The sequence below is a fragment of the Taurulus bubalis genome (assembly GCF_910589615.1).
Source record: "Taurulus bubalis genome assembly, chromosome: 5".
NCBI lineage: Eukaryota > Metazoa > Chordata > Actinopteri > Perciformes > Cottidae > Taurulus > Taurulus bubalis.
In genome coordinates, this window is record NC_136593.1 from 24,427,402 (window position 1) to 24,499,241 (window position 71,840).

At 45.8% G+C, this 71,840-nt stretch overlaps 2 protein-coding genes across 2 annotated transcripts; both read left to right on the forward strand.

The window, feature by feature from the left end:
- Positions 1–10,156: 10,156 nt before the first annotated feature.
- Positions 10,157–12,129, forward strand: LOC306737099 (nicotinamide phosphoribosyltransferase-like; the record flags this gene model as incomplete). The annotated part of the gene is made up of 3 exons (XM_079218802.1): positions 10,157–10,168; positions 10,797–10,922; positions 11,968–12,129. 3 exons carry the CDS (start codon positions 10,157–10,159, stop codon positions 12,127–12,129), a joined length of 300 nt encoding a protein of 99 aa, XP_079074928.1.
- A 27,924-nt stretch (positions 12,130–40,053) lies between these two features.
- On the forward strand, positions 40,054–43,469 carry LOC306737100 (nicotinamide phosphoribosyltransferase-like; the record flags this gene model as incomplete). The annotated part of the gene is made up of 3 exons (XM_079218803.1): positions 40,054–40,086; positions 42,137–42,262; positions 43,308–43,469. The coding sequence occupies 3 exons, from the start codon at positions 40,054–40,056 to the stop codon at positions 43,467–43,469; spliced, it is 321 nt and encodes a 106-aa protein (XP_079074929.1).
- Between the last annotated feature and the right edge of the window lie 28,371 nt (positions 43,470–71,840).

Sequence of the window (71,840 nt, forward strand, 5' to 3'; positions counted from 1 at the left end):
TCAGAAATGCAACTCAAACAATATATCAGGAACACAAACAGTTTATATATTTATAAAAAGAACTGTACATCACATTTAGCCCTACATATAAATCACTAATTTTACTGCAGCATGTAAAATGTATTAGCTAATATTAAAACTGCAGAACAAATGTGGTGGCGAATCCGGTCTCAGCATTTGTAGAGCGCTTCGTACGCAGGAATCTCAGTGTTGTTAGGGGGCGTGGGTGTGATGGCCGCGCTCGTTGCTGTAGAAAAGACACAATAATATAGACAGTAAATCTAAACACATGTTCTCACATCTTAAATGTGGGAACAGAAAACCTGATGATACACACAACATCTAAATGTCTACAACCACTGAATGTTGTTTTCCATGAAAGAAAGCGACATTTTAGGCACGTGTCAGTCAGAACAGCGGTAAGCGAACAGCATTCCTTCGGTGTTATGGAAATTAAACGTAGTGAAATACTGAAATGTCTTTAAGCCTTTATTAAAAACAGATACATGGAATAATTCAATTGAATGAACAGAGCTCTTTCGCCACAAATGGTTAAGAGATCTGAGCCAGAAAAATAGTTCAGAGTTTTAGACACCTTCTATAAAATTTGCAAAAATTAAATTGGCACTGGCAGCTCGTGGCACCGACTGACACCTATAAGGAGAGGACAAGTGGAGATATTATTTGACTTTTATTTAAAAAACAAACATAACATTTCGGCATAACCACTTGTCAGTGTCATGTGAAAAAAAACATGAAAAAAAAAGTGAAAACGTTGGCATTCACCAAGTTGATTACCTACGACTTAAAGTAGGCCTAATAATTAGTAAAGATTGAATTCAGCCCTTTATTGTGACGTTGTATTACAGCACTGTTGTGTTCCATGTAGCCTTTATTTATCAGTTTATTTACTGCCTAAATTGTGTCTAGTGATTCAAAGCAATCAGTGAAAGTGTGATTCTTTGGAAGGTAACAGTTTGTTGGAGGAATGACGTCTAGTGTTTGTCTACCAAATTCTTTATAACGCAACATACTTATGCCGTGTTCACGCCAAACGTGGCGCAAGTTCTCCGCCGGGCGACGCGATAGACTCGTTTGAGGCGGCGCAAATAGCACGTTTGACGCGGGGCGAACAGAGCGAAGGACACGGCGCGAACAGAGGGCGAGTTGAAATATCCCAACTCTGCTGAAAAAAAACGCGCGAGTCATAGTTGCGTCAGCCAATCAGCGTTCAACCTGCTTTGGACAGTTACCCAAGTATGTAGATTTAATCTCCTTCCATGTTATATCACTGATAATTTGCTGTCTTTTAGTGTAGCGTTACTAAAAACTGTACAAAATGTGGATATATTATCTTTACAATAAATTACATATACATATCCCCCTTTTGTTAAGTTATCTCTGCTGTGAGCTAATTTAGCCTAACAGTGGAAGAGAGCACTTGGCAATTGTCTGACATCATTTTTTAAACTGCACCAGATGAGGCCCAACCCTTCACTCTGGGGGAGCCGATGGCTGGCAATACGTTAACATCATAAGTGAAAGATATTTCTGAAGGCCCATCTAGCATATGTGTTATGAGCTGGAAAGAGGAACCCAAATAAGCCTCTCTTCAAGCCGCAGCAGCATCACCTGTTGAAATGGGATCAGAAGTGTTAGTGTGAGCCTCACATTTCATAAACACAGATAGTTTTAGGGATCAGTATGGCTTCTAGCAAAGTCAGTGAGTAATGGGCTTTCCAGATGATGTCAACAAGGCCTCTGTGATTCTACATTTCATTTAGCTGACGCTTTTATTATTACATTTTTGCTCTCTATACACCGTTTTTTTTACTGTAATTGGCTTTAGCATACCCTGCTTTATCTGCTTTATATTAAGACTCGACACATCCAAGATGTTAGATTTTTGCTGAGATCACGACCTCAACGTTTCTCAGTCTCTCACTCCAATCTCAGACACGCTGGCGGCCAGTTGCTCTTCTCTGCTCTTTTTTTTTCCCTCCGCGATTTTATGACTGCCGCAATAATCTCGCGACACAACGAATCGATAATGAAATTTGTTGCCAACACTTTTGATAATCGATTTTTATCGATTCGTTGTTGCAGCCCTCGTGTAAATGTTAACCGTTTTGTTGGCAGCGAGCTTACAGGCTTCTGTCATGCTGCGTTCACACCAAACACATTGCAAATTTGATGCGCGAGTAGATTACAAGCAAAGCCAACGCACGAGGTTGAGGAAAAGCAAATTTTCCGCCGGGTGGCACAAATGACGCAGCGCGAATTCGTAAGAGTTGAAATTTTCGTGACGCTGAGTTGCGTAAGCCAATCAGTGTTGAGAAGCTCCGCCCGTCATCACCGCCGTTGCTGAATCAAACTGCTGCTGGTCCGCCTGAAGTAGCGCTGGAAGAGGCCGTCATTCAGACGCTGTTGTGGGACTACGGACAATATTATGAACCCAGACACGATGGAGTTCGATGTTCCGACGTATGTGGAATTTACACAACAAGTATATAACAGAACTAGTGGTTATTTCCATGGTGGATGGCGGAAACGGTAACTGTTTTTACGGAGATAAGCCACGCCCCCTTTCAGGCACGAGTAACATTCGCAACGCGTTTGGTGTGAACGCAGCTTGAGCAGAAAAGTGTGATGCCAATTTGCCACCAGGTAAATGACAACTAGTTCTGCTTTATACTTGTTGAGGAAGTCCCACACACGTCGGAACATCAACCACCCCCGTGTCTGGGTTCATAACATTATCCGTAGTCACACACAGCTCCGACTCCTCCAGGACGAGTGTCTGAATGAAGCCGCTTCCAGCGCTCCTTCAGCGGACCAGCAGTTTGATTCAGTAACGACGGTGATGCCGGGCGGAGCTTCTCAACGCTGATTGGCTTTCGCAACTGTTTTGGTGTGAACACGGCATTAGGGCTGCACAATTAATTGCATTGTAGTTACGATCACGATTTTGGCTGCCACAATGCGTGCTCTGCTACATATCAAATCAAGCGCTTCCTCAACTAACAGTCAGTCAACCACCAGGGGAGAACGAGATGGGAGGTGTCATGCGCGCACACCCTGCAGCGACAGCCTCAAAAAAGGCTCCGTCTGCAGTCGACTCCGGTATTAGTAGAAGAGTAGAGAGAGACAGACAACAGAACAGAGAGCAGACGGCCGCAGGTGTCGCGTGAAAAGTAAATAAAATGTCAGGAGCAGAAAGCGACAAGCTAGTCCCTCAAAGGATCATAATCTATTGACTCGAAGCTTTTGGGATTTAGGGTAAGCGATGTTAACCAAGAACAAATCATGTGCACAGAGTGCATTAGAGTTGTGTCCGCATAGCAATACAACCAACTTGTTCAACCACCTGAAAAACACCACAAAACACAGTACAACGAATGCATTAAGGCTAAAGCTAACGTATCTCCGTCCATGTCCAACGTCAACCCAGAAAACCATAACAGCGACCCTGCATAGCGCGGCAGCGAATCCATCCACCTCCCAAAGACACTGACATGTGTCCAATAAATACTGTGAGGAGTGAAGGCTTCAGAAAAATGGTCAAGACAGTAGACAAGATAGGTGATCCCCTCACGCAATTATTTCTCCAAACAGGCATTACCTGCACTGTATGAAAAACGTCAGGGGAAATAAAAAGGGATGTCACAGTATAAGTTTCATTTTGATGCAAAGACGTGTACATTAGCTGGAATGTAGCACAACATGGAAGTGAAAGCAGTGCTCTGTTGATTTAATTTTGTGTAAAAAGTGTTTACACTATTTTATTAATATTTTTCTTCTAAGAGATGCACTGTGATAAGGACCTACTCCACCCACTCAGCTTGGGCTTCTTGACGGGTGTCGAACGAGTGCCGTTTGCTTGCCACTGTCCCGACACCTGACTGAAACCTGCCACTGCAGTGCCACGGGGAGGATCTCGGCCTTGCTGTATTTTAGGGGATTATTTGCCCTCTGTATATACAGTGTAAAGGGTTTATCCCTCATACAACTTATTGTTTTCTTTTACTTAGGTTTTTGCACGAATTGCATTTTAATTGGTGAGCTTTAAAAAAAAAAAAAAGCTACTGGTTGCATCAATTTACCTTCAGACACGGTGTTCAAGCATGCATGGGGTCTGGAATCCTTTGCAGTTGATGATGGGAGTAGAGTGTAACAGAAGTCTTGGCCACTCGAGGCAATTTGGGGTCCGAGTGATTGACGCAGAAAAGCCCAAATCGTGTGGCCCACTCTAGGTTGTCCATCAGGGACCACGCTGTGTAACCCCGGATATCCACGTTAACTAGCAAGTGAGCAAGGAGGAGTAAATGAAAACCTTTAGGATTGCAAATACACTTGAGATTCTTAAGTAAAAGATATTCGGTATCTTGGTTTGAACATGACAATTATTCTGTGAAAACGGCAAGATTGCTATGATCCAATCCACTGCAATCATTTCTCAGAGATACATTACATGAGATATTGTCAATGGTCTCTCTTAAAACATACCATGAAAGTTGTGGTTTGATACTCTTAAGCACCTGGTTGAGGTATTTTTCATAGTGGTAGCCACTATGAATAACTTCTGTGATGATAATAGGTGGATTTCCATACTCATCCTTAATGAAGTTCAATATCCTGCGGAATCCAAACGGTGAGACCTTCAGCCGATCAGCAATCGTTCCTTCACCCCTGAGAAGATCAAATCAGTGAAATGGTTTAATTTTACAAAAATGAAAAGGTACAGCGTCAGTGTTTGGTACTTGCTTCGCAAATAGCTTAGCAGTTTTCCAAAGATAACTCAACAGGGTTCATATACATTTTGACCAATGGATTTCCATGACCAAACATTTAGTGAAATCTCAGTGTATACATGAAAAAGTGAGAAAATGTAGTATTTATACCAAAAATGAGAATTCAAAAGGATACAGTATACCTTAAATGACAAATGAATGAGACAATAGTTTGATTAAATGAATAAACATTTATATTGATGCCTGTGTGTATGCCTGCTTATATTTTGAGCATCTTTCTTTTAAAAGCATATTAATTATTTCAAACTCAGCATAAATGAACATCATGAACACATGAATATAACACATTTCCATGACTTTTCCAAAACGTTTGGGATTTAATTCATTTTCAAGAACTTTTACCAGGTTTTCCATGACCGTAAGAACCCTGTAGTTAAATAAAAAAGCAACCAATATAAAACCAGGTTACTGTTGCATCTTCTCACCTCAGGAGAGTCCACATCATCAAACTCAGCATAACCAAAGCCCTTCAGCCTCTCTGGTTACTGGGCTCTCGAGGCAGACGCACCGCATTGATCTGGTGAAGGTGGGGACAGAACCACATGTGAAAACAGAATGCACTGATCTGGGACCAGCAGTTCACCCACACAAGATCAGGAGACAGCGAGAGCAATGTGCAAATTAAAAATATGGAAGAAATTGATCGACTTTAGAATTGAGGAAATGGAAATGTTTGTCATGCATGTTTTCCTTTACCCTAAAATAAACAAATGTATTTGAGTTTCAGATATACTAGGCTACTTCAGCACTTTGGATTAGTTTGAGTTGCTTGTACTTTACTGGAGTATTTTCATTTTATACATCTATAACGGAAATATTGTATTTATAACATCACTACATTTATTTAACAATATAATTAGGTTACTTTTAAGATTCTAATTCTTAATACAAAATATAAATCAACTAATGAATAATTATTTATTATCAAGTAATACATAATTAAAGTAGTTCAAATTAAATCCACCTTTAACAGCAGCAACATTAAAGTGATGAAGTGAATGCATCAATAATTACATTGACTTACAGCAAATATATTATTTTAATGGACCTGGTCTGCCTACAAATAACTTTTTCTTCTTTAATTCACTGTGCTCTTGTAAAAAAAAAAAAAAAAAAAAAAAAAATGTATACACATTGCTTGTATAAACATTAATAATAATGACACCGCAAAAGAGTCACAAAGCATAACAAGCAAGCCGGAGTTACCGTGTCAGTTCAAGACGTGTCGGTTGGGTGAACTGGGAAAATACTTCAGAGATAAATATTTAAATTACAGATGAAATTGAATGTGGACTAAACAAACTAGTTTCACAGGATGTTCAGGTCATCATTTAAAAAAAGAGCAACAAAGACTGCAAAGAGCAACAAAGACTGTTTCACTGTTTGTTCCCTTGCCAAAGAGTTGAAGCGTTAAGAACGCATTAAAGCAGCAAACTATTAACGCCGTTAATTATTTGATCATGCGTCAACACTTTTTTTTTTGCATTGGGAGGGGCTTAATGCTGCTGCACACAGGTGCTGCACTTTAAATCTCTCCCAGACGGCGTAGTTCAGACCTGGGCATCTTACGGCTCTCCCAGTCCGGCCCGCGTGAGGTCAATCAAAAAATAAAAAAGATGCACGCCAGAAATGGAATACAACAGCACTGCTTTTACTTTGAAGGCGATTTGCGCGCGTGCTTCTACAGCCTCACAGACCGGCTTGTTGCCAACAGACTGACGCACGTATTGTTCTGTAGTGTCTGTGCTCACTGCTCAGCAGGTGCTGCCGCGAGCCGCTCCGCCTCACAGAGCGCTCCGCCTCACAGGAGCCTCGCTCTCCGCGTCCAGAGTGAACATTAATCGCGCTGCTGAGATACCCGTCAGCTGTCCTTAACATCTCCACCTCATTCAACCAGACTTCAGTGCACTTGTTCAAGCCAACACAGACTGGACTTTTCTCACAGAGTAAGAAAAACTGAACAAGATCAAAAGCACTGATTGCTTTTGTATGAAGTTAATCAATTTCTGTTCTTTAACATACATCTTTAAAAAAAAAAAAAAGGTAAGCAACAAACTGAACATGGACAAAAGAAGGAGTGGCTTGTCCCTCACAGGGACCCTTACTACTGAACAGACTGTTTATGTTGTTCCCTGATAAAAGACAAATGTTTCTTCTTCAGCATGATATTAAGCTGTTCTCCATTAAAATAAAAACAATGCTTAATTGAATGACCAGTCATATCACAAAAATAAAATACATCTTTTTTTTCTTACCTAGCATATATTTTTAATTTATATACTGTTGTTAACTTGCTGTTGCTCCAGAGTGCCTGCTATATTGTTCTGATAACATTACTTTAAAATAAAAGCGTGCAATACACTAGGATTTACTTCATTATTGAATTTGGTGCATAATGCGATTAATCGCAGAAGAATCATGCGATTAATCAGTTATTTTTTTTCAACTTTGCCCAGCCCTAATATATATATATATATATATATATATATATTATTTATATGTATGTATATGTGTGCCAAGCCATGGAAGAAGTCTTTGATGGATTCCTCACTGACATCATAGGGCAGGTTGCCCAGGAAGGCCGTGTAAGGTGGGCTGCGGGGCAGTCGGGACCGGTCCACGTTGGGCTCACGAGCCGAGTGCGGCGCTGTGGGCAGGATGGACCGGTCGATGGACGGACGCCGGTCCTCCTCTGTGTGCCACGAGGTCGAAACTGGAGGGGAGAGGAGAGAGAACATCTCAAACAAATACGAAACGAAAACTTACTGCCAGCTACTGCCCAACAACAGAGGATTTTAAATACCAACTAAAAGAATTCCCAAAATATCATATTCATATTTTGCCACGAGTGAGGGTTACACTATTCAACATATATTACAGATGTGGAAAAGGGCATGGAAGAAGTCAACGATGATTTTCCTGTATTTATTTTCTCCTGCAGACGACAATAAAACACACATTGTCTTCTGGTCTCTCTGCACATCCGCTTCCCTCAGCAATGCAGAGTATCATTGTCTCAGACTTTGACATGTACATTAAACTTAAATTACAACCATTATTTCCAAAACCATGAATCGTAATATACAAGGGGAAACAGCAACACCAAGTGGACAAAATAAGCAACTGCAAGAGCTAGTGGCGAAAATTATAACATAAAAAAAAAGAAAGGAAAACGCATACCTGGAGACGAAAATAAAACACATTGGTTTCTGGTCTCTCACTCTTCTGCACACCCGCTTCCTAAACACGAAAAAAACACAGAATTACACTGAGAAAATATAACTATGTAGTGGCGGTGCGATGTAATGCAAATGGCGCCACGAGGCTCAATCAAAAAGCCACAAAACATTCATGTTCACGGTCTAAATGACACGCAACAGCTGGACACCGTGATCGTATTAGCGACCATAACCGTGTGTAACATAACCGGTTACATTTTTGGAGAATATAACCAAATAGTGCGACATAATTTCCCACACAATTTACCTTCAGCAATGCATAATATCTAATTGTGAGGAGTAAACGGGACTACGGAAGCCTAGGAGCTCAGAAGAAGACGCGTGAGAGGTCATTACCGCAGAAACAGATTGAGGAAATACCACGAAATAAAAATGCCTAATTAAGATCAAATTCACACACTCAACCGGATAGTTAAATGAAAAACAAAAAACATATTGAAAATAAGAAATGGTTAAAAGGTTATAGCGTTCGACTCTTGACAGAACCATCATTTTATATTGTATTTTTGTCGCCAGTAAACAAGTGATATTTTCTTGATGAAGATGGATAACTTTTCGTGATAATCTGTCGCAATCCTAAATTAATGCTGCAGAAAGCCTCTCCGTCATAATGTTTAAAAAGACACGCAAACTGTGTGATTCACTGAAGGCCTTTATCCAACACAATGACAGTTAACAATCATGTTTAATCTGGACGAATGCGTGCTGCACAGGGTATAATATCGTTATGATGATAGAGATGCATGACCGTAGTCTTGAATATAAAACATTAGCGATGTCAGACAGCACACAGTGTTTTATCACAAGTTAATCTGAGCGGATCACACTTTCCCACAGCTGACTGCGGCGGTCGAGCTGGGTGTAAACACTGTCTGCACGTTTCACTGACCCACTGTATGAAGAGTAAACTGGTCTCAAATCGACTTGACACCAGACAACGATGTATGACTTAAATATCAGACTGACAACAAGAGCGTTTTATCAAGTATGCATTGACGTTAGTAGTATATTGAACAGGCATCTACAGAGTCACCTACTTATAGTTCAGTCTTGTCCTCGCGGCGTCTCAACACCACCTCACGAACAGGGAGAGGATTTGACAGTAAACTGTTCCGTTTATATTCTTTAAAAAGAGACCCTTAAAAGAATGTGACAGAGAGGCGAAGCGATCGAAATGTTGTTTTCCTAGTTAGTCCAACTGGGCCCTGAAGGCCACACCTACACACAGCTGCCCCACGCACGCGGACAAAACCAGTTAATTAAATACAGTTAATCTTGAACACTTGTTCCCGATACGACATTGAAGAGGCGGCTCAGCCGAGACAACCGAGCATTGTCCTCGAATGTCGACTTTATATCTCATAATTAGGATTTACCATGGGAATATTTATATGATCACAGCTTATTTTGTTCTTTTCTGGACGGAAATGGGCTTCCACACTTATCTGCAGTATTTATATATTACATTATGACCAGGCTTCAACCTGGCCATGTTTTAAGAAAGATCCTCAAACTCAAACATGTCAGCATTTATTTTTGTCCACCCCACTAACTTAAAGACCCAAGTTAAATTTACTCTAACAAATCTAAAAAAATAAACACAAGACATTACTGTACATTAAACTAACTTTAACAGTTAAGTACACAATCTAAAACTTGTCAGAGCTCTTTGAGTTAAAGGGAAGAAGTAAATGGACATCACTAAACAGGGCTGTGATTTTTTACATTGTAGTATTGATTGCACAATAACAAGGTATGCTATATAGGCCCAGTTTAATATAAAACACAATTGTAGTACAATATATATATATATAGTATAACCCTGCTCCATCTCTCTATTAGTTTGGGGGTCCTGGGCCAAACGGTGGAATTACAACTTCAGGGTCAGTCGTCTTGTTGAGTGTAGTTTTAGAATTGATACTTTATGTTGGATGCAGTTGTCTTGAATAACTAGTCGTCATCATCCAGCTAATTGTGCACTTTTACAGACTTTTTAAGTCTGATTTAAAACTTGATCTTAAGTCAGCCTCAGGAAGTAGACTACGCCCTGGTTCAACTTTGACCTACCATACTTCCCTGTGAGAGATAACCGGTCATTATTGGGAAATGGGTGTGAATGTTAGATAGTTGTGATGGTCTGGTGGCACATGCATGTCAGACTGCCATCAGTGTATGAATGAGTGAATGATGACACATAGGGTTAAAATGCTTTTAATGGTCTAGGACTAGAAACTAGATATAGAATTACAGTCCCATTTATAATTTGATGATAATAATGACCTGTGCATCATCGAAATCAATCAATGATTTGACACAAAGTATTGATTACAAAAATGATTTTATTATAACAGACCGTAGCAAGACAAAGGTGTTTAATAAAGTTCTGTAATGCAGTGGATGACATAGTCATCAGAAATCTCCCTCTCTAAAAAGCTGTTTAGTGATCACAATATTTCACTCATTCATTTCAGACATTTGAGGGCACCAACATGAACACAAATGCCAAGCGTGCATCTTGCTGTACTTGACCGTGTGTTACCGTGCTGTATTACAGAGACACACGCCTATCACGGCATGAACACGTTTTCCATTGTATTAATTGGTGCATCTGTCGTAGACATGTTGATTGAAAATGAATGAAAAGACCAGAGGTGCTTCCTCGTGTGTCCCAGATGCAGAAATCCTCCCAGAGGCTTGTTTTTTCAACGTGATTTCACTTATTGTAATTTCCTTCTGCTTCTTCCAGATGGACGTGTACAAGCAGCCGGTGACCGACCCGTCCAAAGGGTCAAAGAAGGGTCGATTATCTCTGAGGAAAAACTCTGATGGCTTCTTGGAGACGATAGAGAGCGGGGCAGGCAAGCCTGAGGAGGTTAGTCCCAGCATTTCATCTTTAACTCTCACTGTCAGTAGAATCATGAGGGCAAAGTGAGGGCATGTCCTTTTGGAAAACACATTCGCTAACTGGAGTATTGGTAGATCCATTTTCACTCGTATCTTGAGGTGAGAGGTCAAGTGCCCCCTGTTAATATGGCCATACTCATTTTTCTTTAGTTACATTTTCCACTCAGAAATCAACTGCTTTTCTATTGTTTCTCACAAATTAATCTATTAAACATTGTTGTCTCTTTACATCTAAATTAACCTCAGCAGTTGGGATGAAGTGACTATGAAAGGTTGTTTTGCGGAAATGTCTGAACTTCTCAGTCTCTTTTCCAGAGGAAATGAAAGAGTTTTTTTGGAAACTGCTGATTACACGACTAAGTATTTAAGTAGTTTATTAAGCAAACTCAAACTAACCTGGGCTTTTTTGTGTGCGTTTGTTTATTTGGTGATCAATCCTTGTGATCCACCAAGAGGTACACGATGAGGATGGTTCCTCATCGTGTACCTCTTGATATCCTTACTTGAACGTCTCTTGATGATATTACTTGTTTGTGATTCCTCAGCCAGCCATTTTATTTTTGCAGGCTTCCAATGTATTCTGTTGATCTTGTGAAGCCATTTATAATGTCCTGTATTTGAGCTTTCACTGACGGATAGCCAGATATCAGGTGTTTGAAAACGGGACTCTTGTACTTTGAGTATAAAGATGTTTCATATATTGTTGCGTGATGCTTTCTTAAAGATGGGAAGCTCACAAGAAACCGATACTAAAAGAGTGGTGATAATCGGGGCAGCAGAGGCTAAGATATACGGACTATCAGTCGCTATGGGTCGAGCTCTTAATGTTGGATGCTACATTCCCATAATGCAATAAAGCTTCTATTAAACACTTCAAGCTCACCAAACGTGACAAACGACTGTACCTGGAGAGAATAATCAGGCACATTGTAAACTAAAAGCGGTGTTTAACAGTTCGTTCAACTTCTTTCCCCTGGACTCAACGGTTTGTCTGTGTGCTCTGCGTTCCTCAGGACCTGCTGGTGACTGTTTTCGAGAACGGCAGCCTGGTCCAGGACTACTCCCTGGAGGAGATAAGGAAGAATGCTCGGCTGACGGACGAGGAGGTGAAGCCCACCCAGCACAACCATGAACAGGAGCTGCTGCACAATCGCATCATTAACGGGATTCATTAAGCAACCCCAAAGCCTGGCGCAATGCAAACAAAACTTCAGTTTTGAACTGCGTGCACTGGAAGGAGGAAAGGCTCTCGGGTATAAATCTAAACATAATGAATATATATTAATCTGAACATAATGGAGGGGAGGGAAATGCTATTTTTTACAAGACACTAACCTAAACAAAATATAAAGAGTTTCATTGTTTGAAGTAATCATCAGGGATGGCTTACACTTGCTAGTTCTAAGATACAATATTTGATTTAAGGTCAATGTCCAGCCTAAACATTACATTCACATACAACAAAACTGCATTGTCAAGTAGCTTTTTGAGAGAAACTTGTCTCCTCCCGGAGTCGTCCCACCAAACCAAAAGTCAACGTCGACTTATTTTTATTCATGAGCGTAACTGAAATAACATAAGAAACATGGTTATTTTAAGCCAAACCATGATGTTTTTACGAAATAAAACCAAGTCATTTTGTTGCGCTTTGTTTCAATTTACGACATTAATTACAAACTGAAATGTCCATTCCATTTGTGAAGGTCACCCAACTCAAACAGAGTCAGTGTATCCTTTGTTGTTTGGTACAATACTGGTTCATCATTAATGAGCCATTTGTTCGTGCAGTTAAACCTTTTGAAGACAGGCTGGACATTAAAGGTGCTAAATTCAGAGCATAGCTACGATTGAGGGATTTCCTCCAGAGCTCTCAGCGTGGAAAAAGATAAGCCGTTCTTTTCCATCGTCCTCTCTGAAAAACCAATAGATGCAACAACATAGCAGACCCTATTGTCAGATGCGTGATCAGTAAAATACTGGACCTCAAATTCAAAAGGATTTTATTTTTTTTATCTGAGTTGAATGAGGGAAATAATTGAAAGGATTTACAGACTCTAATGACAGTCTGTAGCGTTAGTTAAAGCCATTCTCACTCGTACATAGCCGTTAAAGCAAACAAACAATATAAAGCAATCCAATAAGACCGTTAGATGACGCATGGTGTAACGTTGCCATAACAGCGGTGCAGAAATTACTTTTATCACGGGGCCAATAAAGAAACATTACGTAAATCTATTTTAAGTGACTACTACTATCAGAAGCGTGCGCCGCGTGCTGATAATCCTGAGGTATCATGCTTTGGTGGGGCCAAAAAGTAAACGGGGCACTGTGCTGTCTTGACAAAGCCTGCTGGCATGCGTTCACTTGTGATCATGCAGATCAGCATGCATGTGGTTTGATGCTGTATTAATGCTCATAATTTCACACCATAGCACCTTTTAAACTGCCTTTATTTAATTGACTGCAGGTGTGTTATTGTGCCCTGCTAAACTGAGTGCATTATGGAACACAATCTACTGGATGTAGAATTGGCAGTATCAAAGTGGGATTATGTGGGAGAGCATGTTTTGTTTAATGTCAGCTTTGATTGGCTGATGAACCATGGATTGACTTATGGACTTTAATGGAAACATTCACTAATATTCTCCATCACACCATTAGGTCTTTTAGTACCAATCTGCCTTGTCTACTTTAGTTAGAAGTATTTTATTTCTGTTCCAAAACACTGGGTCGGGACCTGCAAGTGGGTCGCAAGAAATTCTACTTGGGTCGCCAATTCAATTAGCAGAATATAACAATAGTTCCCATTTGAGCCCCATGATGGATGGAGCCTTGATGTTTGAATAGCTCAGATAATTGTAGTCTACTGATAACGTTGACTCTAATATAAAAGGCTTCCGCCCATTGCGTTTGCTTAGCTGATGAGAGGAAATGAAAAGAACGATTGTTTACTAAACTAACTAAATGCATTTTTTTTTTACAAGTTCATAAATCAAAGATGTGATTTATCAGACCTGTACCTCAACTAAATGGCTGTTTTTTCTAGAAAATATAAGGTGATGTAAAAATGGCAGTAAAGTTGGGAACATTCATTTACATACAAGTTTTCTCAAGATTGGGAGAAAAGGCCTGATGCCATGTCTTTTTTCTTTGTGTGTGTGTGTGTGTGTGTGTGTGTGTGTGTGTGTGTGTGTGTGTGTGTGTGTGTGTGTGTGTGTGTGTCCCCAGTAAAGAAGTGTGTATCATGTGAGTACCTGCCTTAAGCAACTTACTGTATAATGTAGAACAGATTCAAATTGGAAGTGGCTCATTTCTTTGGTTTTGGGCAGATCACAACAGATGTAAAGACCAGCTAGTCTGCTGCTGAATATCTATGCATTCAACACACGACTCCAAAGTTCTTCGTCATGTATGATCCTTCTTACTCTCTTGTTAGGGCCCTTTATTTCCTGTTCACATATTTGACTTCTTTTCAATAATCACTGGTATGCTCTATTTCAGACTGCTTGCATTTGATTTTCTTGCTGATGACCTACAGACCTATCGGGATTACCTGCTGTGTAGTATCGGCACTCCTATATTCAATTCTGTTTTGTAAATATGCTTTTGAAACTGATTCGCTTTGTAACTTATCTTTATCTTTTAAAATGTTCTGTATCTTTGATTTTATTTGTGTTTGAGAACTAACCTTTTGTAAAATTAAAAAAACAGTAACACTATCATACTGGGGTGAGCTCTTTTTTTCTAAAGTGAAACTTGTTGAAGTTTTCCATGACACGAGTGACCAGAAGGTAGAACCAGGCATTGGGACATACTGAAGGTGTCCACCTCTTTTCCATAGGCTAATTCTCCTTCATGTATAATGTCATTTTTCACCTTGTTCAGGGGCTGTTAAAGTCTGTAAAGCCCTTTACTAGAATATAGAAATGACCCTGGAAAATCCTAGTGGTAGTATCAATAAGACAGCGATGCATCTAGCCACCATTTTAACCCCAATAGTTTAAATTTTTCTCCAAAAGCCATCAGAATGATTTGAAAGAACATTCAGTATGCTTCAAATTGACCTGACTGCCACTGTTCCTTACAGGCACCTCTCCATCTGTACATCCAGTAAAAGGACTTCTCATCTTTGTTCATTGAAGTGCTCTTTTCTTTAGAGCCACTAGAGGGCCACACAGGCAAACAGCTGCTTTGTGCTCTGAGGGGACAATCCTGGAGGTTGTAAAGCAGAGCTCTATCATTATCTTCAGATCAGGTGATGCGCAAGACTACAGCTCATCCAGAGCCAACCTAAAGAGGGGCATCAAGAGGGCCAAGCACAACCACAAGCTAAGGACTGAGGAGTACTTTAACAACAACTCTGACCCCCGATGCATGTGGCAAGGCATCCAGGCCATTACGGATTACAAACCCTCCAATACCACCCCCCCAACCTGCGACGCCTCCCTTCCGGATGAGCTTAACTACTTTTATGCCCGCTTTGACAGGGACAACCAGGAGGCGGAGGCCATCAAGACTTTGCCCCCTGTAGACCACCAGCCCCTCCCCCTCTCCCCCGCCGACGTGTGTGCTGCGCTAAGCAAGATCAATGCTCGTAAGGCTGCTGGCCCTGATGGCATCCCCGGACGCGTGCTCAAGGCCTGTGCTGGGCAGCTGACTGGGGTCCTGACTGACATCTTCAACCTGTCACTGGCCCAAGCAGCCGTACCCACATGCTTCAAACTCACCTCAATCGTGCCAGTGCCAAAGCATTCCACTGCATCGAGCCTAAACGACTTCCGCCCTGTTGCACTCAGCCCCATCATCATGAAGTGTTTTGAAAGGCTGGTCCTGGCTCATCTCAAAACCTGCCTACCACCCACACTGGACCACATCCAATTTGCGTACCGCCAGAACAGGAGCACAGAGGACGCCATCTCCACAGCGCTTTACTCTGCTCTCTCCCACCTGAACAACAACAACACCTATGTGAGAATGCTGTTCATCGATTTCAGTTCAGCATTTAACACCATCATCCCCTCCAAACTGAACACTAAACTAGGTGAGCTTGGCATCGACACCTCGCTCTGCAGCTGGATACTGGATTTCCTAATCAACAGACCCCAGTATGTTAGGTTAGGCAATCGCACCTCCTCAACCCTCACCCTAAACACTGGTGTTCCACAGGGCTGTGTGCTGAGTCCTCTCCTCTACTCCCTGTTCACCTATGACAGCACGCCTGTACATGGTTCCAATACCATCATCAAGTTTGCAGACGACACAACGGCAGTGGGCCTCATCAACAACAACAACAATGAGTCGGCCTACAGGGAGGAGGTCCGGCACCTGGCGGCATGGTGCGCCAACAACAACCTGACCCTCAACACCAAAAAGACCAAAGAGCTCATCATGGACTTCAGGAAGACAAAGCGCTGCACACACTCCCCCATCCATATCAATGGAACGGAGGTTGAGCGTGTCTCCAGCTTCAGGTTCCTGGGTGTCCACATCTCAGACCTCTCTTGGCCCTCAACACCTCAACCCTGGTCAAAAAGGCACACCAGCGTCTTTTCTTCCTGAGGAGACTGAAGAAGATCCACATGTCTCCTCTGATCCTGGTGAACTTCTACCGCTGCACCATCGAGAGCATCCTTACTAACTGCATCACAGTCTGGTATGGCAACTGCTCTGTCTCAGACCGGAAAGCACTGCAGAGGGTGGTGAAAACCGGTACTCCACTCCCTGCCATCGAGACCATCCACCTCAAGCGCTGCCTGCGGAGAGCGTACAGTATTGTCAGGGACACCACTCACCCCAGCCATGGACTGTTTGCCCTCCTCCCCTCTGGGAGGCGCTATAGAAACCTCCGTTCCAGGACCAGCAGGCTCAGGAACAGTTTCTTCCACTCAGCTGTCAACACCCTTAACTCTGCATCACGGTGACAGCCCCCATCCCATCACCACGACCAACCCCTCTTCCACACTGTGTGTGTGTGTGCGCATGTGTGCGTGTCATTTCTGAAGCAATGGTCACCTTATATGCACATAGATATGTAAATATTATTTAGTAGAGCACCAATAGTCCCACCCAGTGTGCTGTATGTTATCAGCTGAAGACGGTTGAGATCCTTTTACATGCTCCGTACTGCAGCAGGAACATTGAGCATCCTAGTTTATTCTGAAATGTACCTCCTTTCTCTTTGCACACAATTTAATCACATTTTAAAAGTTTGGCACCTTTTAAAGGTTAACCTTTGGATTTGTAACATTTCTGTATCTCTGGTGCCACCTTCAGGCCAAACGTCACTTCACTACTTTATTTTATTGTTATTGCCTTGGGTTGGCCAAGAATATCAATGTTTTTTTCTCTATTTTTCATCAAGTGCTCTGTCTTCCATATTCTTCCAATAGGTTTTATTAAATACGATACCTTCACCACCAGCATGGCTGTAGTTTTATTACATTTAGTGTTTGATGTTCAAACTCAAAGCAATGCTGAATGAAATATTGATTCACTGGTTTGCAGAACATCAGACTATGCCTTTTGAAATTAATTTAAATGAATCTGTGTTGATATGGTGTGTGTGCATGTGTTTCAGGCTCAGTGCGCTCCCTCTCTCCTCTCTGAAGTTTATCTTCTCAGAACTCATGAATATGTGGGGACGCTTTAAACCTGGATTGATTTAAAAAAAGAAAAAGATCTGTTCTTTGCTCTACAAGTCATCCAGATGACTCGGTGTACATGTTGGTGGAAGAGGTTTGAGCAGCATTGTAGCCACCGTCGGCATTTTTATGACACCTGCGACCGATTCACTGTTCTAAAACCCATTCCCCACATTAACTCGACAACACTGAAGCTACAATAAATCTCACAATACAAAAGTGACGCTTGAGTGTTTTATTGAATGAAACACCAAAGTTGAGACAGTGGCCTCTGGAACGCCCGGCTTTCGTCTCTTTTGTCCTTTCTTCCACATCCATTCGGTCGGGTCCCAGGATTTCCAAAAGGCACGAGCTGCACGATGATATCGAAAACTAGAAATAAGGGATAGAGAAAAGGCTGTTAATCACATCTCCAAAAACCAAAAGCAAAAAACTAGAGAAGCCAGAAGCAGGTGATTACCTACCACAGTAGTTGAGGCCATCTGGCACTGAGAGCCGGGGTCGATCTGCTGGAGGCGATGAGTTGATTGCAGGCAGGTGAGCAGGAACCGGGAGAGACCAGGAAGCGGCCGTGACACTTATCCACTGAAACACAGAAGAGCACTTCTCTCCTGCTCCCTTGTCAAGGCAACTCTGGAGGTACGTTGAGTTCCTCTCAAAGGAATTAATACATATTACTTTAAGTACAATAGAGGGAGTAAAATGAGTCATCTCTGGATTATTAAAAGAAGTAACATTAAGAGTAGCAGGTAGGTTAGGTCCGGATGGCTCCCCGGCCAAAGTCGGGTGCTGGGGCTCAGCTGCAAAGAGAGGTGTGGGAAGTGGCCACGGGGGTAAGGAACACGTTACACACACATTTCCTACTTTATCTTTACATTATAGACTATTTAAGTCACACTGTTTCCATGTCAGAAGCTCTAACTTACCTTCTTCATCCTCAGTGAACAGCAGCATCTCAGGTGGTGGATTAGGATTAAAGTGAAGTACGGTCATGGTTAGTAAAACACATATAATTATCACATTATTTAAATTTAGGGAAAGCATGCATGCTCCATTGACAAACAGCCTTTTAGGCTTCTGGCCTCCCTTGCATATTCTATAAATAATTGATATATTTTTGTTGAATGTTCATTTGTATGTGCTATTGCAAAACAGAAGCTCATACTTACTTTTTTCATCCAGAGTAAGATGAGTTTAAGTGAGACAAAATGGTTAGTAGGGAAAATAATCTTTGACGTATTGAATATTACAATTAATAATTTATTTGAGAGACTTTACCTTTTTTTTGCCATATTAAGGCCAGTTGAACCTGTGGAGAAAGACGTTCTCGAGGCAGATCTAAGAATCAAAGAGACCTGGCAAACATATGATTAACAAAGAACACATAACATATGCTCAAGCAAGAGCAGCATGAGGAAAAGATTGAGAAGCAGCGAAAGGAGGAGGAGGAGCAACAGGTGGCTGCTCCGCCTGCTTTTCCACCTGTTGCTCCTCCTCCTTTGGCTGCTCCTCCTGTTTTTCCAAAGGAGGAGAAGCAGCAGGTGGACAAGCAGGGGGAGGAGCCAAAAGAGGAGGAGGAGCAGCAGGTGGAAAAGCAGGCGGAGCAGCCAAAGGAGGAGGAGCAGCAGGTGGGGAGTTAATTCCACTTCGGCCTCTTCTAAGATCGAAGAACCAAAGAGACAAACCTGGCAACCATATGTTGAAAAATGAGCAACAAAATAGTCAAGAGCAGCATGAGAAAAACTTAAGGAACATTTTGAGGAGAAGATTATGGAACAGCGAAAGGAGGAGGAGAAGCAGGAGGAAAAGCAGGAGGAGCAGCAGGAGGAAACACTCAGGGGCAGCGAAAGGAAGAGGTGGGAATGCTGGAGGAAAAGCAGGAGGAGCAGCAGGTGGGAATGCTAGAGGCAAAGTGGGAAGAGCATCCCAAGGACGAGGAGCACCAGATGTGAAGCAGGAGGAGGACGAGGAGCACAAAAACAACGGGTAGTGAAAGGAGGAGGAGGTGGGAATGCAGGAGGAAAAATGGGAGAAGCAGCAGGAGGACAAGTAGCAGCAGGTGTGGAAGCAAGAGGAGCAGCAGAAGGAGGACGGGGAGCAGCAGGTGTGGAAGCAGGAGGAGGAGCAGGAGGAAGACAAGGAGCAGCAGGTGTGGAAGCAAGAGGAAAAGCAGCAGGAGGAGCAGCAGGTGAGGAAGCAGGAGGAGCAGCAGGTGGGGAAGAGGGAGGAGCAGCAGGAGGAAAAAAACAAGGGGAAGGAGGAGGAGAAGCAGGTGGGAATGCAGGAGAAAAAACGGGAGGACCAGCAGGTGAGGTAGCAGGAGGAGCAGCAGGAGGAAGAGGAGCAACAGGAGGAGGACAAGGAGCAGCAGGAGGAAAAACACAAGGGGTAGCGAAAGGAGGAGGAGAAGCAGGTGGGAATGCAGGAAGGAAAGCAGGAGGAGCAGCAGGAGGACAAGGAGCAGCAGGTGTGGAAGCAGGAGGAGGACAAGGAGCAGCAGGAGGAAAAACACAGGGGGTCGCGAAAGGAGGAGGAGAAGCAGATGGGAATACAAGAGGAGAAGCAGGAGGACGAGGAGCAGCAGGTGTGGAAGCAAGAGGAGCAGCAGGAGGAGGACGGGGAGCAGCAGGTGTGGAAGCAGGAGGAAGACAAGGAGCAGCAGGTGTGGAAGCAAGAGGAAAAGCAGGAGGAGCAGCAGGTGAGGAAGCAGGAGGAGCAGGAAGAGGAAGACGAGGAGCAGCAGGTGGGGAAGAGGGAGGAGCAGCAGGAGGAAAAAAACAAGGGGAAGGAGGAGGAGAAGCAGGTGGGAATGCAGGAGAAAAAACGGGAGGAGCAGCAGGTGAGGTAGCAGGAGGAGCAACAGGAGGAAGAGGTGCAGCAGGTGTGGAAGCAGGAGGAGCAGGAGGAGGAAGACGAGGAGCAGCAGGTGGGAATGCAGGAGGAGCAGCAGGAAGAGGAACAGCAGGAGGGGAAAAACAAGGAGGAGGAGAAGCAGGTGGGAATGCAAGAGGAAAAGCAGGAGGAGCAGCAGGAGGACGAGGAGCAGCAGGAGTGGAAGCAGGAGGAGCAGGAGCAACAGGAGGAGGACAAGGAGCAGCAGGAGGAAAAACACAAGGGGTAGTGAAAGGAGGAGGAGAAGCAGGTGAGAATGCAGGAGGGAAAGCAGGAGGAGCAGCAGGAGGACAAGGAGCAGCAGGTGTGGAAGCAGGAGGAGCAGCAGGAGGAGGACAAGGAGCAGCAGGAGGAAAAACACAAGGGGTCGCGAAAGGAGGAGGAGAAGCAGATGGGAATGAAAGAGGAGAAGCAGTAGGACGAGGACGAGGAGCAGCAGGTGGGAATGCAAGAGGACGAGGAGCAGCACGTGGGAATGCAAGAGAAAAACCACGAGGAGGAGCAGCAGGAGGACGAGGAGCAGCAGGAGGAAGACGAGGAGCAGCACGTGTGTAAACACGAGGAGCAAGAGGAGCAATAGGAGTACAAAAAAAAGGGGTAGAGAACGGAGGAGGAGCAGCAGGTGGGAATGCAAGAGGAAAAGCAGGAGGAGCAGCAGGAGGGCGAGGAGCAGCAGGTGTGGAAAGAGGAGCAGCAGGAGGAAGAGGAGCAGCAGGAGGAGGACAAGGAGCAGCAGGAGGAAAAACACAAGGGGTAGCGAAAGGAGGAGGAGAAGCAGGTGGGAATTCAGGAGGGAAAGCGGGAGGAGCAGCAGGAGGAGGACAAGGAGCAGCAGGAGTGAAAGCAGGAGGAGCAGCAGGAAGAGGAACAGCAGGAGCGAAAAAACAAGGGGAAGGAGGAGGAGAAGCAGGTGGGAATGCAAGAGGAAAAGCAGGAAGAGCAGCAGGAGGGCGAGGAGCAGCAGGTGTGGAAGGAGGAGCAGCAGGAGGAAGAGGAGCAGCAGGAGGAGGACAAGGAGCAGCAGGAGGAAAAACACAAGGGGTAGTGAAAGGAGGAGGAGAAGCAGGTGGGAATGCAGAAGGGAAAGCGGGAGGAGCTGCAGGAGGAGGACAAGGAGCAGCAGGAGTGAAAGCAGGAGGAGCATCAAGAAGAGGAACAGCAGGAGGGGAAAAACAAGGGGGAGGAGAAGCAGGTGGGAATGCAAGAGGAAAAGCAGGAGGAGCAGCAGGAGCAGCAGGAGGACGAGGACGAGGAGCAGCAGGAGTGGAAGCAGGAGGAGCAGCAGGAGGAAGAGGAGCAACAGGAGGAGGACAAGGAGCAGCAGGAGGAAAAACACAAGGGGTAGCGAAAGGAGGAGGAGAAGCAGGTGGGAATGCAGGAGGAGCAGCAGGAGGACAAGGAACAGCAGGTGTGGAAGCAGGAGGAGCAGCAGGAGGAGGACAAGGAGCAGCAGGAGGAAAAACACAGGGGGTCGCGAAAGGAGGAGGAGAAGCAGATGGGAATGCAAGAGGAGAAGCAGGAGGACGAGGAGCAGCAGGTGTGGAAGCAAGAGGAGCAGCAGGAGGAGGACGGGGAGCAGCAGGTGTGGAAGCAGGAGGAGGAGCAGGAGGAAGACAAGGAGCAGCAGGTGTGGAAGCAAGAGGAAAAGCAGGAGGAGCAGCAGGTGAGGAAGCAGGAGGAGCAGGAAGAGGAAGACGAGGAGCAGCAGGTGGGGAAGAGGGAGGAGCAGCAGGAGGAAAAAAACAAGGGGAAGGAGGAGGAGGAAAAGCAGGTGGGAATGCAGGAGAAAAAACGGGAGGAGCAGCAGGTGAGGTAGCAGGAGGAGCAACAGGAGGAAGAGGTGCAGCAGGTGTGGAAGCAGGAGGAGCAGGAGGAGGAAGACGAGGAGCAGCAGGTGGGAATGCAGGAGGAGCAGCAGGAAGAGGAACAGCAGGAGGGGAAAAACAAGGGGGGGGAGAAGCAGGTGGGAATGCAAGAGGAAAAGCAGGAGGAGCAGCAGGAGGACGAGGACGAGGAGCAGCAGGAGTGGAAGCAGGAGGAGCAGCAGGAGGAGGAGGAGCAACAGGAGGAGGACAAGGAGCAGCAGGAGGAAAAACACAAGTGGTAGCGAAAGGAGGAGGAGAAGCAGGTGGGAATGCAAGAGGAGAAGCAGGAGGACGAGGAGCAGCAGGTGTGGAAGCAAGAGGAGCAGCAGGAGGAGGACGGGGAGCAGCAGGTGTGGAAGCAGGAGGAAAAACACAAGGGGTCGCGAAAGGAGGAGGAGAAGCAGATGGGAATGAAAGAGGAGAAGCAGGAGGACGAGGACGAGGAGCAGCAGGTGGGAATGCAAGAGGACGAGGACGAGGAGCAGCACGTGGGAATGCAAGAGAAAAAGCACGAGGAGGAGCAGCAGGAGGACGAGGAGCAGCAGGAGGAAGACGAGGAGCAGCACGTGTGTAAACACGAGGAGCAAGAGGAGCAATAGGAGTACAAAAAAAAGGGGTAGAGAACGGAGGAGGAGCAGCAGGTGGGAATGCAAGAGGAAAAGCAGGAGGAGCAGCAGGAGGGCGAGGAGCAGCAGGTGGAAGAGGAGCAGCAGGAGGAGGACAAGGAGCAGCAGGAGGAAAAACACAAGGGGTAGCGAAAGGAGGAGGAGAAGCAGGTGGGAATTCAGGAGGGAAAGCGGGAGGAGCAGCAGGAGGAGGACAAGGAGCAGCAGGAGTGAAAGCAGGAGGAGCAGCAGGAAGAGGAACAGCAGGAGCGAAAAAACAAGGGGAAGGAGGAGGAGAAGCAGGTGGGAATGCAAGAGGAAAAGCAGGAAGAGCATCAGGAGGGCGAGGAGCAGCAGGTGTGGAAGGAGGAGCAGCAGGAGGAAGAGGAGCAGCAGGAGGAAGAGGAGCAGCAGGAGGACGAGGAGCAGTATGAGGAAGAGGAGCAGCAGTATGAGGAAGAGGAACAGCAGGAGGAGGACAAGGAGCAACAGGAGGAGGACGAGGAGCAGCAGGAGTGGAAGCAGGAGGAGCAGTAGGAGGAAGAGGAGCAGCAGGAGGAGGACAAGGAGCAGCAGGAGGAAAAACACAAGGGGTAGCGAAAGGAGGAGGAGAAGCAGGTGGGAATGCAGGAGGGAAAGCGGGAGGAGCAGCAGGAGGACAAGGAGCAGCAGGTGTGGAAGCAGGAGGAGCAGCAGCAGGAGGAGGACAAGGAGCAGTAGGAAGAGGATGACAAGGAGCAGCAGGAGGAAAAACACAAGGGGTAGCGAAAGGAGGAGAAGAAGCAGATGGGAATGCAGGAGGGAAAGCAGGAGGAGCAGCAGGAGGAGGACAAGGAGCAGCACGAGTGAAAGCAGGAGGAGCAGCAGGAAAAAGAACAGCAGGAGGGAAAAAACAAGGGGAAGGAGGAGGAGAAGCAGGTGGGAATGCAGGAGGAGCAGCAGGAGGACGAGGACGAGGAGCAGCAGGAGAGGGAGCAGGAGGAGCAGTAGGAGGAAGAGGAGCAGCAGGAGGAGGACAAGGAGCAGCAGGAGGAAAAACACAAGGGGTAGCGAAAGGAGGAGGAGAAGCAGGTGGGAATGCAGGAGGAAAAGCGGGAGGAGCAGCAGGAGGAGCAGCAGCAGGAGGAGGACAAGGAGCAGCAGGAGGAGGACAAGGAGCAGCAGGAGGAGGATGACAAGGAGCAGCAGGAGGAAAAACAGAAGGGGTAGCGAAAGGAGGAGAAGAAGCAGATGGGAATGCAGGAGGGAAAGCGGGAGGAGCAGCAGGAGGAGGACAAGGAGCAGCACGAGTGAAAGCAGGAGGAGCAGCAGGAAGAGGAACAGCAGGAGGAAGAGGAACAGCAGGAGGGAAAAAACAAGGGGGAGGAGAAGCAGGTGGGAATGCAAGAGGAAAAGCAGGAGGAGCAGCACGAGGACGAGGAGCAGCAGGAGTGGAAGCAGGAGGAGCAGCAGGAGGAAGAGGAGCAACAGGAGGAGGACAAGGAGCAGCAGGAGGAAAAACACAAGGGGTAGCGAAAGGAGGAGGAGAAGCAGGTGGGGATGCAGGAGGGAAAGCAGGAGGAGCAGCAGGAGGACAAGGAGCAGCAGGTGTGGAAGCAGGAGGAGCAGCAGGAGGACAAGGAGCAGCAGGAGGAAAAACACAGGGGGTCGCGAAAGGAGGAGGAGAAGCAGATGGGAATGCAAGAGGAAGAGCAGGAGGAGCAGCAGGAGGGCGAGGAGCAGCAGGAGGGCGAGGAGCAGCAAGAGGAAGAGCAGCAGGAAGAGGACAAGGAGCAGCAGGAGTGAAAGCAGGAGGAGAAGCAGGTGGGAATGCAGGAGGAGCAGCAGGAGGACAAGGAGCAGCAGGTGTGGAAGCAGGAGGAGCAGCAGGAGGAAGAGGAGCAGCAGGAGGAAAAACACAAGGGGAAGGAGGAGGAGAAGCAGGTGGGAATGCAAGAGGAAAAGCAGGAGGAGCAGCAGGAGGGCGAGGAGCAGCAAGAGGAAGAGCAGCAGGAGGAGGACAAGGAGCAGCAGGAGTGAAAGCAGGAGGAGCAGCAGGAAGAGGAACAGCAGGAGCGAAAAAACAAGGGGAAGGAGGAGGAGAAGCAGGTGGGAATGCAGGAGGGAAAGCGGGAGGAGCAGCAGGAGGAGGACAAGGAGCAGCAGGAGTGAAAGCAGGAGGAGCAGCAGGAAGAGGAACAGCAGGAGGGAAAAAACAAGGGGAAGGAGGAGGAGAAGCAGGTGAGAATGCAAGAGGAAAAGCAGGAGGAGCAGTAGGAGGACGAGGAGCAGCAGGAGGAGGACAAGGAGCAGCAGGAGGAAAAACACAAGGGGTAGCGAAAGGAGGAGGAGAAGCAGGTGGGAATGCAGGAGGGAAAGCGGGAGGAGCAGCAGGAGGACAAGGAGCAGCAGGTGTGGAAGCAGGAGGAGCAGCAGGAGGAGGATGAGAAGCAGCAGGTGTGAAAGCAGGAGGAGCAGCAGGAAGAGGAACAGCAGGAGGGAAAAAACAAGGGGAAGGAGGAGGAGAAGCAGGTGGGAATGCAAGAGGAAAAGCAGGAGGACGAGGACGAGGAGCAGCAGATGGGAATGCAAGAGGAGCAATAGGAGTACAAAAATAAGGGGTAGAGAAAGGAGGAAGAGCAGCAGGTGGGAATGCAAGAGGAAAAGCAGGAGGAGCAGCAGGAGGACGAGGAGCAGCAGGAGGGCGAGGAGCAGCAAGTGTGGAAGCAGGAGGAGCAGGAGCAGCAGGAGGAGGACAAGGAGCAGCAGGAGGAAAAACACAAGGGGTAGCGAAAGGAGGAGGAGAAGCAGGTGGGAATGCAGGAGGGAAAGCGGGAGGAGCAGCAGGAGGACAAGGAGCAGCAGGTGTGGAAGCAGGAGGAGCAGCAGGAGGAGGACAAGGAGCAGGAGGAAAAACACAAGGGGTAGCGAAAGGAGGAGGAGAAGCAGATGGGAATGCAGGAGGGAAAGCTGGAGGAGCAGCAGGAGGACAAGGAGCAGCAGGTGTGGAAGCAGGAGGAGGAGCAGCAGGTGTGGAAGCAGGAGGAGCAGCAGGAGGAGGACAAGGAGCAGCAGGAGGAAAAACACAAGGGGTAGCAAAAGGAGGAGAAGAAGCAAGTGGGAATGCAGGAGGGAAAGCGGGAGGAGCAGCAGGTGTGGAAGCAGGAGGAGGACAAGGAACAGCAGGAGGGAAAACACAAGGGGTAACGAAAGGAGAAGAAGCAGGTGGGAATGCAGGAAGGAAAGTGGGAGGAGCAGCAGGAGGACAAGGAGCAACAGGTGTGGAAGCAGGAGGAGCAGGAGGAGGACAAGGAGCAACAGGTGTGGAAGCAGGAGGAGCAGGAGGAGGACAAGGAGCAGCAGGAGGAAAAACACAAGGGGGAGCAAAAGTAGGAGGAGAAGCAGGTGGGAATGCAGGAGGAAAAGCGGGAGGAGCAGCAGGAGGACAAGGACCAGCAGGTGTGGAAGCAAAAGAAGGAGCAGCAGGTGTGGAAGCAAGGGGAGGAGGAACAGGAGGAGGACAAGGAGCAGCAGGAGGAAAAACACAAGGGGTAGCGAAAGGAGGAGGAGAAGCAGGAGGGAAAGCGAGAGGAGCAGCAGGTGGGAAAGCAAGGAGAAAAGCATCAGGTGCAGCGAAAGGAGGAGGAGCAGGTTGGAAAGCAAGAAGGAGAGCATCAGGAGCAGCGAAAGGAGGAGGAACAGGTTGGAAAGCAAGGAGGGCATCAGGAGCGTCAGGTTGGAAAGGAAGAAGGAGAGCATCAGGAGCAGCGAAAGGAGGAGGAGCATCAGGTTGGAAAGCAAGAAGGAGAGCATCAGGTGCAGCGAAAAGAGGAGCGTCAGGTTGGAAAGGAAGAAGGAGAGCATCAGGAGCAGCGAAAGGAGGAGGAACAGGTTGGAAAGCAAGGAGGGCATCAGGAGCAGCGAAAAGAGGAGCATCAGGTTGGAAAGCAAGAAGGAGAGCATCAGGAGCAGCGAAAGGAGGAGGAGCATCAGGTTGGAAAGCAAGAAGGAGAGCATCAGGTGCAGCGAAAGGAGGAGAATCAGGTTGGAAAGCAAGAAGGAGAGCATCAGGAGCAGCGAAAGGAGGAGCAGCGAAAGGAGAAGCATCAGGTTGGAAAGCAAGAAGGGGAGAGTCAGGTGCAGCGAAAAGAGGACCGTCAGGTTGGAAAGGAAGAAGGAGAGCATCAGGAGCAGCGAAAGGAGGAGGAACAGGTTGGAAAGCAAGGAGGGCATCAGGAGCAGCGAAAAGAGGAGTGTCAGGTTGGAAAGGAAGAAGGAGAGCATGAGGAGCAGCGAAAGGAGGAGGAGCATCAGGTTGGAAAGCAAGAAGGAGAGCATCAGGTGCAGCGAAAAGAGGAGCGTCAGGTTGGAAAGGAAGAAGGAGAGCATCAGGAGCAGCGAAAGGAGGAGGAACAGGTTGGAAAGCAAGGAGGGCATCAGGAGCAGCGAAAAGAGGAGCGTCAGGTTGGAAAGGAAGAAGGAGAGCATCAGGAGCAGCGAAAGGAGGAGGAGCATCAGGTTGGAAAGCAAGAAGGAGAGCATCAGGTGGAGCGAAAAGAGGAGCGTCAGGTTGGAAAGGAAGAAGGAGAGCATCAGGAGCAGCGAAAGGAGGAGGAACAGGTTGGAAAGCAAGGAGGGCATCAGGAGCAGCGAAAAGAGGAGCATCAGGTTGGAAAGCAAGAAGGAGATCATCAGGAGCAGCGAAAGGAGGAGGAACAGGTTGGAAAGCAAGGAGGGCATCAGGAGCAGCGAAAAGAGGAGCGTCAGGTTGGAAAGGAAGAAGGAGAGCATCAGGAGCAGCGAAAGGAGGAGGAACAGGTTGGAAAGCAAGGAGGGCATCAGGAGCAGCGAAAAGAGGAGCGTCAGGTTGGAAAGGAAGAAGGAGAGCATCAGGAGCAGCGAAAGGAGGAGGAGCATCAGGTTGGAAAGCAAGAAGGAGAGCATCAGGTGCAGCGAAAGGAGGAGGAACAGGTTGGAAAGCAAGGAGGGCATCAGGAGCAGCGAAAAGAGGAGCATCAGGTTGGAAAGGAAGAAGGAGGGCATCAGGAGCAGCGAAAGGAGGAGGAGCATCAGGTTGGAAAGCATCAGGTGCAGCGAAAAGAGGAGCGTCAGGTTGGAAAGGAAGAAGGAGAGAATCAGGAGCAGCGAAAGGAGAAGGAACAGGTTGGAAAGCAAGGAGGGCATCAGGAGCAGCGAAAAGAGGAGCGTCAGGTTGGAAAGGAAGAAGGAGAGCATCAGGAGCAGCGAAAGGAGGAGGAGCATCAGGAGCAGCGAAAGGAGGAGGAGCATCAGGTTGGAAAGCAAGAAGGAGAGCATCAGGTGCAGCGAAAGGAGGAGGAACAGGTTGGAAAGCAAGGAGGGCATCAGGAGCAGCGAAAAGAGGAGCATCAGGTTGGAAAGGAAGAAGGAGAGCATCAGGAGCAGCGAAAGGAGGAGGAGCATCAGGTTGGAAAGCAAGAAGGAGAGCATCAGGTGCAGCGAAAAGAGGAGCGTCAGGTTGGAAAGGAAGAAGGAGAGAATCAGGAGCAGCGAAAGGAGAAGGAACAGGTTGGAAAGCAAGGAGGGCATCAGGAGCAGCGAAAAGAGGAGCGTCAGGTTGGAAAGGAAGAAGGAGAGCATCAGGAGCAGCGAAAGGAGGAGGAGCATCAGGTTGGAAAGCAAGAAGGAGAGCATCAGGTGCAGCGAAAGGAGGAGAATCAGGTTGGAAAGCAAGAAGGAGAGCATCAGGAGCAGCGAAAGGAGGAGGAACAGGTTGGAAAGCAAGGAGGGCATCAGGAGCAGCGAAAAGAGGAGCATCAGGTTGGAAAGGAAGAAGGAGAGCATCAGGAGCAGCGAAAGGAGGAGGAGCATCAGGTTGGAAAGCAAGAAGGAGAGCATCAGGTGCAGCGAAAAGAGGAGCGTCAGGTTGGAAAGGAAGAAGGAGAGAATCAGGAGCAGCGAAAGGAGGAGGAACAGGTTGGAAAGCAAGGAGGGCATCAGGAGCAGCGAAAAAAGGAGCATCAGGTTGGAAAGCAAGAAGGAGAGCATCAGGAGCAGCGAAAGGAGGAGGAGCATCAGGTTGGAAAGCAAGAAGGAGAGCATCAGGTGCAGCGAAAGGAGGAGAATCAGGTTGGAAAGCAAGAAGGAGAGCATCAGGAGCAGCGAAAGGAGGAGCAGCGAAAGGAGGAGCAGCAAAAGGAGAAGCATCAGGTTGGAAAGCAAGAAGAAGAGCATCAGGAGCAGCGAAAGGAGGATCAGCGAAAGGAGGAGCATCAGGTTGGAAAGCAAGGAGAAAAGCATCAGGAGCAGCGAAAGTAACATAAGGAAAAGGAGCAGCAGGGCCTTGTTCCCCCCAGTAATAAGGTGGAGGGAACTGCTGCTCGCTATTTCCCTTACCTGTAGGAGGCTGAGCCTCCTGAAGCCAGTCCCCACCGCCAGTGCCAACCGGGTAGTAGGGAAGCATCTCGGCAGTGCGCTCAGTGGCTGAGGAGGAAAACATGTATTAGAAAGTCCCCACTTCCATGATATATAAATAATCTCACAGCTGTTGGGGTTCACACCCTGATGGGGGAGAGAGAGACAGACAGTTCAGTAGCTTTGTACTCCGTGGCAATCCCTTGTTTTCACTTTATATTCCTTCTTTAATTTCTATTTCAGGTCAGTGAACGTCTCATGAGCTGTGTAGCTGTGAAGCCTGTCAGTCATGGTAGCTACCTATGAGCATGCCTGGGATTGGCAGAGCGAGTGAGGTGGGATGTTGTTGTGGTGTTATGAGCCGTTTTGACAGCGAGTCTATGACCGGGAGCAGAGGTGAAGCATGTTGAGAGGTTTTCACGGTGTTTACTGTTGTTTTGGCGTAGGCTACGGCCCACAGTAGCCTGTTCGGTTGTTTCCTTAATAAACACACCTAAAGCAAGCTAACGTCTCGTAGCTTTCCTGCCCCAGGGTCGTTACAATACTATGAACCGTGTTGTTCATGTCGTCTGCATGAACCAACACTGTAAGAACATGGACGAAGTATCTATGCGGTCTTTTGTAGTCCATCTTTGGAAAATTGTAGTTTCAACGCTGCAGACTTAGTGACGTCACGGACAGAAACGGCACGGCGGCCATCTTTTTTCCACATTTTCGACGGCAAATTTGGAAAATATGAGCCCCGCAAACAAAAATAACTGTATTTCTCTATCACGATGCAAGTGTTGACACATTCCACACATTTTGTGCTAAAAATATTCCGGTTTGACTGTATAATTATTATTTTAAACCGAAAAAACGTCAAGTGACCTCAAACCTTTTTTTTGCCAAGAAAAAGCCCAACGTTCCATTTATGACGATCCTTCTATTCAACATTTAACATTAATTTACTGATTTTACACCCCTTTGAGCATGTAAGAAACATAAATAAACACATTTGACATGAAATGATAATATTTCTTACCTTAAAAAGTTGATAAGCTACTGTGAAACTCTGGTCAGCAGGTGGTCCTCAGCGAGATTCTCAGTCAGCAGGTGTGTTTTCGGTTTTCTTCAGGTCGGTTCTTCAAACGTTGGTTCTCCAGAAGGTTTTTAGGCGATCAGGTTTTCAAAAGATTTCAGCTTTGCAGCAGAAAAAAATTCGCAGGTTGACTCTTGTGAAGTTGAAGTGCGAAGGAACGATTTAGAGAATCTGCATGCTTTATATAGTCTCGGTAGAATTCGCCGTTCTGATTCCATGACTTTGACGTACGCGCGTGCTTGCGTACCTGCGTGAGCTACCGAGGGATGATAGACGGATGGATCTTCACGTGTCTCTGCAGAAACTCCAGCAGCATCTCATACACAAGACATGTCCTAACGATGTATTTGAACAACTTCATTCATGGAACAGTTAATAAGTTGCCACCTACCAGAGTCTAATTAAAGTAACAGTACATTGTACTGTTGTGGACCATTTCCAAGGAATTACTCAAACTGATCCTGATAAGAAATGTTCAACAAAACTGAATGATTTGGATGTTTAAAAATATTCTTTTATACCAGTTTATCACACTAATGACGACTTACAAATGTGTGGTTGAAGGGGTTACAGTCTTGGCTCAAAGCTCCACAATCTTGAGGTTACAGCAAATATCTAAATTCTTTTTTTGAGATCCTAAATGTTCATTTAGTTAATTTACCTTGGAATTAAGCTTTCATATTATTGACTTTGCAGTTCACAGACACCATTAACACAAATTGCTAAAGGAAATACTCAGAAATGCAACTCAAACAATATATCAGGAACACAAACAGTTTATATATTTATAAAAAGAACTGTACATCACATTTAGCCCTACATATAAATCACTAATTTTACTGCAGCATGTAAAATGTATTAGCTAATATTAAAACTGCAGAACAAATGTGGTGGCGAATCCGGTCTCAGCATTTGTAGAGCGCTTCGTACGCAGGAATCTCAGTGTTGTTAGGGGGCGTGGGTGTGATGGCCGCGCTCGTTGCTGTAGAAAAGACACAATAATATAGACAGTAAATCTAAACACATGTTCTCACATCTTAAATGTGGGAACAGAAAACCTGATGATACACACAACATCTAAATGTCTACAACCACTGAATGTTGTTTTCCATGAAAGAAAGCGACATTTTAGGCACGTGTCAGTCAGAACAGCGGTAAGCGAACAGCATTCCTTCGGTGTTATGGAAATTAAACGTAGTGAAATACTGAAATGTCTTTAAGCCTTTATTAAAAACAGATACATGGAATAATTCAATTGAATGAACAGAGCTCTTTCGCCACAAATGGTTAAGAGATCTGAGCCAGAAAAATAGTTCAGAGTTTTAGACACATTCTATAAAATTTGCAAAAATTAAATTGGCACTGGCAGCTCGTGGCACCGACTGACACCTATAAGGAGAGGACAAGTGGAGATATTATTTGACTTTTATTTAAAAAACAAACATAACATTTCGGCATAACCACTTGTCAGTGTCATGTGAAAAAAAACATGAAAAAAAAAGTGAAAACGTTGGCATTCACCAAGTTGAGTACCTACGACTTAAAGTAGGCCTAATAATTAGTAAAGATTGAATTCAGCCCTTTATTGTGACGTTGTATTACAGCACTGTTGTGTTCCATGTAGCCTTTATTTATCAGTTTATTTACTGCCTAAATTGTGTCTAGTGATTCAAAGCAATCAGTGAAAGTGTGATTCTTTGGAAGGTAACAGTTTGTTGGAGGAATGACGTCTAGTGTTTGTCTACCAAATTCTTTATAACGCAACATACTTATGCCGTGTTCACGCCAAACGTGGCGCAAGTTCTCCGCCGGGCGACGCAATAGACTCGTTTGAGGCGGCGCAAATAGCACGTTTGACGCGGGGCGAACAGAGCGAAGGACACGGCGCGAACAGAGGGGCGAGTTGAAATATCCCAACTCTGCTGAAAAAAAACTCGCGAGTCATAGTTGCGTCAGCCAATCAGCGTTCAACCTGCTTTGGACAGTTACCCAAGTATGTAGATTTAATCTCCTTCCATGTTATATCACTGATAATTTGCTGTCTTTTAGTGTAGCGTTACTAAAAACTGTACAAAATGTGGATATATTATCTTTACAATAAATTACATATACATATCCCCCTTTTGTTAAGTTATCTCTGCTCTCTGTGAGCTAATTTAGCCTAACAGTGGAAGAGAGCACTTGTCAATTGTCTGACATCATTTTTTAAAGTGCACCAGATGAGGCCCAACCCTTCACTCTGGGGGAGCCGATGGCTGGCAATACGTTAACATCATAAGTGAAAGATATTTCTGAAGGCCCATCTAGCATACGTGTTATGAGCTGGAAAGAGGAACCCAAATAAGCCTCTCTTCAAGCCGCAGCAGCATCACCTGTTGAAATGGGATCAGAAGTGTTAGTGTGAGCCTCACATTTCATAAACACAGATAGTTTTAGGGATCAGTATGGCTTCTAGCAAAGTCAGTGAGTAATGGGCTTTCCAGATGATGTCAACAAGGCCTCTGTGATTCTACATTTCATTTAGCTGACGCTTTTATTATTATTACATTTTTGCTCTCTATACACCGTTTTTTTTATACTGTAATTGGCTTTAGCATACCCTGCTTTATCTGCTTTATATTAAGACTCGACACATCCAAGATGTTAGATTTTTGCTGAGATCACGACCTCAACGTTTCTCAGTCTCTCACTCCAATCTCAGACACGCTGGCGGCCAGTTGCTCTCCTCTGCTCTTTTTTTTTCCCCTCCGCGATTTTATGACTGCCGCAATAATCTCGCGACACAACGAATCGATAATGAAATTTGTTGCCAACACTTTTGATAATCGATTTTTATCGATTCGTTGTTGCAGCCCTCGTGTAAATGTTAACCGTTTTGTTGGCAGCGAGCTTACAGGCTTCTGTCATGCTGCGTTCACACCAAACACATTGCAAATTTGATGCGCGAGTAGATTACAAGCAAAGCCAACGCACGAGGTTGCGGAAAAGCAAATTTTCCGCCGGGTGGCACAAATGACGCAGCGCGAATTCGTAAGATTTGAAATTTTCGTGACGCTGAGTTGCGTAAGCCAATCAGTGTTGAGAAGCTCCGCCCGTCATCACCGCCGTTGCTGAATCAAACTGCTGCTGGTCCGCCTGAAGTAGCGCTGGAAGAGGCCGTCATTCAGACGCTGTTGTGGGACTACGGACAATATTATGAACCCAGACACGATGGAGTTCGATGTTCCGACGTATGTGGAATTTACACAACAAGTATATAACAGAACTAGTGGCTATTTCCATGGTGGATGGCGGCAACGGTAACTGTTTTTACGGAGATAAGCCACGCCCCCTTTCAGGCACGAGTAACATTCGCAACGCGTTTGGTGTGAACGCAGCTTGAGCAGAAAAGTGTGATGCCAATTTGCCACCAGGTAAATGACAACTAGTTCTGCTTTATACTTGTTGAGGAAGTCCCACACACGTCGGAACATCAACCACCCCCGTGTCTGGGTTCATAACATTATCCGTAGTCACACACAGCTCCGACTCCTCCAGGACGAGTGTCTGAATGAAGCCGCTTCCAGCGCTCCTTCAGCGGACCAGCAGTTTGATTCAGTAACGACGGTGATGCCGGGCGGAGCTTCTCAACACTGATTGGCTTTCGCAACTGTTTTGGTGTGAACACGGCATTAGGGCTGCACAATTAATTGCATTGTAGTTGCGATCACGATTTTGGCTGCCACAATGCGTGCTCTACTACATATCAAATCAAGCGCTTCCTCAACTAACAGTCAGCCAACCACCAGGGGAGAACGAGATGGGAGGTGTCATGCGCGCACACCCTGCAGCGACAGCCTCAAAAAAGGCTCCGTCTGCAGTCGACTCCGGTATTAGTAGAAGAGTAGAGAGAGACAGACAACAGAACAGAGAGCAGACGGTCGCAGGTGTCGCGTGAAAAGTAAATAAAATGTCAGGAGCAGAAGGCGACAAGCTAGTCCCTCGAAAAGGATCATAATCTATTGACTCGAAGCTTTTGGGATTTAGGGTAAGCGATGTTAACCAAGAACAAATCATGTGCACAGAGTGCATTAGAGTTGTGTCCGCATAGCAATACAACCAACTTGTTCAACCACCTGAAAAACACCACAAAACACAGTACAACGAAGGCATTAAGGCTAAAGCTAACGTATCTCCGTCCATGTCCAACGTCAACCCAGAAAACCATAACAGCGACCCTGCATAGCGCGGCAGCGAATCCATCCACCTCCCAAAGACACTGACATGTGTCCAATAAATACTGTGAGGAGTGAAGGCTTCAGAAAAATGGTCAAGACAGTAGACAAGATACGTGATCCCCTCACGCAATTATTTCTCCAAACAGGCATTACCTGCACTGTATGAAAAACGTCAGGGGAAATAAAAAGGGATGTCACAGTATAAGTTTCATTTTGATGCAAAGACGTGTACATTAGCTGGAATGTAGCACAACATGGAAGTGAAAGCAGTGCTCTGTTGATTTAATTTTGTGTAAAAAGTGTGTACACTATTTTATTAATATTTTTCTTCTAAGAGATGCACTGTGATAAGGACCAGTCTGATGCAAAGATTTGTATATTAGCTGGAATGTAGCACAACAATGGAAGTGGAAGCAGTGTACATTTAAACGTGAAAGCGGAATAAAAAGATGTCCCTAAAATTAATGAATCATCGTGATAAATAATAGTGATCTCAATATTGATCAAAATAGTAGGGATTAGGATTTTGGCCATAATCGTGCAGCCCTACTCCACCCACTCAGCTTGGGCTTCTTGACGGGTGTCGAACGAGTGCCGTTTGCTTGCCACTGTCCCGACACCTGACTGAAACCTGCCACTGCAGTGCCACGGGGAGGATCTCGGCCTTGCTGCATTTTATGGGATTATTTGTCCTCTGTATATACAGTGTAAAGGGTTTATCCCTCATACAACTTATTGTTTTCTTTTACTTAGGTTTTTGCACGAATTACATTTTAATTGGTGAGCTTTAAAAAAAAAAGCTACTGGTTGCATCAATTTACCTTCAGGCACGGTGTTCAAGCATGCATGGGGTCTGGAATCCTTTGCAGTTGATGATGGGAGTAGAGTGTAACAGAAGTCTTGGCCACTCGAGGCAATTTGGGGTCCGAGTGATTGACGCAGAAAAGCCCAAATCGTGTGGCCCACTCTAGGTTGCCCATCAGGGACCACGCTGTGTAACCCCGGATATCCACGTTAACTAGCAAGTGAGCAAGGAGGAGTAAATGAAAACCTTTAGGATTGCAAATACACTTGAGATTCTTAAGTAAAAGATATTCGGTATCTTGGTTTGAACATGACAATTATTCTGTGAAAACGGCAAGATTGCTATGATCCAATCCACTGCAATCATTTCTCAGAGATACATTACATGAGATATTGTCAATGGTCTCTCTTAAAACATACCATGAAAGTTGTGGTTTGATACTCTTAAGCACCTGGTTGAGGTATTTTTCATAGTGGTAGCCACTATGAATAACTTCTGTGATGATAATAGGTGGATTTCCATACTCATCCTTAATGAAGTTCAATATCCTGCGGAATCCAAACGGTGAGACCTTCAGCCGATCAGCAATCGTTCCTTCACCCCTGAGAAGATCAAATCAGTGAAATGGTTTAATTTTACAAAAATGAAGGTACAGCGTCAGTGTTTGGTACTTGCTTCGCAAATAGCTTAGCAGTTTTCCAAAGATAACTCAACAGGGTTCATACACATTTTGACCAATGGATTTCCATGACCAAACATTTAGTGAAATCTCGGTGTATACATGAAAAAGTGAGAAAATGTAGTATTTATACCAAAAATGAGAATTCAAAAGGATACAGTATACCTTAAATGACACAAATGAATGAGACAATAGTTTGATTAAATGAATAAACATTTATATTGATGCCTGTGTGTATGCCTGCTTATATTTTGAGCATCTTTCTTTATAAAGCATATTAATTATTTCAAACTCAGCATAAATGAACATCATGAACACATGAATATAACACATTTCCATGACTTTTCCAAAACGTTTGGGATTTAATTTATTTTCAAGAACTTTTACCAGGTTTTCCATGACCGTAAGAACCCTGTAGTTAAATAAAAAAGCAACCAATATAAAACCAGGTTACTGTTGCATCTTCTCACCTCAGGAGAGAGTCCACATCATCAAACTCAGCATAACCAAAGCCCTTCAGCCTCTCTGGTTACTGGGCTCTCGAGGCAGACGCAACGCATTGATCTGGTGAAGGTGGGGACAGAACCACATGTGAAAACAGAAGGCACTGATCTGGGACCAGCAGTTCACCCACACAAGATCAGGAGACAGTGTGCAAATTAAAAATATGGAAGAAATTGATCGACTTTAGAATTGAGAAAATGGAAATGTTTGTCATGCATGTTTTCCTTTACCCTAAAATTAAAAATGTATTTGAGTTTCAGATATACTAGGCTACTTCAGCACTTTGGATTAGTTTGAGTTGCTTGTACTTTACTGGAGTAATTTCATTTTATACATCTATAAACGGAAATATTGTATTTATAACATCACTACATTTATTTAACAATATAATTAGGTTACTTTTAAGATTCTAATTCTTAATACAAAATATAAATCAACTAATGAATAATTATTTATTTATTATCAAGTAATACATAATTAAAGTAGTTCAAATTAAATCCACCTTTAACAGCAGCAACATTAAAGTGATGAAGTGAATGCATCAATAATTACATTGACTTACAGCAAATATATTATTTTAAGGGACCTGGTCTGCCTACAAATAACTTTTTCTTCTTTAATTCACTGTGCTCTTGTAAAAAAAAAAAAAAAAAAATTTATACACATTGCTTGTATAAACATTAATAATAATAATGACACCGCAAAAGAGTCACAAAGCATAACAAGCAAGCCGGAGTTACCGTGTCAGTTCAAGACGTGTCGGTTGGGTGAACTGGGAAAATACTTCAGAGATAAATATTTAAATTACAGATGAAATTTAATGTGGACTAAACAAACTAGTTTCACAGGATGTTCAGGTCATCATTTAAGGCTCCTGCCTGCAAAGAGCAACAAAGACTGTTTCACTGTTTGTTCCCTTGCCAAAGAGTTGAAGCGTTAAAAACGCATTAAAGCAGCAAACTATTAACGCCGTTAATTATTTGATCATGCGTCAACACTTTTTTTTTTGCATTGGGAGGGGCTTAATGCTGCTGCACACAGGTGCTGCACTTTAAATCTCTCCCAGACGGCGTAGTTCAGACCTGGGCATCTTACGGCTCTCCCAGTCCGGCCCGCGTGAGGTCAATCAAAAAATAAAAAAGATGCACGCCAGAAATGGAATACAACAGCACTGCTTTTACTTTGAAGGCGATTTGCGCGCGTGCTTCTACAGCCTCACAGACCGGCTTGTTGCCAACAGACTGACGCACGTATTGTTCTGTAGTGTCTGTGCTCACTGCTCAGCAGGTGCTGCCGCGAGCCGCTCCGCCTCACAGAGCGCTCCGCCTCACAGGAGCCTCGCTCTCCGCGTCCAGAGTGAACATTAATCGCGCTGCTGAGATACCCGTCAGCTGTCCTTAACATCTCCACCTCATTCAACCAGACTTCAGTGCACTTGTTCAAGCCAACACAGACTGGACTTTTCTCACAGAGTAAGAAAAACTGAACAAGATCAAAAGCACTGATTGCTTTTGTATAAAGTTAATCAATTTCTGTTCTTTAACATACATCTTTAAAAAAGGTAAGCAACAAACTGAACATGGACAAAAGAAGGAGTGGCTTGTCCCTCACAGGGACCCTTACTACTGAACAGACTGTTTATGTTGTTCCCTGATAAAAGACAAATGTTTCTTTTTCAGCATGATATTAAGCTGTTTTACATTAAAATAAAATAGTCTAACATCTGAAAATAAATACAATATTTAATTGAATGACCAGTCATATCACAAAAATAAAATACATCTTTTTTTTCTTACCTAGCATATATTTTTGATTTATATACTGTTGTTAACTTGCTGTTGCTCCAGAGTGCCTGCTATATTGTTCTGATAACATTACTTTAAAATAAAAGGGTGCAATACACTAGGATTTACTTCATTATTGAATTTGGCGCATAATGCGATTAATCGCAGAAGAATCATGCGATTAATGAGTTAATTTTTTTCAACTTTGCCCAGCCCTAATATATATATATATTATTTATATGTATATGTGTGCCAAGCCATGGAAGAAGTCTTTGATGGATTCCTCACTGACATCATAGGGCAGGTTTCCCAGGAAGGCCATGTAAGGTGGGCTGCGGGGCAGTCGGGACCGGTCCACGTTGGGCTCACGAGCCGAGTGCGGCGCTGTGGGCAGGATGGACCGGTCGATGGACGGACGCCGGTCCTCCTCTGTGTGCCACGAGGTCGAAACTGGAGGGGAGAGGAGAGAGAACATCTCAAACAAATACGAAAACTTACTGCCAGCTACTGCCCAACAACAGAGGATTTTAAACACCAACTAAAAGAATTCCCAAAATATCATGTTCATATTTTGCCACGAGTGAGTGTTACTCTATTCAACATATATTACAGATGTGGAAAAGGGCATGGAAGAAGTCAACGATGATTTTCCTGTATTTATTTTCTCCTGCAGACGACAATAAAACACACACATTGTCTTCTGGTCTCTCTGCACATCCGCTTCCCTCAGCAATGCAGAGTATCATTGTCTTAGACTTTAACATGTACATTAAACTTAAATTACAACCATTATTTCCAAAACCATGAATCGTAATATACAAGGGGAAACAGCAACACCAAGTGGACAAAATAAGCAACTGCAAGAGCTAGTGGCGAAAATTATAACATAAAAAAAAAGAAAGGAAAACGCATACCTGGAGACGAAAATAAAACACATTGGTTTCTGGTCTCTCACTCTTCTGCACACCCGCTTCCTAAACACGAAAAAAACACAGAATTACACTGAGAAAATATAACTATGTAGTGGCGGTGCGATGTAATGCAAATGGCGCCACGAGGCTCAATCAAAAAGCCACAAAACATTCATGTTCACGGTCTAAATGACACGCAACAGCTGGACACCGTGATCGTATTAGCGACCATAACCGTGTGTAACATAACCGGTTACATTTTTGGAGAATATAACCAAATAGTGCGACATAATTTCCCACACAATTTACCTTCAGCAATGCATAATATCTAATTGTGAGGAGTAAACGGGACTACGGAAGCCTAGGAGCTCAGAAGAAGACGCGTGAGAGGTCATTACCGCAGAAACAGATTGAGGAAATACCACGAAATAAAAATGCCTAATTAAGATCAAATTCACACACTCAACCGGATAGTTAAATGAAAAACAAAAAACATATTGAAAATAAGAAATGGTTAAAAGGTTATAGCGTTCGACTCTTGACAGAACCATCATTTTATATTGTATTTTTGTCGCCAGTAAACAAGTGATATTTTCTTGATGAAGATGGATAACTTTTCGTGATAATCTGTAGCAATCCTAAATGAATGCTGCAGAAAGCCTCTCCGTCATAATGTTTAAAAAGACACGCAAACTGTGTGATTCACTGAAGGCCTTTATCCAACACAATGACAGTTAACAATCATGTTTAATCTGGACGAATGCGTGCTGCACAGGGTATAATATCGTTATGATGATAGAGATGCATGACCGTAGTCTTGAATATAAAACATTAGCGATGTCAGACAGCACACAGTGTTTTATCACAAGTTAATCTGAGCGGATCACACTTTCCCACAGCTGACTGCGGCGGTCGAGCTGGGTGTAAACACTGTCTGCACGTTTCACTGACCCACTGTATGAAGAGTAAACTGGTCTCAAATCGACTTGACACCAGACAACGATGTATGACTTAAATATCAGACTGACAACAAGAGCGTTTTATCAAGTATGCATTGACGTTAGTAGTATATTGAACAGGCATCTACAGAGTCACCTACTTATAGTTCAGTCTTGTCCTCGCGGCGTCTCAACACCACCTCACGAACAGGGAGAGGATTTGACAGTAAACTGTTCCGTTTATATTCTTTAAAAAGAGACCCTTAAAAGAATGTGACAGAGAGGCGAAGCGATCGAAATGTTGTTTTCCTAGTTAGTCCAACTGGGCCCTGAAGGCCACACCTACACACAGCTGCCTCACGCACGCGGACAAAACCAGTTAATTAAATACAGTTAATCTTGAACACCTGTTCCCGATGCGACATTGAAGAGGCGGGTCAGCCGAGACAACCGAGCATTGTCCTCGAATGTCGACTTTATATCTCATAATTAGGATTTAGCATGGGAATATTTATATGATCACAGCTTATTTTGTTCTTTTCTGGACGGAAATGGGCTTCCACACTTATCTGCAGTATTTATATATTACATTATGACCAGGCTTCAACCTGGCCATGTTTTAAGAAAGATCCTCAAACTCAAACATGTCAGCATTTATTTTTGTCCACCCCACTAACTTAAAGACCCAAGTTAAATTTACTCTAACAAATCTAAAAAAATAAACACAAGACATTACTGTACATTAAACTAACTTTAACAGTTAAGTACACAATCTAAAACTTGTCAGAGCTCTTTGAGTTAAAGAGAAGAAGTAAATGGACATCACTAAACAGGGCTGTGATTTTTTACACTGTAGTATTGATTGCACAATAACAAGGTATGCTATATAGGCCCAGTTTAATATAAAACACAATTGTAGTACAATATATATATATATAGTATAACCCTGCTCCATCTCTCTATTAGTTTGGGGGTCCTGGGCCAAACGGTGGAATTACAACTTCAGGGTCAGTCGTCTTGTTGAGTGTAGTTTTAGAATTGATACTTAATGTTGGATGCAGTTGTCTTGAATAACTAGTCGTCATCATCCAGCTAATTGTGCACTTTTACAGACTTTTTAAGTCTGATTTAAAACTTGATCTTAAGTCAGCCTCAGGAAGTAGACTACGCCCTGGTTCAACTTTGACCTACCATACTTCCCTGTGAGAGATAACCGGTCATTGTTGTGAAATGGGTGTGAATGTTAGATAGTTGTGATGGTCAGGTGGCACATGCATGGCAGACTGCCATCAGTGTATGAATGAGTGAATGATGACACATAGGGTTAAAATGCTTTTGATGGTCATAGAACTAGAAACAAGATATACAATTACAGTCCCATTTATATTTTTATGATAATAATGACCTGTACATCATCGAAATCAATCAATGATTTGACACAAAGTATTGATTACAAAAATGATTTTATTATAACAGACCGTAGAAAGACATAATCTAGCGTTCAACAAAGGTGTTTAATAAAGTTCTGTAATGCAGTGGATGACATAGTCATCAGAAATCTCCCTCTCTAAAAAGCTGTTTAGTGATCACAATATTTCACTAATTCATTTCAGACATTTGAGGGCACCAACATGAACACAAATGCCAAGCGTGCATCTTACTGTACTTGACCGTGTGTTACCGTGCTGTATTACAGAGACACACGCCTATCACGGCATGAACACGTTTTCCATTGTATTAATTGGTGCATCTGTCGTAGACATGTTGATTGAAAATGAATAAAAAGACCAGAGGTGCTTCCTCGTGTGTCCCAGATGCAGTGATCCTCCCAGAGGCTTGTTTTTTCAACGTGATTTCACTTATTGTAATTTCCTTCTGCTTCTTCCAGATGGACGTGTACAAGCAGCCGGTGACCGACCCGTCCAAAGGGTCAAAGAAGGGTCGATTATCTCTGAGGAAAAACTCTGATGGCTTCTTGGAGACGATAGAGAGCGGGGCAGGCAAGCCTGAGGAGGTTAGTCCCAGCATTTCATCTTTAACTCTCACTGTCAGTAGAATCATGAGGGCAAAGTGAGGGCATGTCCTTTTGGAAAACACATTCGCTAACTGGAGTATTGGTAGATCCATTTTCACTCGTATCTTGAGGTGAGAGGTCAAGTGCCCCCTGTTAATATGGCCATACTCATTTTTCTTTAGTTACATTTTCCACTCAGAAATCAACTGCTTTTCTATTGTTTCTCACAAATTAATCTATTAAACATTGTTGTCTCTTTACATCTAAATTAACCTCAGCAGTTGGGATGAAGTGACTATGAAAGGTTGTTTTGTGGAAATGTCTGAACTTCTCAGTCTCTTTTCCAGAGGAAATGAAAGAGTTTTTTTGGAAACTGCTGATTACACGACTAAGTATTTAAGTAGTTTATTAAGCAAACTCAAACTAACCTGGGCTTTTTTGTGTGCGTTTGTTTATTTGGTGATCAATCCTTGTGATCCACCAAGAGGTACACGATGAGGATGGTTCCTCATCGTGTACCTCTTGATATCCTTACTTGAACGTCTCTTGATGATATTACTTGTTTGTGATTCCTCAGCCAGCCATTTTATTTTTGCAGGCTTCCAATGTATTCTGTTGATCTTGTGAAGCCATTTATAATGTCCTGTATTTGAGCTTTCACTGACGGATAGCCAGATATCAGGTGTTTGAAAACGGGACTCTTGTACTTTGAGTATAAAGATGTTTCATATATTGTTGCGTGATGCTTTCTTAAAGATGGGAAGCTCACAAGAAACCGATACTAAAAGAGTGGTGATAATCGGGGCAGCAGAGGCTAAGATATACGGACTATCAGTCGCTATGGGTCGAGCTCTTAATGTTGGATGCTACATTCCCATAATGCAATAAAGCTTCTATTAAACACTTCAAGCTCACCAAGCGTGACAAACGACTGTACCTGGACAGAATAATCAGGCACATTGTAAACTAAAAGCGGTGTTTAACAGTTCGTTCAACTTCTTTCCCCTGGACTCAACGGTTTGTCTGTGTGCTCTGCGTTCCTCAGGACCTGCTGGTGACTGTTTTCGAGAACGGCAGCCTGGTCCAGGACTACTCCCTGGAGGAGATAAGGAAGAATGCTCGGCTGACGGACGAGGAGGTGAAGCCCACCCAGCACAACCATGAACAGGAGCTGCTGCACAATCGCATCATTAACGGGATTCATTAAGCAACCCCAAAGCCTGGCGCAATGCAAACAAAACTTCAGTTTTGAACTGCGTGCACTGGAAGGAGGAAAGGCTCTCGGGTATAAATCTAAACATAATGAATATATATTAATCTGAACATAATGAAGGTGAGGGAAATGCTATTTTTTACAAGACACTAACCTAAACAAAATATAAAGAGTTTTATTGTTTGAAGTAATCATCAGGGATGGATTACACTTGCTAGTTCTAAGATACAATATTTGATTTAAGGTCAATGTCCAGCCTAAACATTACATTCACATACAACAAAACTGCATTGTCAAGTAGCTTTTTGAGAGAAACTTGTCTCCTCCCGGAGTCGTCCCACCAAACCAAAAGTCAACGTGGACTTATTTTTATTCATGAGCGTAACTGAAATAACATAAGAAACATGGTTATTTTAAGCCAAACCATGATGTTTTTACGAAATAAAACCAAGTCATTTTGTTGCGCTTTGTTTCAATTTACGACATTAATTACAAACTGAAATGTCCATTCCATTTGTGAAGGTCACCCAACTCAAACAGAGTCAGTGTATCCTTTGTTGTTTGGTACAATACTGGTTCATCATTAATGAGCCATTTGTTTGTGCAGTTAAACCTTTTGAAGACAGGCTGGACATTAAAGGTGCTAAATTCAGAGCATAGCTACGATTGAGGGATTTCCTCCAGAGCTCTCAGCGTGGAAAAAGATAAGCCGTTCTTTTCCATCGTCCTCCCTGAAAAACCAATATATGCAACAACATAGCAGACCCTATTGTCAGATGCGTGATCAGTAAAATACTGGACCTCAAATTCAAAAGGATTTTATTTTTTTTATCTGAGTTGAATGAGGGAAATAATTGAAAGGATTTACAGACTCTAATGACAGTCTGTAGCGTTAGTTAAAGCCATTCTCACTTTCTCATTTGATGCTGTATTAATGCTCATAATTTCACACCATAGCATCTTTTAAACTGCCTTTATTTAATTGACCGCAGGTGTGTTATTGTGCCCTGCTAAACTGAGTGCATTATGGAACACAATCTACTGGATGTAGAATTGGCAGTATCAAAGTGGGATTATGTGGGAGAGCATGTTTTGTTTAATGTCAGCTTTGATTGGCTGATGAACCATGGAATGATTTATGGACTTTAATGGAAACATTCACTAATATTCTCCGTCACACCATTAGGTCTTTTAGTACCAATCTGCCTTGTCTACTTTAGTTAGAAGTATTTTATTTCTGTTCCAAAACACTGGGTCGGGACCTGCAAGTGGGTCGCAAGAAATTCTACTTGGGTCGCCAATTCAATTAGCAGAATATAACAATAGTTCCCATTTGAGCCCCATGATGGATGGAGCCTTGATGTTTGAATAGCTCAGATAATTGTAGTCTACTGATAACGTTGACTCTAATATAAAAGGCTTCCGCCCATTGCGTTTGCTTAGCTGATGAGAGGAAATGAAAAGAACGATTGTTTACTAAACTAACTAAATGCATTTTTTTTACAAGTTTATAAATCAAAGATGTGATTTATCAGACCTGTACCTCAACTAAATGGCTGTTTTTTTCTAGAAAATATAAGGTGATGTAGAAATGGCGGTAAAGTTGGGAACATTCATTTACACACAAGTTTTCTTGGGAGATTGGGAGAAAAGGCCTGATGCCTTGTCTTTTTTCTTTTTGTGTGTGTGTGTGTGTGTGTGTGTGTGTGTGTGTGTGTGTGTGTGTGTGTGTGTGTGTGTGTGTGTGTGTGTGTCCCCAGTAAAGAAGTGTGTATCATGTGAGTACCTGCCTTAAGCAACTTACCGTATAATGTAGAACAGACTCAAATTGGAAGTGGCTCATTTCTTTGGTTTTGGGCAGATCACAACAGATGTAAAGACCAGCTAGTCTGCTGCTGAATATCTATGCATTCAACACACGACTCCAAAGATACCGCTGCTTCTATTTCATTTGTTTTATTCTCTTGCTGTTTTAAGGCCAGTTCTTCGTCATGTATGATCCTTCTTACTCTCTTGTTAGGGCCCTTTTATTTCCTGTTCACATATTTGACTTCTTTTCAATAATCACTGGTATGCTCCATTTCAGACTGCTTGCATTTGATTTTCTTGCTGATGACCTACAGACCTATCGGGATTACCTGCTGTGTAGTATCGGCACTCCTATATTTAATTCTGTTTTGTAAATATGCTTTTGAAACTGATTCGCTTTGTAACTTATCTTTATCTTTTAAAATGTTCTGTATCTTTGATTTTATTTGTGTTTGAGAACTAACCTTTTGTAAAATTAAAAAAACAGTAACACTATCATACTGGGGTGAGCTCTTTTTTTCTAAAGTGAAGCTTGTTGAAGTTGTCCATGACACGAGAGGTAAAGAGTGTTGTTGCACCGAGTGACCAGAAGGTAGAACCAGGCATTGGGACATACTGAAGGTGTCCACCTCTTTTCCATAGGCTAGTTCTCCTTCATGTATAATGTCATTTTTCACCTTGTTCAGGGGCTGTTAAAGTCTGTAAAGCCCTTTACTAGAATATAGAAATGACCCTGGAAAATCCTAGTGGTAGTATCAATAAGACAGCGATGCATCTAGCCACCATTTTAACCCCAATAGTTTAAATTTTTCTCCAAAAGCCATCAGAATGATTTGAAAGAACATTCAGTATGCTTCGAATTGACCTGACTGCCACTGTTCCTTACAGGCACCTCTCCATCTGTACATCCAGTAAAAGGACTTCTCATCTTTGTTCATTGAAGTGCTCTTTTCTTTGGAGCCACTAGAGGGCCACACAGGCAAACAGCTGCTTTGTGCTCTGAGGGGACAATCCTGGAGGTTGTAAAGCAGAGCTCTATCATTATCTTCAGATCAGGTGATGCGCAAGACTACAGCTCATCCAGAGCCAACCTAAAGACGGGCATCAAGAGGGCCAAGCACAACCACAAGCTAAGGACTGAGGAGTACTTTAACAACAACTCTGACCCCCGATGCATGTGGCAAGGCATCCAGGCCATTACGGATTACAAACCCTCCAATACCCCCCCCCCCCAACCTGCGACGCCTCCCTTCCGGATGAGCTTGACTACTTTTATGCCCGCTTTGACAGGGACAACCAGGAGGCGGAGGCCATCAAGACTTTGCCCCCTGCAGACCACCAGCCCCTCACCCTCTCCCCCACCGACGTGTGTGCTGCGCTAAGCAAGATCAATGCTCGTAAGGCTGCTGGCCCTGATGGCATCCCCGGACGCGTGCTCAAGGCCTGTGCTGGGCAGCTGACTGGGGTCCTGACTGACATCTTCAACCTGTCACTGGCCCAAGCAGCCGTACCCACATGCTTCAAACTCACCTCAATCGTGCCAGTGCCAAAGCATTCCACTGCATCGAGCCTAAACGACTTCCGCCCTGTTGCACTCAGCCCCATCATCATGAAGTGTTTTGAAAGGCTGGTCCTGGCTCATCTCAAAACCTGCCTACCACCCACACTGGACCACATCCAATTTGCGTACCGCCAGAACAGGAGCACAGAGGACGCCATCTCCACAGCGCTTTACTCTGCTCTCTCCCACCTGGACAACAACAACACCTATGTGAGAATGCTGTTCATCGATTTCAGTTCAGCATTTAACACCATCATCCCCTCCAAACTGAACACTAAACTAGGTGAGCTTGGCATCGACACCTCGCTCTGCAGCTGGATACTGGATTTCCTAACCAACAGACCCCAGTATGTTAGGTTAGGCAATCGCACCTCCTCAACCCTCACCCTAAACACTGGTGTTCCACAGGGCTGTGTGCTGAGTCCTCTCCTCTACTCCCTGTTCACCTATGACAGCACGCCTGTACATGGTTCCAATACCATCATCAAGTTTGCAGACGACACAACGGCAGTGGGCCTCATCAACAACAACAATGAGTCGGCCTACAGGGAGGAGGTCCGGCACCTGGCGGCGTGGTGCGCCAACAACAACCTGACCCTCAACACCAAAAAGACCAAAGAGCTCATCATGGACTTCAGGAAGACAAAGCGCTGCACACACTCCCCCATCCATATCAATGGAACGGAGGTTGAGCGTGTCTCCAGCTTCAGGTTCCTGGGTGTCCACATCTCAGACCTCTCTTGGCCCTCAACACCTCAATCCTGGTCAAAAAGGCACACCAGCGTCTTTTCTTCCTGAGGAGACTGAAGAAGATCCACATGTCTCCTCTGATCCTGGTGAACTTCTACCGCTGCACCATCGAGAGCATCCTTACTAACTGCATCACAGTCTGGTATGGCAACTGCTCTGTCTCAGACCGGAAAGCACTGCAGAGGGTGGTGAAAACCGGTACTCCACTCCCTGCCATCGAGACCATCCACCTCAAGCGCTGCCTGCGGAGAGCGTACAGTATTGTCAGGGACACCACTCACCCCAGCCATGGACTGTTTGCCCTCCTCCCCTCTGGGAGGCGCTATAGAAACCTCCGTTCCAGGACCAGCAGGCTCAGGAACAGTTTCTTCCACTCAGCTGTCAACACCCTTAACTCTGCATCACGGTGACAGCCCCCATCCCATCACCACGACCAACCCCTCTTCCACACTGTGTGTGTGTGTGTGCGCATGTGTACGTGTCATTTCTGAAGCAATGGTCACCTTATATGCACATAGATATGTAAATATTATTTAGTAGAGCACCAATAGTCCCACCCGGTGTGCTGTATGTTATCAGCTGAAGACGGTTGAGATCCTTTTACATGCTCCGTACTGCAGCAGAAACATTGAGCTTCCTAGTTTATTCTGAAATATACCTCCTTTCTCTTTGCACACAATTTAATCACATTTTAAAAGTTTGGCACCTTTTAAAGGTTAACCTTTGGATTTGTAACATTTCTGTATCTCTGGTGCCACCTTCAGGCCAAACGTCACTTCACTACTTTATTTTATTGTTATTGCCTTGGGTTGGCCAAGAATATCAATGTTTTTTTCTCTATTTTTCATCAAGTGCTCTGTCTTCCATATTCTTCCAATAGGTTTTATTAAATACGATACCTTCACCACCAGCATGGCTGTAGTTTTATTACATTTAGTGTTTGATGTTCAAACTCAAAGCAATGCTGAATGAAATATTGATTCACTGGTTTGCAGAACATCAGACTATGCCTTTTGAAATTAATTTAAATGAATCTGTGTTGATATGGTGTGTGTGCATGTGTTTCAGGCTCAGTGCGCTCCCTCTCTCCTCTCTGAAGTTTATCTTCTCAGAACTCATGAATATGTGGGGACGCTTTAAACCTGGATTGATTTAAAAAAAGAAAAAGATCTGTTCTTTGCTCTACAAGTCATCCAGATGACTCGGTGTACATGTTGGTGGAAGAGGTTTGAGCAGCATTGTAGCCACCGTCGGCATTTTTATGACACCTGCGACCGATTCACTGTTCTAAAACCCATTCCCCACATTAACTCGACAACACTGAAGCTACAATAAATCTCACAATACAAAAGTGACGCTTGAGTGTTTTATTGAATGAAACACCAAAGTTGAGACAGTGGCCTCTGGGACGCCCGGCTTTCGTCTCTTTTGTCCTTTCTTCCACATCCATTCGGTCGGGTCCCAGGATTTCCAAAAGGCACGAGCTGCACGATGATATCGAAAACTAGAAATAAGGGATAGAGAAAAGGCTGTTAATCACATCTCCAAAAACCAAAAGCAAAAAACTAGAGAAGCCAGAAGCAGGTGATTACCTACCACAGTAGTTGAGGCCATCTGGCACTGAGAGCCGGGGTCGATCTGCTGGAGGCGATGAGTTGATTGCAGGCAGGTGAGCAGGAACCGGGAGAGACCAGGAAGCGGCCGTGACACTTATCCACTGAAACACAGAAGAGCACTTCTCTCCTGCTCCCTTGTCAAGGCAACTCTGGAGGTACGTTGAGTTCCTCTCAAAGGAATTAATACATATTACTTTAAGTACAATAGAGGGAGTAAAATGAGTCATCTCTGGATTATTAAAAGAAGTAACATTAAGAGTAGCAGGTAGGTTAGATCCGGATGGCTCCCCGGCCAAAGTCGGGTGCTGGGGCTCAGCTGCAAAGAGAGGTGTGGGAAGTGGCCACGGGGGTAAGGAACACGTTACACACACATTTCCTACTTTCTCTTTACATTATAGACTATTTAAGTCACACTGTTTCCATGTCAGAAGCTCTAACTTACCTTCTTCATCCTCAGTGAACAGCAGCATCTCAGGTGGTGGATTAGGATTAAAGTGAAGTACGGTCATGGTTAGTAAAACACATATAATTATCACATTATTTAAATTTAGGGAAAGCATGCATGCTCCATTGACAAACAGCCTTTTAGGCTTCTGGCCTCCCTTGCATATTCTATTAATATTGATATATTTTTGTTGAATGTTCATTTGTATGTGCTATTGCAAAACAGAAGCTCATACTTACTTTTTTCATCCAGAGTAAGATGAGTTTAAGTGAGACAAAATGGTTAGTAGGGAAAATAATCTTTGACGTATTGAATATTACAATTAATAATTTATTTGAGAGACTTTACCTTTTTTTTGCCATATTAAGGCCAGTTGAACCTGTGGAGAAAGACGTTCTCGAGGCAGATCTAAGAATCAAAGAGACCTGGCAAACATATGATTAACAAAGAACACATAACATATGCTCAAGCAAGAGCAGCATGAGGAAAAGATTGAGAAGCAGCGAAAGGAGGAGGAGGAGCAACAGGTGGCTGCTCCGCCTGCTTTTCCGCCTGCTTTTCCACCTGTTGCTCCTCCTCCTTTGGCTGCTCCTCCTGTTTTTCCAAAGGAGGAGAAGCAGCAGGTGGACAAGCAGGGGGAGGAGCCAAAAGAGGAGGAGGAGCAGCAGGTGGAAAAGCAGGCGGAGCAGCCAAAGGAGGAGGAGCAGCAGGTGGGGAGTTAATTCCACTTCGGCCTCTTCTAAGATCGAAGAACCAAAGAGACAAACCTGGCAACCATATGTTGAAAAATGAGCAACAAAATAGTCAAGAGCAGCATGAGAAAAACTTAAGGAACATTTTGAGGAGAAGATTATGGAACAGCGAAAGGAGGAGGAGAAGCAGGAGGAAAAGCAGGAGGAGCAGCAGGAGGAAACACTCAGGGGCAGCGAAAGGAAGAGGTGGGAATGCTGGAGGAAAAGCAGGAGGAGCAGCAGGTGGGAATGCTAGAGGCAAAGTGGGAAGAGCATCCCAAGGACGAGGAGCACCAGATGTGAAGCAGGAGGAGGACGAGGAGCACAAAAACAACGGGTAGTGAAAGGAGGAGGAGGTGGGAATGCAGGAGGAAAAATGGGAGAAGCAGCAGGAGGACAAGTAGCAGCAGGTGTGGAAGCAAGAGGAGCAGCAGAAGGAGGACGGGGAGCAGCAGGTGTGGAAGCAGGAGGAGGAGCAAGAGGAAGACAAGGAGCAGCAGGTGTGGAAGCAAGAGGAAAAGCAGCAGGAGGAGCAGCAGGTGAGGAAGCAGGAGGAGCAGCAGGTGGGGAAGAGGGAGGAGCAGCAGGAGGAAAAAAACAAGGGGAAGGAGGAGGAGAAGCAGGTGGGAATGCAGGAGAAAAAACGGGAGGACCAGCAGGTGAGGTAGCAGGAGGAGCAGCAGGAGGAAGAGGAGCAACAGGAGGAGGACAAGGAGCAGCAGGAGGAAAAACACAAGGGGTAGCAAAAGGAGGAGGAGAAGCAGGTGGGAATGCAGGAGGGAAAGCAGGAGGAGCAGCAGGAGGACAAGGAACAGCAGGTGTGGAAGCAGGAGGAGCAGCAGCAGGAGGAGGACAAGGAGCAGCAGGAGGAAAAACACAGGGGGTCACGAAAGGAGGAGGAGAAGCAGATGGGAATGCAAGAGGAGAAGCAGGAGGACGAGGAGCAGCAGGTGTGGAAGCAAGAGGAGCAGCAGGAGTAGGACGGGGAGCAGCAGGTGTGGAAGCAGCAGGAGGAGGAGCAGGAGGAAGACAAGGAGCAGCAGGTGTGGAAGCAAGAGGAAAAGCAGGAGGAGCAGCAGGTGAGGAAGCAGGAGGAGCAGGAAGAGGAAGACGAGGAGCAGCAGGTGGGAAAAAACAAGGGGAAGGAGGAGGAGAAGCAGGTGGGAATGCAGGAGAAAAAACGGGAGGAGCAGCAGGTGAGGTAGCAGGAGGAGCAACAGGAGGAAGAGGTGCAGCAGGTGTGGAAGCAGGAGGAGGAAGACGAGGAGCAGCAGGTGGGAATGCAGGAGGAGCAGCAGGAAGAGGAACAGCAGGAGGGGAAAAACAAGGGGGAGGAGAAGCAGGTGGGAATGCAAGAGGAAAAGCAAGAGGAGCAGCAGGAGGATGAGGACGAGGAGCAGCAGGAGTGGAAGCAGGAGGAGCAGCAGGAGGAAGAGGAGCAACAGGAGGAGGACAAGGAGCAGCAGGAGGAAAAACACAAGGGGTAGCGAAAGGAGGAGGAGAAGCAGGTGGGAATGCAGGAAGGAAAGCAGGAGGAGCAGCAGGAGGACAAGGAGCAGCAGGTGTGGAAGCAGGAGGAGGACAAGGAGCAGCAGGAGGAAAAACACAGGGGGTCGCGAAAGGAGGAGGAGAAGCAGATGGGAATACAAGAGGAGAAGCAGGAGGACGAGGAGCAGCAGGTGTGGAAGCAAGAGGAGCAGCAGGAGGAGGACGGGGAGCAGCAGGTGTGGAAGCAGGAGGAGGAGCAGGAGGAAGACAAGGAGCAGCAGGTGTGGAAGCAAGAGGAAAAGCTGGAGGAGCAGCAGGTGAGGAAGCAGGAGGAGCAGGAAGAGGAAGACGAGGAGCAGCAGGTGGGGAAGAGGGAGGAGCAGCAGGAGGAAAAAAACAAGGGGAAGGAGGAGGAGGAGAAGCAGGTGGGAATGCAGGAGAAAAAACGGGAGGAGCAGCAGGTGAGGTAGCAGGAGGAGCAACAGGAGGAAGAGGTGCAGCAGGTGTGGAAGCAGGAGGAGCAGGAGGAGGAAGACGAGGAGCAGCAGGTGGGAATGCAGGAGGAGCAGCAGGAAGAGTAACAGCAGGAGGGGAAAAACAAGGGGGAGGAGAAGCAGGTGGGAATGCAAGAGGAAAAGCAGGAGGAGCAGCAGGAGGACGAGGAGCAGCAGGAGTGGAAGCAGGAGGAGCAGGAGCAACAGGAGGAGGACAAGGAGCAGCAGGAGGAAAAACACAAGGGGTAGTGAAAGGAGGAGGAGAAGCAGGTGGGAATGCAGGAGGGAAAGCAGGAGGAGCAGCAGGAGGACAAGGAGCAGCAGGTGTGGAAGCAGGAGGAGCAGCAGGAGGAGGACAAGGAGCAGCAGGAGGAAAAACACAAGGGGTCGCGAAAGGAGGAGGAGAAGCAGATGGGAATGAAAGAGGAGAAGCAGTAGGACGAGGACGAGGAGCAGCAGGTGGGAATGCAAGAGGACGAGGACGAGGAGCAGCACGTGGGAATGCAAGAGAAAAAGCACGAGGAGGAGCAGCAGGAGGACGAGGAGCAGCAGGAGGAAGACGAGGAGCAGCACGTGTGTAAACACGAGGAGCAAGAGGAGCAATAGGAGTACAAAAAAAAGGGGTAGAGAACGGAGGCGGAGCAGCAGGTGGGAATGCAAGAGGAAAAGCAGGAGGAGCAGCAGGAGGGCGAGGAGCAGCAGGTGTGGAAAGAGGAGCAGCAGGAGGACGAGGAGCAGCAGGAGGAGGACAAGGAGCAGCAGGAGGAAAAACACAAGGGGTAGCGAAAGGAGGAGGAGAAGCAGGTGGGAATTCAGGAGGGAAAGCGGGAGGAGCAGCAGGAGGAGGACAAGGAGCAGCAGGAGTGAAAGCAGGAGGAGCAGCAGGAAGAGGAACAGCAGGAGCGAAAAAACAAGGGGAAGGAGGAGGAGAAGCAGGTGGGAATGCAAGAGGAAAAGCAGGAAGAGCAGCAGGAGGGCGAGGAGCAGCAGGTGTGGAAGGAGGAGCAGCAGGAGGAAGAGGAGCAGCAGGAGGAGGACAAGGAGCAGCAGGAGGAAAAACACAAGGGGTAGTGAAAGGAGGAGGAGAAGCAGGTGGGAATGCAGAAGGGAAAGCGGGAGGAGCTGCAGGAGGAGGACAAGGAGCAGCAGGAGTGAAAGCAGGAGGAGCAGCAAGAAGAGGAACAGCAGGAGGGGAAAAACAAGGGGGAGGAGAAGCAGGAGGAGCAGCAGGAGCAGCAGGAGGACGAGGAGCAGCAGGAGTGGAAGCAGGAGGAGCAGCAGGAGGAAGAGGAGCAACAGGAGGAGGACAAGGAGCAGCAGGAGGAAAAACACAAGGGGTAGCGAAAGGAGGAGGAGAAGCAGGTGGGAATGCAGGAGGAGCAGCAGGAGGACAAGGAACAGCAGGTGTGGAAGCAGGAGGAGCAGCAGGAGGAGGACAAGGAGCAGCAGGAGGAAAAACACAGGGGGTCGCGAAAGGAGGAGGAGAAGCAGATGGGAATGCAAGAGGAGAAGCAGGAGGACGAGGAGCAGCAGGTGTGGAAGCAAGAGGAGCAGCAGGAGGAGGACGGGGAGCAGCAGGTGTGGAAGCAGGAGGAGGAGCAGGAGGAAGACAAGGAGCAGCAGGTGTGGAAGCAAGAGGAAAAGCAGGAGGAGCAGCAGGTGAGGAAGCAGGAGGAGCAGGAAGAGGAAGACGAGGAGCAGCAGGTGGGGAAGAGGGAGGAGCAGCAGGAGGAAAAAAATAAGGGGAAGGAGGAGGAGGAGAAGCAGGTGGGAATGCAGGAGAAAAAACGGGAGGAGCAGCAGGTGAGGTAGCAGGAGGAGCAACAGGAGGAAGAGGTGCAGCAGGTGTGGAAGCAGGAGGAGCAGGAGGAGGAAGACGAGGAGCAGCAGGTGGGAAAGCAGGAGGAGCAGCAGGAAGAGGAACAGCAGGAGGGGAAAAACAAGGGGGAGGAGAAGCAGGTGGGAATGCAAGAGGAAAAGCAGGAGGAGCAGCAGGAGGACGAGGACGAGGAGCAGCAGGAGTGGAAGCAGGAGGAGCAGCAGGAGGAGGAGGAGCAACAGGAGGAGGACAAAAAGCAGCAGGAGGAAAAACACAAGTGGTAGCGAAAGGAGGAGGAGAAGCAGGTGGGAATGCAAGAGGAGAAGCAGGAGGACGAGGAGCAGCAGGTGTGGAAGCAAGAGGAGCAGCAGGAGGAGGACGGGGAGCAGCAGGTGTGGAAGCAGGAGGAAAAACACAAGGGGTCGCGAAAGGAGGAGGAGAAGCAGATGGGAATGAAAGAGGAGAAGCAGGAGGACGAGGACGAGGAGCAGCAGGTGGGAATGCAAGAGGACGAGGACGAGGAGCAGCACGTGGGAATGCAAGAGAAAAAGCACGAGGAGGAGCAGCAGGAGGACGAGGAGCAGCAGGAGGAAGACGAGGAGCAGCACGTGTGTAAACACGAGGAGCAAGAGGAGCAATAGGAGTACAAAAAAAAGGGGTAGAGAACGGAGGAGGAGCAGCAGGTGGGAATGCAAGAGGAAAAGCAGGAGGAGCAGCAGGAGGGCGAGGAGCAGCAGGTGTGGAAAGAGGAGCAGCAGGAGGAAGAGGAGCAGCAGGAGGAGGACAAGGAGCAGCAGGAGGAAAAACACAAGGGGTCGCGAAAGGAGGAGGAGAAGCAGGTGGGAATTCAGGAGGGAAAGCGGGAGGAGCAGCAGGAGGAGGACAAGGAGCAGCAGGAGTGAAAGCAGGAGGAGCAGCAGGAAGAGGAACAGCAGGAGCGAAAAAACAAGGGGAAGGAGGAGGAGAAGCAGGTGGGAATGCAAGAGGAAAAGCAGGAAGAGCATCAGGAGGGCGAGGAGCAGCAGGTGTGGAAGGAGGAGCAGCAGGAGGAAGAGGAGCAGCAGGAGGAAGAGGAGCAGCAGGAGGACGAGGAGCAGTATGAGGAAGAGGAGCAGCAGTATGAGGAAGAGGAACAGCAGGAGGAGGACAAGGAGCAACAGGAGGAGGACGAGGAGCAGCAGGAGTGGAAGCAGGAGGAGCAGTAGGAGGAAGAGGAGCAGCAGGAGGAGGACAAGGAGCAGCAGGAGGAAAAACACAAGGGGTAGCGAAAGGAGGAGGAGAAGCAGGTGGGAATGCAGGAGGGAAAGCGGGAGGAGCAGCAGGAGGACAAGGAGCAGCAGGTGTGGAAGCAGGAGGAGCAGCAGGAGGAGGACAAGGAGCAGTAGGAAGAGGATGACAAGGAGCAGCAGGAAAAAGAACAGCAGGAGGGAAAAAACAAGGGGAAGGAGGAGGAGAAGCAGGTGGGAATGCAGGAGGAGCAGCAGGAGGACGAGGACGAGGAGCAGCAGGAGAGGGAGCAGGAGGAGCAGTAGGAGGAAGAGGAGCAGCAGGAGGAGGACAAGGAGCAGCAGGAGGAAAAACACAAGGGGTAGCGAAAGGAGGAGGAGAAGCAGGTGGGAATGCAGGAGGAAAAGCGGGAGGAGCAGCAGGAGGAGCAGCAGCAGGAGGAGGACAAGGAGCAGCAGAAGGAGGACAAGGAGCAGCAGGAGGAGGATGACAAGGAGCAGCAGGAGGAAAAACAGAAGGGGTAGCGAAAGGAGGAGAAGAAGCAGATGGGAATGCAGGAGGGAAAGCGGGAGGAGCAGCAGGAGGAGGACAAGGAGCAGCACGAGTGAAAGCAGGAGGAGCAGCAGGAAGAGGAACAGCAGCAGGAAGAGGAACAGCAGGAGGGAAAAAACAAGGGGGAGGAGAAGCAGGTGGGAATGCAAGAGGAAAAGCAGGAGGAGCAGCACGAGGACGAGGAGCAGCAGGAGTGGAAGCAGGAGGAGCAGCAGGAGGAAGAGGAGCAACAGGAGGAGGACAAGGAGCAGCAGGAGGAAAAACACAAGGGGTAGCGAAAGGAGGAGGAGAAGCAGGTGGGAATGCAGGAGGGAAAGCAGGAGGAGCAGCAGGAGGACAAGGAGCAGCAGGTGTGGAAGCAGGAGGAGCAGCAGGAGGACAAGGAGCAGCAGGAGGAAAAACACAAGGGGTAGCGAAAGGAGGAGGAGAAGCAGATGGGAATGCAAGAGGAAAAGCAGGAGGAGCAGCAGGAGGGCGAGGAGCAGCAGGAGGGCGAGGAGCAGCAAGAGGAAGAGCAGCAGGAGGAGGACAAGGAGCAGCAGGAGTGAAAGCAGGAGGAGCAGCAGGTGGGAATGCAGGAGGAGCAGCAGGAGGACAAGGAGCAGCAGGTGTGGAAGCAGGAGGAGCAGCAGGAGGAAGAGGAGCAGCAGGAGGAAAAACACAAGGGGAAGGAGGAGGAGAAGCAGGTGGGAATGCAAGAGGAAAAGCAGGAGGAGCAGCAGGAGGGCGAGGAGCAGCAAGAGGAAGAGCAGCAGGAGGAGGACAAGGAGCAGCAGGAGTGAAAGCAGGAGGAACAGCAGGAAGAGGAACAGCAGGAGCGAAAAAACAAGGGGAAGGAGGAGGAGAAGCAGGTGGGAATGCAGGAGGGAAAGCGGGAGGAGCAGCAGGAGGAGGACAAGGAGCAGCAGGAGTGAAAGCAGGAGGAGCAGCAGGAAGAGGAACAGCAGGAGGGAAAAAACAAGGGGAAGGAGGAGGAGAAGCAGGTGAGAATGCAAGAGGAAAAGCAGGAGGAGCAGTAGGAGGACGAGGAGCAGCAGGAGGAGGACAAGGAGCAGCAGGAGGAAAAACACAAGGGGTAGCGAAAGGAGGAGGAGAAGCAGGTGGGAATGCAGGAGGGAAAGCGGGAGGAGCAGCAGGAGGACAAGGAGCAGCAGGTGTGGAAGCAGGAGGAGCAGCAGGAGGAGGATGAGGAGCAGCAGGTGTGAAAGCAGGAGGAGCAGCAGGAAGAGGAACAGCAGGAGGGAAAAAACAAGGGCAAGGAGGAGGAGAAGCAGGTGGGAATGCAAGAGGAAAAGCAGGAGGACGAGGACGAGGAGCAGCAGATGGGAATGCAAGAGGAGCAATAGGAGTACAAAAATAAGGGGTAGAGAAAGGAGGAAGAGCAGCAGGTGGGAATGCAAGAGGAAAAGCAGGAGGAGCAGCAGGAGGACGAGGAGCAGCAGGAGGGCGAGGAGCAGCAAGTGTGGAAGCAGGAGGAGCAGGAGCAGGACAAGGAGCAGCAGGAGGAAAAACACAAGGGGTAGCGAAAGGAGGAGGAGAAGCAGGTGGGAATGCAGGAGGGAAAGCGGGAGGAGCAGCAGGAGGACAAGGCGCAGCAGGTGTGGAAGCAGGAGGAGCAGCAGGAGGAGTACAAGGAGCAGGAGGAAAAACACAAGGGGTAGCGAAAGGAGGAGGAGAAGCAGATGGGAATGCAGGAGGGAAAGCTGGAGGAGCAGCAGGAGGACAAGGAGCAGCAGGTGTGGAAGCAGGAGGAGGAGCAGCAGGTGTGGAAGCAGGAGGAGCAGCAGGAGGAGGACAAGGAGCAGCAGGAGGAAAAACACAAGGGGTAGCAAAAGGAGGAGAAGAAGCAAGTGGGAATGCAGGAGGGAAAGCGGGAGGAGCAGCAGGTGTGGAAGCAGGAGGAGGACAAGGAACAGCAGGAGGGAAAACACAAGGGGTAGCGAAAGGAGAAGAAGCAGGTGGGAATGCAGGAAGGAAAGTGGGAGGAGCAGCAGGAGGACAAGGAGCAACAGGTGTGGAAGCAGGAGGAGCAGGAGGAGGACAAGGAGCAACAGGTGTGGAAGCAGGAGGAGCAGGAGGAGGACAAGGAGCAGCAGGAGGAAAAACACAAGGGGGAGCAAAAGTAGGAGGAGAAGCAGGTGGGAATGCAGGAGGAAAAGCGGGAGGAGCAGCAGGAGGACAAGGACCAGCAGGTGTGGAAGCAAAAGAAGGAGCAGCAGGTGTGGAAGCAAGGGGAGGAGGAGCAGGAGGAGGACAAGGAGCAGCAGGAGGAAAAACACAAGGGGTAGCGAAAGGAGGAGGAGAAGCAGGAGGGAAAGCGAGAGGAGCAGCAGGTGGGAAAGCAAGGAGAAAAGCATCAGGTGCAGCGAAAGGAGGAGGAGCAGGTTGGAAAGCAAGAAGGAGAGCATCAGGAGCAGCGAAAGGAGGAGGAACAGGTTGGAAAGCAAGGAGGGCATCAGGAGCGTCAGGTTGGAAAGGAAGAAGGAGAGCATCAGGAGCAGCGAAAGGAGGAGGAGCATCAGGTTGGAAAGCAAGAAGGAGAGCATCAGGTGCAGCGAAAAGAGGAGCGTCAGGTTGGAAAGCAAGAAGGAGAGCATCAGGAGCAGCGAAAGGAGGAGGAGCATCAGGTTGGAAAGCAAGAAGGAGAGCATCAGGTGCAGCGAAAGGAGGAGAATCAGGTTGGAAAGCAAGAAGGAGAGCATCAGGAGCAGCGAAAGGAGGAGCAGCGAAAGGAGAAGCATCAGGTTGGAAAGCAAGAAGGGGAGAGTCAGGTGCAGCGAAAAGAGGACCGTCAGGTTGGAAAGGAAGAAGGAGAGCATCAGGAGCAGCGAAAGGAGGAGGAACAGGTTGGAAAGCAAGGAGGGCATCAGGAGCAGCGAAAAGAGGAGTGTCAGGTTGGAAAGGAAGAAGGAGAGCATCAGGAGCAGCGAAAGGAGGAGGAGCATCAGGTTGGAAAGCAAGAAGGAGAGCATCAGGTGCAGCGAAAAGAGGAGCGTCAGGTTGGAAAGGAAGAAGGAGAGCATCAGGAGCAGCGAAAGGAGGAGGAACAGGTTGGAAAGCAAGGAGGGCATCAGGAGCAGCGAAAAGAGGAGCATCAGGTTGGAAAGCAAGAAGGAGAGCATCAGGAGCAGCGAAAGGAGGAGGAACAGGTTGGAAAGCAAGGAGGGCATCAGGAGCAGCGAAAAGAGGAGCGTCAGGTTGGAAAGGAAGAAGGAGAGCATCAGGAGCAGCGAAAGGAGGAGGAACAGGTTGGAAAGCAAGGAGGGCATCAGGAGCAGCGAAAAGAGGAGCGTCAGGTTGGAAAGGAAGAAGGAGAGCATCAGGAGCAGCGAAAGGAGGAGGAGCATCAGGTTGGAAAGCAAGAAGGAGAGCATCAGGTGCAGCGAAAGGAGGAGGAACAGGTTGGAAAGCAAGGAGGGCATCAGGAGCAGCGAAAAGAGGAGCATCAGGTTGGAAAGGAAGAAGGAGAGCATCAGGAGCAGCGAAAGGAGGAGGAGCATCAGGTTGGAAAGCAAGAAGGAGAGCATCAGGTGCAGCGAAAAGAGGAGCGTCAGGTTGGAAAGGAAGAAGGAGAGAATCAGGAGCAGCGAAAGGAGAAGGAACAGGTTGGAAAGCAAGGAGGGCATCAGGAGCAGCGAAAAGAGGAGCGTCAGGTTGGAAAGGAAGAAGGAGAGCATCAGGAGCAGCGAAAGGAGGAGGAACAGGTTGGAAAGCAAGGAGGGCATCAGGAGCAGCGAAAAGAGGAGCGTCAGGTTGGAAAGGAAGAAGGAGAGCATCAGGAGCAGCGAAAGGAGGAGGAGCATCAGGTTGGAAAGCAAGAAGGAGAGCATCAGGAGCAGCGAAAGGAGGAGGAACAGGTTGGAAAGCAAGGAGGGCATCAGGAGCAGCGAAAAGAGGAGCATCAGGTTGGAAAGGAAGAAGGAGAGCATCAGGAGCAGCGAAAGGAGGAGGAGCATCAGGTTGGAAAGCAAGAAGGAGAGCATCAGGTGCAGCGAAAAGAGGAGCGTCAGGTTGGAAAGGAAGAAGGAGAGAATCAGGAGCAGCGAAAGGAGAAGGAACAGGTTGGAAAGCAAGGAGGGCATCAGGAGCAGCGAAAAGAGGAGCGTCAGGTTGGAAAGGAAGAAGGAGAGCATCAGGAGCAGCGAAAGGAGGAGGAGCATCAGGTTGGAAAGGAAGAAGGAGAGCATCAGGTGCAGCGAAAGGAGGAGGAACAGGTTGGAAAGCAAGGAGGGCATCAGGAGCAGCGAAAAGAGGAGCATCAGGTTGGAAAGGAAGAAGGAGAGCATCAGGAGCAGCGAAAGGAGGAGGAGCATCAGGTTGGAAAGCAAGAAGGAGAGCATCAGGTGCAGCGAAAAGAGGAGCGTCAGGTTGGAAAGGAAGAAGGAGAGAATCAGGAGCAGCGAAAGGAGAAGGAACAGGTTGGAAAGCAAGGAGGGCATCAGGAGCAGCGAAAAGAGGAGCGTCAGGTTGGAAAGGAAGAAGGAGAGCATCAGGAGCAGCGAAAGGAGGAGGAGCATCAGGTTGGAAAGCAAGAAGGAGAGCATCAGGTGCAGCGAAAGGAGGAGAATCAGGTTGGAAAGCAAGAAGGAGAGCATCAGGAGCAGCGAAAGGAGGAGGAACAGGTTGGAAAGCAAGGAGGGCATCAGGAGCAGCGAAAAGAGGAGCATCAGGTTGGAAAGGAAGAAGGAGAGCATCAGGAGCAGCGAAAGGAGGAGGAGCATCAGGTTGGAAAGCAAGAAGGAGAGCATCAGGTGCAGCGAAAAGAGGAGCGTCAGGTTGGAAAGGAAGAAGGAGAGAATCAGGAGCAGCGAAAGGAGGAGGAACAGGTTGGAAAGCAAGGAGGGCATCAGGAGCAGCGAAAAGAGGAGCATCAGGTTGGAAAGCAAGAAGGAGAGCATCACTAGCAGCGAAAGGAGGAGGAGCATCAGGTTGGAAAGCAAGAAGGAGAGCATCAGGTGCAGCGAAAGGAGGAGAATCAGGTTGGAAAGCAAGAAGGAGAGCATCAGGAGCAGCGAAAGGAGGAGCAGCGAAAGGAGGAGCAGCAAAAGGAGAAGCATCAGGTTGGAAAGCAAGAAGAAGAGCATCAGGAGCAGCGAAAGGAGGATCAGCGAAAGGAGGAGCATCAGGTTGGAAAGCAAGGAGAAAAGCATCAGGAGCAGCGAAAGTAACATAAGGAAAAGGAGCAGCAGGGCCTTGTTCCCCCCAGTAATAAGGTGGAGGGAACTGCTGCTCGCTATTTCCCTTACCTGTAGGAGGCTGAGCCTCCTGAAGCCAGTCCCCACCGCCAGTGCCAACCGGGTAGTAGGGAAGCATCTCGGCAGTGCGCTCAGTGGCTGAGGAGGAAAACATGTATTAGAAAGTCCCCACTTCCATGATATATAAATAATCTCACAGCTGTTGGGGTTCACACCCTGATGGGGGAGAGAGAGACAGACAGTTCAGTAGCTTTGTACTCCGTGGCAATCCCTTGTTTTCACTTTATATTCCTTCTTTAATTTCTATTTCAGGTCAGTGAACGTCTCATGAGCTGTGTAGCTGTGAAGCCTGTCAGTCATGGTAGCTACCTATGAGCATGCCTGTGATTGGCAGAGCGAGTGAGGTGGGATGTTGTTGTGGTGTTATGAGCCGTTTTGACAGCGAGTCTATGACCGGGAGCAGAGGTGAAGCATGTTGAGAGGTTTTCACGGTGTTTACTGTTGTTTTGGCGTAGGCTACGGCCCACAGTAGCCTGTTCGGTTGTTTCCTTAATAAACACACCTAAAGCAAGCTAACGTCTCGTAGCTTTCCTGCCCCAGGGTCGTTACAATACTATGAACCGTGTTGTTCATGTCGTCTGCATGAACCAACACTGTAAGAACATGGACGAAGTATCTATGCGGTCTTTTGTAGTCCATCTTTGGAAAATTGTAGTTTCAACGCTGCAGACTTAGTGACGTCACGGACAGAAACGGCACGGCGGCCATCTTTTTTCCACATTTTCGACGGCAAATTTGGAAAATATGAGCCCCGCAAACAAAAATAACTGTATTTCTCTATCACGATGCAAGTGTTGACACATTCCACACATTTTGTGCTAAAAATATTCCGGTTTGACTGTATAATTATTATTTTACACCGAAAAAACGTCAAGTGACCTCAAACCTTTTTTTTGCCAAGAAAAAGCCCAACGTTCCATTTATGACGATCCTTCTATTCAACATTTAACATTAATTTACTGATTTTACACCCCTTTGAGCATGTAAGAAACATAAATAAACACATTTGACATGAAATGATAATATTTCTTACCTTAAAAAGTTGATAAGCTACTGTGAAACTCTGGTCAGCAGGTGGTCCTCAGCGAGATTCTCAGTCAGCAGGTGTGTTTTCGGTTTTCTTCAGGTCGGTTCTTCAAACGTTGGTTCTCCAGAAGGTTTTTAGGCGATCAGGTTTTCAAAAGATTTCAGCTTTGCAGCAGAAAAAAATTCGCAGGTTGACTCTTGTGAAGTTGAAGTGCGAAGGAACGATTTAGAGAATCTGCATGCTTTATATAGTCTCGGTAGAATTCGCCGTTCTGATTCCATGACTTTGACGTACGCGCGTGCTTGCGTACCTGCGTGAGCTACCGAGGGATGATAGACGGATGGATCTTCACGTGTCTCTGCAGAAACTCCAGCAGCATCTCATACACAAGACATGTCCTAACGATGTATTTGAACAACTTCATTCATGGAACAGTTAATAAGTTGCCACCTACCAGAGTCTAATTAAAGTAACAGTACATTGTACTGTTGTGGACCATTTCCAAGGAATTACTCAAACTGATCCTGATAAGAAATGTTCAACAAAACTGAATGATTTGGATGTTTAAAAATATTCTTTTATACCAGTTTATCACACTATTGACGACTTACAAATGTGTGGTTGAAGGGGTTACAGTCTTGGCTCAAAGCTCCACAATCTTGAGGTTACAGCAAATATCTAAATTCTTTTTTTGAGATCCTAAATGTTCATTTAGTTAATTTACCTTGGAATTAAGCTTTCATATTATTGACTTTGCAGTTCACAGACACCATTAACACAAATTGCTAAAGGAAATACTCAGAAATGCAACTCAAACAATATATCAGGAACACAAACAGTTTATATATTTATAAAAAGAACTGTACATCACTAATTTTACTGCAGCATGTAAAATGTATTAGCTAATATTAAAACTGCAGAACAAATGTGGTGGCGAATCCGGTCTCAGCATTTGTAGAGCGCTTCGTACGCAGGAATCAGTGTTGTTAGGGGGCGTGGGTGTGATGGCCGCGCTCGTTGCTGTAGAAAAGACACAATAATATAGACAGTAAATCTAAACACATGTTCTCACATCTTAAATGTGGGAACAGAAAACCTGATGATACACACAACATCTAAATGTCTACAACCACTGAATGTTGTTTTCCATGAAAGAAAGCGACATTTTAGGCACGTGTCAGTCAGAACAGCGGTAAGCGAACAGCATTCCTTCGGTGTTATGGAAATTAAACGTAGTGAAATACTGAAATGTCTTTAAGCCTGTATTAAAAACAGATACATGGAATAATTCAATTGAATGAACAGAGCTCTTTCGCCACAAATGGTTAAGAGATCTGAGCCAGAAAAATAATTCAGAGTTTTAGACACATTCTATAAAATTTGCAAAAATTAAATTGGCACTGGCAGCTCGTGGCACCGACTGACACCTATAAGGAGAGGACAAGTGGAGATATTATTTGACTTTTATTTAAAAAACAAACATAACATTTCGGCATAACCACTTGTCAGTGTCATGTGAAAAAAAACATGAAAAAAAAAGTGAAAACGTTGGCATTCACCAAGTTGAGTACCTACGACTTAAAGTAGGCCTAATAATTAGTAAAGATTGAATTCAGCCCTTTATTGTGACGTTGTATTACAGCACTGTTGTGTTCCATGTAGCCTTTATTTATCAGTTTATTTACTGCCTAAATTGTGTCTAGTGATTCAAAGCAATCAGTGAAAGTGTGATTCTTTGGAAGGTAACAGTTTGTTGGAGGAATGACGTCTAGTGTTTGTCTACCAAATTCTTTATAACGCAACATACTTATGCCGTGCTCACGCCAAACGTGGCGCAAGTTCTCCGCCGGGCGACGCGATAGACTCGTTTGAGGCGGCGCAAATAGCACGTTTGACGCGGGGCGAACAGAGCGAAGGACACGGCGCGAACAGAGGGCGAGTTGAAATATCCCAACTCTGCTGAAAAAAAAACGCACGAGTCATAGTTGCGTCAGCCAATCAGCGTTCAACCTGCTTTGGACAGTTACCCAAGTATGTAGATTTAATCTCCTTCCATGTTATATCACTGATAATTTGCTGTCTTTTAGTGTAGCGTTACTAAAAACTGTACAAAATGTGGATATATTATCTTTACAATAAATTACATATACATATCCCCCTTTTGTTAAGTTATCTCTGCTCTCTGTGAGCTAATTTAGCCTAACAGTGGAAGAGAGCACTTGTCAATTGTCTGACATCATTTTTTAAAGTGCACCAGATGAGGCCCAACCCTTCACTCTGGGGGAGCCGATGGCTGGCAATACGTTAACATCATAAGTGAAAGATATTTCTGAAGGCCCATCTAGCATACGTGTTATGAGCTGGAAAGAGGAACCCAAATAAGCCTCTCTTCAAGCCGCAGCAGCATCACCTGTTGAAATGGGATCAGAAGTGTTAGTGTGAGCCTCACATTTCATAAACACAGATAGTTTTAGGGATCAGTATGGCTTCTAGCAAAGTCAGTGAGTAATGGGCTTTCCAGATGATGTCAACAAGGCCTCTGTGATTCTACATTTCATTTAGCTGACGCTTTTATTATTATTACATTTTTGCTCTCTATACACCGTTTTTTTTACTGTAATTGGCTTTAGCATACCCTGCTTTATATTAAGACTCGACACATCCAAGATGTTAGATTTTTGCTGAGATCACGACCTCAACGTTTCTCAGTCTCTCACTCCAATCTCAGACACGCTGGCGGCCAGTTGCTCTTCTCTGCTCTTTTTTTTCCCTCCGCGATTTTATGACTGCCGCAATAATCTCGCGACACAACGAATCGATAATGAAATTTGTTGCCAACACTTTTGATAATCGATTTTTATCGATTCGTTGTTGCAGCCCTCGTGTAAATGTTAACCGTTTTGTTGGCAGCGAGCTTACAGGCTTCTGTCATGCTGCGTTCACACCAAACACATTGCAAATTTGATGCGCGAGTAGATTACAAGCAAAGCCAACGCACGAGGTTGCGGAAAAGCAAATTTTCCGCCGGGTGGCACAAATGACGCAGCGCGAATTCGTAAGAGTTGAAATTTTCGTGACGCTGAGTTGCGTAAGCCAATCAGCGTTGAGAAGCTCCGCCCGTCATCACCGCCGTTGCTGAATCAAACTGCTGCTGGTCCGCCTGAAGTAGCGCTGGAAGAGGCCGTCATTCAGACGCTGTTGTGGGACTACGGACAATATTATGAACCCAGACACGATGGAGTTCGATGTTCCGACGTATGTGGAATTTACACAACAAGTATATAACAGAACTAGTGGTTATTTCCATGGTGGATGGCGGAAACGGTAACTGTTTTTACGGAGATAAGCCACGCCCCCTTTCAGGCACAAGTAACATTCGCAACGCGTTTGGTGTGAACGCAGCTTGAGCAGAAAAGTGTGATGCCAATTTGCCACCAGGTAAATGACAACTAGTTCTGCTTTATACTTGTTGAGGAAGTCCCACACACGTCGGAACATCAACCACCCCCGTGTCTGGGTTCATAACATTATCCGTAGTCACACACAGCTCCGACTCCTCCAGGACAAGTGTCTGAATGAAGCCGCTTCCAGCGCTCCTTCAGCGGACCAGCAGTTTGATTCAGTAACGACGGTGATGCCGGGCAGAGCTTCTCAACGCTGATTGGCTTTCGCAACTGTTTTGGTGTGAACACGGCATTAGGGCTGCACAATTAATTGCATTGTAGTTGCGATCACGATTTTGGCTGCCACAATGCGTGCTCTGCTACATATCAAATCAAGCGCTTCCTCAACTAACAGTCAGCCAACCACCAGGGGAGAACGAGATGGGAGGTGTCATGCGCGCACACCCTGCAGCGACAGCCTCAAAAAAGGCTCCGTCTGCAGTCGACTCCGGTATTAGTAGAAGAGTAGAGAGAGACAGACAACAGAACAGAGAGCAGACGGTCGCAGGTGTCGAGTGAAAAGTAAATAAAATGTCAGGAGCAGAAGGCGACAAGCTAGTCCCTCGAAAAGGATCATAATCTATTGACTCGAAGCTTTTGGGATTTAGGGTAAGCGATGTTAACCAAGAACAAATCATGTGCACAGAGTGCATTAGAGTTGTGTCCGCATAGCAATACAACCAACTTGTTCAACCACCTGAAAAACACCACAAAACACAGTACAACGAATGCATTAAGGCTAAAGCTAACGTATCTCCGTCCATGTCCAACGTCAACCCAGAAAACCATAACAGCGACCCTGCATAGCGCGGCAGCGAATCCATCCACCTCCCAAAGACACTGACATGTGTCCAATAAATACTGTGAGGAGTGAAGGCTTCAGAAAAATGGTCAAGACAGTAGACAAGATACGTGATCCCCTCACGCAATTATTTCTCCAAACAGGCATTACCTGCACTGTATGAAAAACGTCAGGGGAAATAAAAAGGGATGTCACAGTATAAGTTTTATTTTGATGCAAAGACGTGTACATTAGCTGGAATGTAGCACAACATGGAAGTGAAAGCAGTGCTCTGTTGATTTAATTTTGTGTAAAAAGTGTTTACACTATTTTATTAATATTTTTCTTCTAAGAGATGCACTGTGATAAGGACCAGTCTGATGCAAAGATTTGTATATTAGCTGGAATGTAGCACAACAATGGAAGTGGAAGCGGTGTTCATTTAAACGTGAAAGCGGAATAAAAAGATGTCCCTAAAATGAATGAATCATCGTGATAAATAATAGTGATCTCAATATTGATCAAAATAGTAGGGATTAGGATTTTGGCCATAATCGTGCAGCCCTACTCCACCCACTCAGCTTGGGCTTCTTGACGGGTGTCGAACGAGTGCCGTTTGCTTGCCACTGTCCCGACACCTGACTGAAACCTGCCACTGCAGTGCCACGGGGAGGATCTCGGCCTTGCTGCATTTTATGGGATTATTTGTCCTCTGTATATACAGTGTAAAGGGTTTATCCCTCATACAACTTATTGTTTTCTTTTACTTAGGTTTTTGCACGAATTACATTTTAATTGGTGAGCTTTAAAAAAAAAAGCTACTGGTTGCATCAATTTACCTTCAGGCACGGTGTTCAAGCATGCATGGGGTCTGGAATCCTTTGCAGTTGATGATGGGAGTAGAGTGTAACAGAAGTCTTGGCCACTCGAGGCAATTTGGGGTCCGAGTGATTGACGCAGAAAAGCCCAAATCGTGTGGCCCACTCTAGGTTGCCCATCAGGGACCACGCTGTGTAACCCCGGATATCCACGTTAACTAGCAAGGAGGAGTAAATGAAAACCTTTAGGATTGCAAATACACTTGAGATTCTTAAGTAAAAGATATTCGGTATCTTGGTTTGAACATGACAATTATTCTGTGAAAACGGCAAGATTGCTATGATCCAATCCACTGCAATCATTTCTCAGAGATACATTACATGAGATATTGTCAATGGTCTCTCTTAAAACATACCATGAAAGTTGTGGTTTGATACTCTTAAGCACCTGGTTGAGGTATTTTTCATAGTGGTAGCCACTATGAATAACTTCTGTGATGATAATAGGTGGATTTCCATACTCATCCTTAATGAAGTTCAATATCCTGCGGAATCCAAACGGTGAGACCTTCAGCCGATCAGCAATCGTTCCTGCACCCCTGAGAAGATCAAATCAGTGAAATGGTTTAATTTTACAAAAATGAAGGTACAGCGTCAGTGTTTGGTACTTGCTTCGCAAATAGCTTAGCAGTTTTCCAAAGATAACTCAACAGGGTTCATATACATTTTGACCAATGGATTTCCATGACCAAACATTTAGTGAAATCTCGGTGTATACATGAAAAAGTGAGAAAATGTAGTATTTATACCAAAAATGAGAATTCAAAAGGATACAGTATACCTTAAATGACACAAATGAATGAGACAATAGTTTGATTAAATGAATAAACATTTATATTGATGCCTGTGTGTATGCCTGCTTATATTTTGAGCATCTTTCTTTTAAAAGCATATTAATTATTTCAAACTCAGCATAAATGAACATCATGAACACATGAATATAACACATTTCCATGACTTTTCCAAAACGTTTGGGATTTAATTTATTTTCAAGAACTTTTACCAGGTTTTCCATGACCGTAAGAACCCTGTAGTTAAATAAAAAAGCAACCAATATAAAACCAGGTTACTGTTGCATCTTCTCACCTCAGGAGAGAGTCCACATCATCAAACTCAGCATAACCAAAGCCCTTCAGCCTCTCTGGTTACTGGGCTCTCGAGGCAGACGCAACGCATTGATCTGGTGAAGGTGGGGACAGAACCACATGTGAAAACAGAAGGCACTGATCTGGGACCAGCAGTTCACCCACACAAGATCAGGAGACAGTGTGCAAATTAAAAATATGGAAGAAATTGATCGACTTTAGAATTGAGAAAATGGAAATGTTTGTCATGCATGTTTTCCTTTACCCTAAAATTAAAAATGTATTTGAGTTTCAGATATACTAGGCTACTTCAGCACTTTGGATTAGTTTGAGTTGCTTGTACTTCACTGGAGTATTTTCATTTTATACATCTATAACGGAAATATTGTATTTATAACATCACTACATTTATTTAACAATATAATTAGGTTACTTTTAAGATTCTAATTCTTAATACAAAATATAAATCAACTAATGAATAATTATTTATTTATTATCAAGTAATACATAATTAAAGTAGTTCAAATTAAATCCACCTTTAACAGCAGCAACATTAAAGTGATGAAGTGAATGCATCAATAATTACATTGACTTACAGCAAATATATTATTTTAAGGGACCTGGTCTGCCTACAAATAACTTTTTCTTCTTTAATTCACTGTGCTCTTGTAAAAAAAAAAAAAAAAAAATCTTATACACATTGCTTGTATAAACATTAATAATAATGACACCGTAAAAGAGTCACAAAGCATAACAAGCAAGCCGGAGTTACCGTGTCAGTTCAAGACGTGTCGGTTGGGTGAACTGGGAAAATACTTCAGAGATAAATATTTAAATTACAGATGAAATTTAATGTGGACTAAACAAACTAGTTTCACAGGATGTTCAGGTCATCATTTAAGGCTCCTGCCTGCAAAGAGCAACAAAGACTGTTTCACTGTTTGTTCCCTTGCCAAAGAGTTGAAGCGTTAAAAACGCATTAAAGCAGCAAACTATTAACGCCGTTAATTATTTGATCATGCGTCAACACTTTTTTTTTTGCATTGGGAGGGGCTTAATGCTGCTGCACACAGGTGCTGCACTTTAAATCTCTCCCAGACGGCGTAGTTCAGACCTGGGCATCTTACGGCTCTCCCAGTCCGGCCCGCGTGAGGTCAATCAAAAAATAAAAAAGATGCACGCCAGAAATGGAATACAACAGCACTGCTTTTACTTTGAAGGCGATTTGCGCCCGTGCTTCTACAGCCTCACAGACCGGCTTGTTGCCAACAGACTGACGCACGTATTGTTCTGTAGTGTCTGTGCTCACTGCTCAGCAGGTGCTGCCGCGAGCCGCTCCGCCTCACAGAGCGCTCAGCCTCACAGAGCGCTCAGCCTCACAGGAGCGCTCAGCCTCACAGGAGCCTCGCTCTCCGCGTCCAGAGTGAACATTAATCGCGCTGCTGAGATACCCGTCAGCTGTCCTTAACATCTCCACCTCATTCAACCAGACTTCAGTGCACTTGTTCAAGCCAACACAGACTGGACTTTTCTCACAGAGTAAGAAAAACTGAACAAGATCAAAAGCACTGATTGCTTTTGTATAAAGTTAATCAATTTCTGTTCTTTAACATACATCTTTAAAAAAGGTAAGCAACAAACTGAACATGGACAAAAGAAGGAGTGGCTTGTCCCTCACAGGGACCCTTACTACTGAACAGACTGTTTATGTTGTTCCCTGATAAAAGACAAATGTTTCTTTTTCAGCATGATATTAAGCTGTTTTAAAATAAAATAGTCTAACATCTGAAAATAAATACAATATTTAATTGAATGACCAGTCATATCACAAAAATAAAATACATCTTTTTTTTCTTACCTAGCATATATTTTTGATTTATATACTGTTGTTAACTTGCTGTTGCTCCAGAGTGCCTGCTATATTGTTCTGATAACATTACTTTAAAATAAAAGGGTGCAATACACTAGGATTTACTTCATTATTGAATTTGGCGCATAATGCGATTAATCGCAGAAGAATCATGCGATTAATGAGTTAATTTTTTTCAACTTTGCCCAGCCCTAACATATATATATTATTTATATGTATATGTGTGCCAAGCCATGGAAGAAGTCTTTGATGGATTCCTCACTGACATCATAGGGCAGGTTTCCCAGGAAGGCCGTGTAAGGTGGGCTGCGTGGCAGTCGGGACCGGTCCACGTTGGGCTCACGAGCCGAGTGCGGCGCTGTGGGCAGGATGGACCGGTCGATGGACGGACGCCGGTCCTCCTCTGTGTGCCACGAGGTCGAAACTGGAGGGGAGAGGAGAGAGAACATCTCAAACAAATACGAAAACTTACTGCCAGCTACTGCCCAACAACAGAGGATTTTAAACACCAACTAAAAGAATTCCCAAAATATCATGTTCATATTTTGCCACGAGTGAGTGTTACTCTATTCAACATATATTACAGATGTGGAAAAGGGCATGGAAGAAGTCAACGATGATTTTCCTGTATTTATTTTCTCCTGCAGACGACAATAAAACACACACATTGTCTTCTGGTCTCTCTGCACATCCGCTTCCCTCAGCAATGCAGAGTATCATTGTCTTAGACTTTAACATGTACATTAAACTTAAATTACAACCATTATTTCCAAAACCATGAATCGTAATATACAAGGGGAAACAGCAACACCAAGTGGACAAAATAAGCAACTGCAAGAGCTAGTGGCGAAAATTATAACATAAAAAAAAGAAAGGAAAACGCATACCTGGAGACGAAAATAAAACACAGTAGTTTCTGGTCTCTCACTCTTCTGCACACCCGCTTCCTAAACACGAAAAAAACACAGAATTACACTGAGAAAATATAACTATGTAGTGGCGGCGCGATGTAATGCAAATGGCGCCACGAGGCTCAATCAAAAAGCCACAAAACATTCATATTCACGGTCTAAATGACACGCAACAGCTGGACACCGTGATCGTATTAGCGACCATAACCGTGTGTAACATAACCGGTTACATTTTTGGAGAATATAACCAAATAGTGCGACATAATTTCCCACACAATTTACCTTCAGCAATGCATAATATCTAATTGTGAGGAGTAAACGGGACTACGGAAGCCTAGGAGCTCAGAACAAGACGCGTGAGAGGTCATTACCGCAGAAACAGATTGAGGAAATACCACGAAATAAAAATGCCTAATTAAGATCAAATTCACACACTCAACCGGATAGTTAAATCAAAAACATATTGAAAATAAGAAAAGGTTATAGCGTTCGACTCTTGACAGAACCATCATTTTATATTGTATTTTTGTCGCTAGTAAACAAGTGATATTTTCTTGATGAAGATGGATAACTTTTCGTGATAATCTGTCGCAATCCTAAATGAATGCTGCAGAAAGCCTCTC